The sequence below is a fragment of the Syzygium oleosum genome, unplaced genomic scaffold, assembly GCF_021117445.2.
Source record: "Syzygium oleosum isolate NSW1041296 unplaced genomic scaffold, Sole_v2.1 Sole_v2.31, whole genome shotgun sequence".
NCBI lineage: Eukaryota > Viridiplantae > Streptophyta > Magnoliopsida > Myrtales > Myrtaceae > Syzygium > Syzygium oleosum.
Genome location: NW_026607515.1, coordinates 563,067 through 631,402, shown reverse-complemented (window position 1 = coordinate 631,402; position 68,336 = coordinate 563,067). Strand labels below are relative to the sequence as shown.

At 41.9% G+C, this 68,336-nt stretch overlaps 8 protein-coding genes and 1 pseudogene across 13 annotated transcripts; 3 read left to right on the top strand and 6 right to left on the bottom strand.

Annotated features, from left to right (window-relative positions):
- The first annotated feature begins 1,537 nt into the window (after positions 1-1,537).
- LOC115686099 (uncharacterized protein At4g00950-like) lies at positions 1,538-2,877 on the top strand. The gene is made up of 2 exons (XM_030611286.2): positions 1,538-2,335; positions 2,645-2,877. The coding sequence occupies exons 1-2, from the start codon at positions 1,718-1,720 to the stop codon at positions 2,720-2,722; spliced, it is 696 nt and encodes a 231-aa protein (XP_030467146.2). The 5' UTR covers positions 1,538-1,717; the 3' UTR covers positions 2,723-2,877.
- Positions 2,878-8,606: 5,729 nt separating this feature from the next.
- Positions 8,607-13,562, top strand: LOC115686097 (protein ABIL2-like). 3 transcript variants are annotated; one of them, XM_056304292.1, is made up of 10 exons: positions 8,607-8,944; positions 9,642-9,775; positions 10,993-11,075; positions 11,194-11,344; positions 12,110-12,209; positions 12,309-12,398; positions 12,501-12,546; positions 12,637-12,725; positions 12,875-13,026; positions 13,114-13,562. In XM_056304292.1, exons 2-10 carry the CDS (start codon positions 9,674-9,676, stop codon positions 13,282-13,284), a joined length of 984 nt encoding a protein of 327 aa, XP_056160267.1. In that variant the 5' UTR covers positions 8,607-8,944; positions 9,642-9,673; the 3' UTR covers positions 13,285-13,562. The 3 variants fall into 3 exon arrangements, with proteins under 3 accessions (XP_056160267.1, XP_030467143.1, XP_056160268.1); XM_030611283.2 differs by having other exon boundaries at positions 8,618-8,944; positions 12,875-13,020; XM_056304293.1 differs by lacking the exons at positions 8,607-8,944; positions 9,642-9,775 and adding an exon at positions 10,758-10,907.
- A 706-nt stretch (positions 13,563-14,268) lies between these two features.
- LOC115686100 (uncharacterized) lies at positions 14,269-15,907 on the bottom strand. Its single transcript, XM_030611287.2, has 4 exons — positions 15,765-15,907; positions 15,037-15,109; positions 14,901-14,956; positions 14,269-14,616 (listed from the first exon to the last, which is right to left on the bottom strand). Exons 1-4 carry the CDS (start codon positions 15,800-15,802, stop codon positions 14,502-14,504), a joined length of 282 nt encoding a protein of 93 aa, XP_030467147.1. The 5' UTR covers positions 15,803-15,907; the 3' UTR covers positions 14,269-14,501.
- A 1,929-nt stretch (positions 15,908-17,836) lies between these two features.
- On the bottom strand, positions 17,837-23,601 carry LOC115686046 (uncharacterized). 2 transcript variants are annotated; one of them, XR_004006305.2, is made up of 11 exons: positions 23,282-23,601; positions 22,934-23,141; positions 22,215-22,297; positions 21,921-22,021; positions 21,100-21,195; positions 20,897-20,950; positions 20,250-20,398; positions 19,633-19,750; positions 19,000-19,087; positions 18,222-18,467; positions 17,837-18,143 (listed from the first exon to the last, which is right to left on the bottom strand). XR_004006305.2 is itself a non-coding variant. In XM_030611226.2 (11 exons), exons 1-10 carry the CDS (start codon positions 23,367-23,369, stop codon positions 18,274-18,276), a joined length of 1,179 nt encoding a protein of 392 aa, XP_030467086.2. In that variant the 5' UTR covers positions 23,370-23,600; the 3' UTR covers positions 17,837-18,143; positions 18,245-18,273. The 2 variants fall into 2 exon arrangements, 1 of the variants encoding a protein (XP_030467086.2); XM_030611226.2 differs by having other exon boundaries at positions 18,245-18,467; positions 23,282-23,600.
- A 4,588-nt stretch (positions 23,602-28,189) lies between these two features.
- LOC115686045 (RNA-binding KH domain-containing protein RCF3) lies at positions 28,190-33,527 on the bottom strand. Of its 2 annotated transcripts, none has more exons than XM_056304356.1 (8): positions 32,418-33,527; positions 30,550-31,026; positions 30,102-30,350; positions 29,514-29,768; positions 29,112-29,188; positions 28,912-29,023; positions 28,697-28,823; positions 28,190-28,524 (listed from the first exon to the last, which is right to left on the bottom strand). In XM_056304356.1, exons 1-8 carry the CDS (start codon positions 33,087-33,089, stop codon positions 28,505-28,507), a joined length of 1,989 nt encoding a protein of 662 aa, XP_056160331.1. In that variant the 5' UTR covers positions 33,090-33,527; the 3' UTR covers positions 28,190-28,504. The 2 variants fall into 2 exon arrangements, with proteins under 2 accessions (XP_056160331.1, XP_030467085.2); XM_030611225.2 differs by having other exon boundaries at positions 29,514-29,738; positions 32,418-33,525.
- Positions 33,528-36,300: 2,773 nt separating this feature from the next.
- Positions 36,301-38,437, top strand: LOC115686104 (protein PLASTID TRANSCRIPTIONALLY ACTIVE 7). 2 transcript variants are annotated; one of them, XM_030611294.2, is made up of 4 exons: positions 36,301-36,406; positions 36,494-36,547; positions 36,670-36,729; positions 37,944-38,437. In XM_030611294.2, the coding sequence occupies exons 1-4, from the start codon at positions 36,353-36,355 to the stop codon at positions 38,277-38,279; spliced, it is 504 nt and encodes a 167-aa protein (XP_030467154.2). In that variant the 5' UTR covers positions 36,301-36,352; the 3' UTR covers positions 38,280-38,437. The 2 variants fall into 2 exon arrangements, with proteins under 2 accessions (XP_030467154.2, XP_056160333.1); XM_056304358.1 differs by lacking the exon at positions 36,670-36,729 and having other exon boundaries at positions 36,308-36,406.
- An 848-nt stretch (positions 38,438-39,285) lies between these two features.
- On the bottom strand, positions 39,286-40,103 carry LOC115686105 (uncharacterized; annotated as a pseudogene).
- Positions 40,104-44,615: 4,512 nt separating this feature from the next.
- LOC115686084 (uncharacterized) lies at positions 44,616-47,094 on the bottom strand. Its single transcript, XM_030611275.2, has 6 exons — positions 46,498-47,094; positions 46,154-46,256; positions 45,985-46,050; positions 45,645-45,800; positions 45,416-45,512; positions 44,616-45,285 (listed from the first exon to the last, which is right to left on the bottom strand). The coding sequence occupies exons 1-6, from the start codon at positions 46,979-46,981 to the stop codon at positions 45,166-45,168; spliced, it is 1,026 nt and encodes a 341-aa protein (XP_030467135.2). The 5' UTR covers positions 46,982-47,094; the 3' UTR covers positions 44,616-45,165.
- A 1,017-nt stretch (positions 47,095-48,111) lies between these two features.
- On the bottom strand, positions 48,112-53,304 carry LOC115686103 (acyl-CoA-binding domain-containing protein 2). The gene is made up of 6 exons (XM_056304272.1): positions 52,426-53,304; positions 50,681-50,786; positions 50,485-50,585; positions 50,076-50,167; positions 48,960-49,057; positions 48,112-48,716 (listed from the first exon to the last, which is right to left on the bottom strand). The coding sequence occupies exons 1-6, from the start codon at positions 52,974-52,976 to the stop codon at positions 48,537-48,539; spliced, it is 1,128 nt and encodes a 375-aa protein (XP_056160247.1). The 5' UTR covers positions 52,977-53,304; the 3' UTR covers positions 48,112-48,536.
- Between the last annotated feature and the right edge of the window lie 15,032 nt (positions 53,305-68,336).

The window sequence follows — 68,336 nt, the reverse complement described above, 5'->3', positions numbered from 1 at the left end:
AGCACGACTTTAAAACGCATGTCCTAGTTTGAGATTTCACAAGATTCATCTATCAACACAAGGATTTGGCTATGGACAATGTGAAATTAAAAACATATCTGATTTCCAATAAGCGGCACGACTAATACATACAATTCTTTGATCTTTGCGCGCAGCCCTGTTCCAGTTCTCCCCATATGTAGTCTCTTATACATCCTAATCATCCTCTTTATTGATTATGAACTGTTTTTATCGTGATGGGATAATTGTCCAAAAAGTTTTAAACATATTGTACGACTATTAATTCAGTCATAAGCTTTTTAATTGTGCTAATTTAGTTCTAAACATTTTGGCAATTTACAAATATAATCATTTCTATCAATTTTGACTGGAAATTGCTTATGTGAATAATTTTTAAAAATTTTTTCCTTTTCCTTTTATTTTTTCGCTTTATTTTCCTTATTCCTTGTGGCCGGCTATAGGCGTGAGCCTAAATGCTCTCGCTAGATTTGGGTGAGGGCGGTCACCCCTCACCTAGGCTCGCGAACACATGGAAAAAGGAAAAGAAAGGGAAAAAAAATTCAAAATATTGTAAAATATTTTCACGTCAGCGGCGGCCGCGCCACGAGAATAGCCAGCGTCTACGTTAGTGATTTCCAGTCAACATTGGTCAGAATGACTAAATTGGCAAATTGTCAAAATGATTTAGAGCTAAATTGACAAAAATGAAAGATTTATTAATTGATTGTCTTTTAATAGATTTAGAAATTTTTGGATAATTTTCCCCATCCTGATCAGGATGAAAACTTAGAAAACAAAGCACGAATGCATCCTCATTTGGTCCAACCACGATTTTTAACTTTACTACCTGTCCAATAAATAAAAATAATGGACCACCACTACATGACCGTTGGTGACTAGCCGTCACCAAACCAATCAGCCAACAGCATCTGAACATTTGTCCACATGAAATCGACCCTTGCGATCATCCCTATGGTCGCCCGGCCACCATTCGGGCGCGCATCTAAGAAAGAATTTCGATGTTATTCCACGTATTTTTGTTGATGAACTATGTGGTTTTATGTATAGTGAGCCCAAATCGTTTTCTTTCGGCGACAAGAAAAGAGCAAATTGAAATCTTTATCAAAGAAGGAGATCTCACAACTTCCGTCCATCTTTTAAGGGTGTGCTAAAATTCGACGGTTTTTTTTATAAGTGGCGTCATGTTTGGAGGCACTATATACGGATCTAAAAAGTATACACATGCACCCGATGCATGTGAACTCACGTTATTTCTATTTCGCATGCATCTTGTGCAGGTGAGCCCGTATGATTTCTCGGTTGCTAAGACCCGGGTAATCGTTCGATTCTCGACCTACATGTCTGCCCTAATTTTCGTATAGGTTTTGTCCCCGTACGACACGGTTAGAATGCATACGGTATGTAGACACACCGTCCATCTCCTTGTGAAGAAGAAGCGCCTGGTGGAGCGTTATAAGCCCCTATTTCAATTCACATTCACGTGTATTATCAGCTATCTCTGTCTCTGTCTCTGTCTATCTCTCTCTAGAAAAGTCATGCACTACCAGTCTCCATCTCTCTCTTTCTCCATCTATAAAACCTACCCAAGAAGGTAAAAGCTATTCCCTCACGAATCTTCACACCATACTTGAATTATTGCATGGGACCTCAAGACACGAGATAGATTAGAGAGAGAGAGAGAGTTGAAGAACTACAAATGGCGAATTCACTAGAAGGGCTGACTGATAAGCAAGACCAGGACCCAAGTGATGGTGGTGGTGGTGATGGTGCTGTTGACGCTGTAAACAACCCTACCCCGCCCCAGCTCTCCCTATTCTCGCTCCCGCGGAAGCCGCTGGAGCCGCCGGGGATGCTGACGCCGCCGCTCCACTCGAAGGCGGCCTCCGTGCCGTTCAAGTGGGAGGAGGCGCCGGGCAAGCCCAGGCACTGTCGCCACGCCGCCGAGCCCAAGCCCGCCGCAGCCGCCGGGTGCCTAGACCTCCCCCCGAGGCTCCTCAGCGGCGCCGCCGTGCACGACGGGCCTTACTACCCTGGCCGGGCGCCGTCGTTCAGGACGCTGGGCGGGTCGTTCCGGAGCCCCGAGAGCCGCAGCAGGAGGGACATCAGAGAGAGGGTAACGTTCGGGTCGATGCGGTGGGGGTTCCCCGGCAAGGAGAGGGTTAGCGGGGTCGTGGAGGGCAGTCCCGGGATTTCGCTCTCGGTGCTCTACGATGATGGCGGTGTTGGTGAAGAGAGCGTCACAAAGGTGAAGATCACGAGAGTGAGCAGGAGGAAGAGCTTCTTCAGTCTCTCTCATGCCAAGTCGCATTTGTGGGTACGACCATCCACTATTCTCCGTCTTCGTTTCGTTTTTCTTGCAATTTTTCTTCTGGATTTTCAGCATCATGTCATCTACACTCCTTATGTTCAAACGATATGGCGAGTGATCTCTGTTTTGTCAAATTTTTAGATCGCAATATCATGCTCAAAACTCCTCAGCAGATACTGTTGACTATTCCTTTTCCCTTCTTGATTGTAGGGCACGTTTGCATTTTAATATTCTGAGAGGCTGATGTTAAAAAGCAGTAGAAATGTTCTATGGGAGGTCGATTTGTATTGACATATCACATCAACGTAACTGCAGGAAAGCATTTATGGAGGATTTAAGCAGGTGGTCCCATGGCGACGCAGGCAAGATAAGCCACACACAAAGGGTCATTAGCTCTTACTTACTGATTGAGGATGTATTTTAATCTCGCTCGACCGTACTTAATTCTGGTATGGTTTGATTAGTCCTATAGATTAATTTCCTTGAAAATTCTTATAAATCTTGTACGCGAAGAATATCATATAAATCGGATGATCAATGGTAATAAACTAGGGCCTTATATCAGCAAGAACATTGGGGCGAGTCTAGGTGCGACTTTCTGCAATACCGCGGCTTCTAGGTTTCTACTTTCATCTTCGGATACATCTAGGGATCTAGGTGTGATTAAGTAATCTTTGACCGAACCATTCATTTTGTGGAGCTGCGATCACAAGCTCGTTGCGATCTGATGATAAGTGGACGAGAAATCATTTGACCGCAAGATGGAGTTTATCGTTCGACCGGAGATGATCCTGTGTGTTTGCAAGAAAACGAGTAGTCTGAAAGACCCCGTGTCGATACGTCGAAGCAGAAAGTGACAAACCCAAACGAAGAAGAAAGAAACGAAGCTTCCCACTATGGAAGAGGTTTGATCAGACAAAGTCAAGGCACCAAAAGTCAATCATGACCTGCCGAGACCTTCCTTTTGGTTGAGGGTTGTTGGCTTTCAATCAAGACATTGTTTCTGCATCAATCTATCCATATATGGGGCAGAATCTGTGAGGCCGTCGTTTGCTCGTCCGCAGTCGATGCCAACCTCCCTTGCCACATTGAATCTTTATCGTTATTACTTGTGACCCGAAACAGAATGATAAGATCTGCAAATATTGTGTATTTTTGTTGAAATAATCGTTATATATAGGCACATGATGTATTCAACGAGGTGCGTGTTGTTACTAGCAAGCTTTGGTCTTGTGCTTTCGGTGAGAATCTGAGAGTTGCTACTTTGCTTATCGCCAATGGCTTGTGAAATTAGTTGTGATTGACTATAATTTTAGAGAAAAAAAGATTGCGGATGATCTACTAATTAAATTGAATGATGACTAATTCGGAGAGCGTTTATCGAGATTTCCGAATCGACAATTGCCATGTGTACTCATCGCTAATCGGTTAATACGTTAAACCTAGTAAAGTTACTGATGGAGATGATCGGACATGGCCTTCTACAAGGTCGGAGCAACTAGTCAAATTAAACACAAGCTGCTCATTGCGGTGTCATCTATCCTCATAGTGGCACTGCTGATAGAGTTGTGAATCAGGGCTCGAAGCACGTGGTTTTAATCAGAAGAAGCTTGGAAATTTGCTTAGCTCGCAGGGACCTAAGGTCCAACGGCGCAGATTGATTTGGTTTAAGCCAAATGTTCCTAAACGCGGCTTTACTCTGTGGCTCACCATCCTGAAGAGACTGCAGACAAGAGAGGATCAAGAAGTGGAACTCTATTTACATAGTACATGCTTGTTATGGCAGCAGCAAGCATAGTCAAGAAGCCACTTGTATTTTCAAAGTTCCTTCTCCAAACAAGCGCAGGAAAATCTTCTGGACATTCATAGACAAGTTGCAGACTGGAATTATGAATTCTCGCTGGCTGTGAATGAAATGGAAGGTAAAAGTCTGAACATCGCTGTTTACAAAAAAAATAATTGAGTCGTTGACATAAATAAGCACGTGCTTGACACGTAAACATGGACAGTCACATGAGAAACACGTAAATATCACCACTCACGTAACATCTTGTTGACAATTGCAGAGATTGATATTAGCTTGTCGACATCGATACACATCGGTGGCACATGTTCAGTTGTCGATGCACAACAGTTGTAGCTTTCCGGGAGAAACAGCTGTTATTTCTGAAGCTTGCACGGAATGCCACCGTTTATAGCATTTGGAGGGGAAACAAGGTGCTTCACGACCATTGTGTGCACTGCCAAGACATCCTCTGCCAGGATTGCCTTTTTGAGGCCTTGCTTCCTGGAGGGAAAGAGCATCTTCCAGATGATGTCAGAGCTTCTTGTTGCAGAGGTTGCTGTCCTTAACCACCATGTGTTTTTCAGCTATGTGTGTTTGCGTTTCCAACTTCGTCACTTGCGCTGTACCAATGCGTGCCCTGTTCTTGTGCTGATGCTGTGCATTGGGCTAACTCTTTCTGGGCTTTCAGAGGGCTTTCCAGCAATCCATCTTGGGCCTTCATCTGTATTAAGCCCAGATTGGGAATCAATGACACAGTCACACAGATAAAAAATAAAAAGTCTTAAACTTATTGAGTTTTTGCCGATCCGATCCTAAATTTTTTAATTTTATCAATCGAGTTATAATTTTTTTCACATTTTATTAATTGAGTCAATCCGATCAATTTTGATTTGAAATTACTGACGTGGACGCACCTATTACACGCGCGCGCGTGATGAGAGGACCAAACAATCATTATTAATCACCAGGCAAAGAATTAAAAAATTAAAAAAAAAAGCACTTTAAAATTGAAGGGAGATAATTATTAATTTTCTTCTGACAGGGCGGGACCCAACCACCATGCACCAATCACGGCACTGATTACGTCCATTTGACCTTTTAATTTCATCTTTCACACTTTGAACGAATGTCCTCTTGTCCCACAAAGTGAACGCTGACTGTTCCAAGTGCTAAAAGCAGCATTCTCCTATTTTATCCTCTCTTTTCTCCTTTTGTCGAAAATCAAATGAGAATGATTTAATCACTTATATCAATCTCCCGTATCTCCGGGCATTCTCCTACGCACCCTTTCGGAATTGTTCCAACTCGCGATCACTCGCTTCCGTTTCGATAATTCAACCGAATTCGTGTATTAATAACGAGAAATCAAATGAAATCTTTCAAACGAGGGAGGACATTGAAACTCGAACGATGATGACCGATTCGATGGCCCAAAAAACGGTTGAAAACCGATCGATTTTCACCGACAAAGCTATCGAAATAGGACGACCGTTCTTGTTCTGCAACAATCTTTCCACGAAAGCAAGATGGATCGACCGGTCTCTATTAGCAAAGACATTGAAATAAGAATTCTTAGGGACTTTTGTTCTCTTTTTTTTTCCTCCTTTTCTGTCCATCCAAGTTGCATGGAAGCAAGGTCCATTCTTTGCTGCTGAGGAGGAGCTGCTGGAGCGTAGGAAAGCTGTCTGCGGATGGGGGGATGGAAATGCAGAACTATGGAATACTTGGGCAGAGAACATGAGGCGAGCGAGGTATGATTGCGATACCAGAAAGTTGGTCGGAAACTCCGTGATGACATTCTCGCGCTCCTCCTTCCCAAACTGCACACAGCAAAAGAACAACCCATGATTGTCGCTGCTGTCACGTCCCCTACGTTGACAATCTCGCCTAGGAAGCACCCTAACTTCATGGGATACCACAACGCCATTATTCTTTTGACTATGGTTTTGGACTTTTAGTCTTGTTTAACCCATTTTTGGACATTAGAGTAAGGAAGTATCCCGGGCTAACTTAATGTATGTCAAATTGGATTCATGTTATTGGCCGGATCAAAGATGGGGCTATCCATTTCGCAGTCGATGGACCCGCAAGGGTTACCTCGTTACGACCGATTATCGGATAATGCATGCCCCGAAAGTTTTTCAAGCACGCCGCTAGACCTTTTTCTGGGGATGCATCCGGACCGCCGCCTCGTCCATGGACGACTATTTGTCTGGACAATATACGTAGGTAATTTCCTGGGGGACTTACGTGGATTATGTCTCGTGCATATTGGGAATTCTCTAACCGTCGGTTTGTCTATGTGATTGACGGGTGAGTTGATCTTACCTCTAAAAGGGCTAAAAATCTTAAATAGACCCGAAAATGGAGGGACCTTATCGGATAGGGAAAATGACACAAATGGTCCATACACTTTGGCTCAATGTACAATGTCGTCCCTATACTTTTAGTTTGTTCAATGTGGTCCAAAAACTTTTGATACATGTTCAATCTAGCCCCTGGATTATATGAAAGTGCTCAATGTCAGGACAACATTACACATTGGGCTAAAATTTAGGGACTAGATTGAACAAGCTAAAAGTTTAGGGACGATATTGTAAATTGAGCCGAAGTCCGGGGACCATTTATGTAATTTTTCCTATTGGCTATAATGGTTTTTTTTTTTTGGTCGGACCATTGGCTATAATAGTTTACTGGTAGGTTTTTTGTGAGGAAGGTGGAGTTAGAACTTGAAAGGAACAGAACAACGATAGGTGCGTGCCTTACAAGGGCGTTCCCCTCTGATATGGTGCGTGTGAACGAAGGCATTGAAAAAAAAAAATTGAAAGGCATTGAAATGCCAAGGGGTTGTTGTTCCAATTGTCCTCTTTTTTGCCCCTTCTTTTGGTGCTGCAAGCAAACGATATGTTTCAGGCATATTTTCTCATCCGTCCATGAAATATGATCTGATGTCGGTCCATGTCATTAACAAACAATGTTGTCATTCGAATTTCCGTATCATTCAAAATGCGTCATATTGATCATGCATTCTAAAAAAAAAAGCCCATGACGACGTGAAATTGGAACTTGACCACTGCGAAACTCGATCGTTCTCAGCAATATTCAGGTCGAGAATGCGCGTCGGGCAAAAAGACAGATTGCCCGGAGAGGGAATGGTCGTATCAGCTCGCGACCGGTACTCCTGCTTTCGGCGGGGAGCTCGAGATTTAACGCCCAACTAACTCCGAACTAGAGCCATAAATCTCATCCATGTAACATCACTTGGTACAATGCAATTGGAGAAAGAGCAAGCGAGAGAGGCTGAAAAGAGACACATGAATGAGGAGGATGGGGGGGCGGGTCATCCCTTCTTTGCTCAAAAGATTGAGACATGTGAGACAAACGTTGCTGTTCAATCCCTCAAAAGCAGGCAGAATGAGTCGGAACTTTGGTCCCTCTTTTCTTATTCAATTGATAGTTTTGAACTACCGAAATCAGCCCTAGAGAAAGCTAGCCGGATGCCCATAGAAAATGTCACCTGGGCAGGTTTGAAGGTCATAAGAATGCTCCTCTCCACTCTCCACTAATCAAGGCAAAAAGACGACCAACACCAAGCGGGGGCCCCTCCATGGCCCCCGGGCATAATCATATGGCCATTCGGCTTTTGCCCCGGACCCGTTTCTTCTGCTCAAATGGTCTAAAGAAGCATCATAAAATAGTCCCTATAGCCTCAAACAAATTAGCTTGATCCCGCATTTTGTCTCCATTTCTTGTTCCAACTCTTTCCCAAACATGTAGTATCTAAACTTATTCGATTCGACTAAAAGAGGGTTTGAGCCGGAGAAAGAGCGACTCTATCGTTCTTGTCAAAATAAAAAAAAAATTACATTTAATTTTGGAAAAATTATAAGGAAAAAAATGAGACGACGGGTGATTTGTTTTTTTTTAGATGTGACCGAGACGGTCGCGATATGAAGGAAATTTATATTGCAATTGTTTCGTCTATGAATACAAACTAAGCTTTGCACATGCCCGTTTGTTCTGCTCTAAAGGTCTAAAAAACATCACAAAACAGCCCTTTAGCCTCAACAAATTAGCTCGGTTCACATTATTTGCATTTCTCATTCGAATTCTGTCCCAAACACATAGTATCTGAACTTATTCGATACGATTAAAATTTCATTTAAGCCGTACAAAGACTCGCTCCATTGTTCTTGTCAAGATAGAAAAATTACATCTAATTTCGGGAAATTTATAGGAAAAAAAAATGAGACGATGGGGTTTTTTTTTTTGTTTGGAGATGTGACCGAGACGAGACAGTTGTGGTAAGAAAGGAAATTTATATTGCAATCGTTTGGTCTATGAATACAAAACCGAGGTGATGGGTTTTCCCGAAAAAAAGATAGAAAAAATTTCCGACTCTCCATCCCAAACTCGAGAAAAAAGAAGAGAAAAAAATCGTCTCTTTCTCCGTAGCACCGACGTGCTCTCCTCAATCGCTTTCTCTCTCTCTCTCTCTCTCTCTCTCTCGACGTTTTCAAGCTCTCCCCATTGACGCTCTGCCCCTCCCACGCTCCCACTTCCCTCGAAACAGTGGGCGACGGGACCAAAGGCCTTGTCGTCTTATGCCTGCTTTGTCAAAAATCACATACCAAACGAAGGATGCCATAGGCCCCGCATCGCGGGCGGAGGAGAAGAAGTGGCCTGCTCGCGTACTCGTTTGGCCATTTTAACCTCCTCCTGAGCCTTCGCGTTCATGGTGGTGGTAGTGGTGACGCTTGAAACTTTTTCGGCCTGGCGAGCTAACGGTTCGTTTCCTGGGTGCTTCTTTGTCCAAGCGAAACGCCAAGGTTAGTCTTTGGTGGCGGAAGCTTCAGTGCACAGCTTTTTCTTTTTTGGTGGGGTTTAAAATGCACTCGGCTTCTTCCATCGGATGACCGGTTTTTGCTTAATTCGTGCTTTTCCTCAAATGGGTCATGCTCAGCTCTCGATTCGGCGGCTTCTTGGTTGTGGAACTTTGTTTTGGCTTTGGTCTGTTCGAGAACTTTCGTGCCGTTCCATGATTTCCGAGGATTGGGTTTGGTTCGCAGTTTAGTGAATTTGATATATGTGGTGTGTAGTCGAAGATTCACCATCAGCTTGTCTCAATGTCTGTATGCAAGGGATTTTGCTTCTTCTTCTTCTTCTTCTTTTTTAAGTTTCAATTTCGTTGCTTTATAGTTTAATTGATATTTTGGTTTCGGGTAGTTGTGTTCCTTTAAAATTGTGGCAAGTATCAACTGCCCCATCTTAATTTTCTATTATTTTTCCTGCACCGGGCTTATTCAATGGTTGGAAGAATAGATTCTTCTATTATCGACACATTGTCTCTTCCTCTTTCTTTTTCTACTGTGCATTCAAAGGTCTTCTGGTTCTTAATGCTGGTGGAATTACAATGCCATCCGCTCAATTTCAAGCTGGGCGTGTTTCTGGGTGTTTGTTTTTGGTGCTTATATTTTCAAATGCAAAATGGAAAAGACTTTGAACTGTTACAGTAACTTGCTGCAGCCTGAGGCATTGAAACTCCCAGCTCCATCCTCATGGGAATGATGACAGCATCTTCGTATCCAATCTCTCATGAAGCTTCCAATTATGATGAGGTCTCTATGCAGCAGAGCTTGCTCTTCTCGGATAGTCTCAAGGTAATCTTGTCTCGCATAATTGTGCATTTCAGTAATCCCTGGACAGTTGAAAATTTGAGCTGCTCGGTGTGATCCCTCGCCTTTCTAGCTGTTGCTATTTGTTGAACCACATGTAGCGACGTCGATGTCAGGTAAGTTGATTTATTGGAATGGTGTAGCCTCTAATTGGTATCGTTGATCTTCCAACCAGAGAGACTTTTACCAATGTAGACTAACATGTGTAGTCAAGTAGATGAATGGTAAGCAATAGGCGCGACGATGAAGAAATGAGCTAGTGTGTTCTGGTTCGGTAGTACGTGTGCATACAACATTTTCTGATGCAGAGACACTTGGGAAACAAGATGGCAAAAGTAATGATTCAATTGTTTGTCCCTTGATAGTTGAGCTAGTTTCAGAATGTCTCGAGTGATATCCACTTGATGAGATCTTGACATGTTTAAAGGGTTTATTGAGGAAACCTAGTGTGCTCTAGTCCTCATAACACTTGATTGTCCATGAAATTGTCATGACACTGCTTATAGCTATGCCTAACTGTCAAACTATCTTGAGAAAATGTCACTCTGCTCCCCTAGAGTTGGTTTTATTCTCATTTTGCCTTCTTGAAAAGTATATGTCTCGTTTACTGGCCAAGAGTTAGTGTCTATTTGTCCACATTCGCACTGTTAAAGACGCTTACTTTTTAGACAGAATTATGTGGTGCTCACGGTAACCATTCTTACTCGAACAAGTAGGAAAATATGAGAGCTAATGGCAAAGATTTGCCTAATATAAAGTTACACATGTGCAAAACAGGGAATCTCTCCAATTAGTAGCCAGAACAGAGAGAGTGACAGAGAAAGGGGGATGGAGGGAATATGTATTTATTGGAAGGAGACATCTCAATCACAGGGCATGCCTAGTTAATGATTTCCAAATTAACACATGAAGAAGTTGTGAGGTTAAAGTGACTCAAATCAGTGATGTTCAGTGGTCGAAGTGAGATAAATATTTTAAGGGAGCAAAATGAGATTGATACTGAATTTGAAGATGCAAAATGGAATTTGCCTATGCATCTGACTGCGTGACGTGGTTTAACACGGCATGCAGTTCTTATTCACCAGCTAACCCCGTGGCTATTCTTCATGCTTCCTTTGTACTAAATTACTGGATCACTTATCTTACTGTGTTCCTTGAGACAAAATGTTTGGTTTTCTGATTGGACTTTTCTGTTATTTCAGGATTTAAGAAATCTGAGGACACAACTATACTCAGCAGCTGAGTATTTTGAAATGTCATATACCAATGATGACCAAAAACAAATGTGAGTAGTTCAAATGACTTCTTTGCCAAAATGTAGATACACCAACAATTGCATGGTCGGCTTTTTAAGCCATATTAACCTTTTTTATTTTTGGCAATTCCTTGTGTTCTGTATGCAGAGTGGTAGAAACATTAAGAGATTATGCCATAAAAGCTCTTGTGAATACTGTGGATCACTTAGGTTCTGTTACTTACAAGGTTAATGATCTCCTTGATGAAAAGGTTGATGAGGTTTCTGGCACAGAGTTTCGTGTATCTTGCATTGAGCAGGTAAATCTGGGAAGGATTTTTTTTTGCTAAAACACCTGGGAAGGATTGTTTCTTATATTATGTTCTCCGTGTGTGTAACTGCTGAAGATAAATTGATGCTTTGGGAATTTTCTCTTATGAAGTTTATAGAGTTGTTATTGAGATACCTAACCTCTTGTCTGAAGTCGAGATTGAAATGGTGCAAAAGTTCACTGGAGTGTGAAGGTGATTTGATCAGAATACCAAACTTATAGCTTATGTTGAACTAGTCTCTTCTAATCTTGAGTATGAGATAATTTCCTGAACATTCAGAATGTCCAACATTGTTCAATTTCATGTGAAATTTTAATGTCGGTTGGACATAGAGCGAGGAAGGGTCTGAGTAGAAAACTGTGCAGTATGTTGAATTTTCTGTTATCTAGGGTACCATTTCAGATGGAGGCTGACTGATATACTATGTGATCTTTTGTTGGTCCTGGCAATAGTTAAAAGTTGGAGTCACCCAGGGTCTGCTGCATCATATAATGACGGTCATAAAAAGTTTGCCTCATCTGGTCCAATAATTTTCCACTTTCAGATAACATTCATATTAAGGTTGTTTAATTCAAATAAAATGGAGCACCAGCTTAAAGATTTTGCTTAAGTTGCAGTCCATATAGTGTTATACAGCTTGTTCTATGAGTAACAAAACTTTCAGAGTATTGCCGACTGTTTTGTGCATTGTAGATGAACCGAAGTTCAAGTAAGCCCTTACATTCTTCTTTAATTATTTGATTTGCATTTTAGAGACTTCGAACATGCCAAGAGTATATAGATCGTGAGGGCCGCTCCCAGCAGTCTCTGGTTATCGATACCCCCAAGTACCACAAGCGGTATATTTTACCAGGTTGGTTGTGAACATATCAACCTATGTTTAATTGTTTGTCCTTTCTATGATTATGAATGTAGATGTATTAGATGCTTATAATCTGTCGTCTGTGATCAGTTGGAGAGACAATGCGCGGTTCTGATGGTAGTAAATTAAAGTATGGTTGCAGCCTGGATGATGAGGATGACTGGCATCAGTTTAAACATGGTAGATTGCTTTATTTCAATTTTCTCTTTGACTGAAGGAGTTAGTTTGGAGCAACATTTGATCATGAACAATACTTATTATCACTTGATTGTTTTCCTAAAGCTATCCGAGCCACCATAACAGATACTCCTACTCAGTCTATTCCCAGGTAGGTATCAACTTCATATTGGCATTCCAATTCTTTGCAAGCATGCTGGGACAATTTAAATCATTCGTATTTTCACATTGTTTCATACAGTAAAGGTCGCTCTCCATCACCATCTCCTCGACCTCCTCAGCGATCTGGAATGTTTTCTTTTACCTCCACCATGCCTAAAAAAGAATTAGGTATGTCCATGTTACTTTCACTAAGAGCATGTTTGGTGGTGATCTTTGAGGTTTTTTGGATATTCTTCACATTCCTGATTTTATTTGAAACTGCTCCTCTCTTGAATTATCTGTTAAGAGTCTTCTTGATATTTACCTGCGTAAATCAGATAAACGGACAGTGTCACCAAACCGATTCCCACTCTTGCGTTCCGGATCACTCTCAAGCAGACAGGGGACTCCGAACTCGAGTCGGCCGACTACCCCCAACCCTAGTAGGCCAACCACTCCAAATCTTTCTATTGTAGGTCGTCAAGTAAGTGTAAAACAATCCCTTTATCCATCAGCTTTCTTTTTGAATTCCACTGCACCAGATCTGAATCCTGAGAAATCGCGTTACTTCTTGCAGTATCCTTCAGAGCCGAGAAAATCTTCTTCAATGCGATTGCATGCCGAGAAGGAGAATGGTAAGGGGATCGATCGACACCCCAGCAAAAGTAAACGTCTACTCAAGGCTTTGCTTAGTCGCCGCAAGTCGAAGAAGGATGACATGCTATATACTTACTTGGATGAATATTGAGGGATAGAGGATCATGAAACAAAGAAAGGGCACAGATGCAGAGGAAGGAGTATCCAATTGATTTTTCTTCCTTTTTTTCTTCTTTTTCTAAGCCATGTCCTTGTCTGATAAATTTATTTTTCCAGCAATGATTTTTGGGTTTTCACAATCACGGTATGTAGCAATCAGTTTTCTTATGTATGCTTACAGCACAGCCTCGTGTTATGGTATGTTGCCTCTACAATTTTACATGACCACCCAATGAGCAGTTCCTTTTTGTAAGTATCACCGTTACATCATGTCTCTTTTCTTGCTTGGATTCTTTGCAAGTTTGTGGAATTCATTGATTTGTTGCTTGAGTCATGTTGGTTTCCTAGTTCCTGGTAGCATCATTTGTGATCTCTTTCGATTCAGAGAAAATCAATGAGTTCCCATCCATAGCCACGCTTTTCTTAGTATCATGACTCATGCTGGATGAAATGTACCCCCTAAGTTATATACATCAAGATACGCAAATGCTTTGGAGAGAGCTTTATAACAATTGCCACAAATTTGCCCCAAATGTCCACAGGGCGGTTTGCAACACACTCACGAGGAAATTTATGTGAGGAGCTCATATGAACCAAACGTGTTTTTTCTAATTCCTCAAGCTCTAGAGCAACTCATTTTCACTGTCCGGATGAAACCGAAGGTGCTTATCCCTAAGAAACTTGCAAATTCACAATTAGAATGAAAGGACTTTTGCATTTTATTGACACCTCCTGTTAAGTTCTGCCTCGGTCGAAAGAATATCTCTACAAATAATGTTAAGAAATGCATCTAAAAGTGCCGAACCAGCAAGAAACTCCGTTTCAAATCTTTTTAACATGTTCACATACTTGGGCAATGAACATTATGTCCTGACTAGGAGATCTCTGTCTTCAAAGCTCAAAGCATGTGAACACTGTGAAAGAGTATGATTCACTAATTAGTTCATCATACCCCATGGAACTGAATTTGGACGTGTTTCCACTCAAACACTGTAGTTGGATTTGCATATCTGCCAAAAATCTCGAGTAATATGGTGTCTTTACATGATTCTATGAAAGCTAAAGTGCTAACTGATAATTCGATAATCTAAAATTAGGAAAGTATACTACACAGGCCGGGCCAACTCATCCTGCAGTTAAAAGAATTTCCAAAAGGCAAGCTAGAGAGAATACATGACGTAACACTTTGCATTCGGCGGATAGTAAGCATCACAACACCATTCCTCCTCCAAATTCTTCAATGGTTTTTGTGGCAAGTGTAAGCACATCAACAAAGGAACTGAACGATGCCCGAAGAAATCTCGCCTCGACCGCCTCGAATCGTCTGCAATCAACACAAAGAGGAAACAAAACAGCGATTCGAGTTTGGTCAACTCTTCAACAAGGATGAGAACTTGATAGGTATTGATGCTGTTTCTACTCTAAATGCTTATACATATGTGGCAGAAGAAGAAAGTAGAAGGAAGAGTGATAGGCGTGGCTTTATCTGAGTAGGTATGAGATACTCAGAAGACAATCAATTGAATTTCTCTCCAGACACATACAAGCGTGTGCATTGTTAGTTAGAAAACCCAAAATCCTGCAACTAATAGTCATAAAGAAGCTCACACTGAAAGCTTTCCATCAGAAACTGACATGTTCCTCTTCACTTTGTCTGGTTGCAACTGCCGTTGAATGGAAAATCGCATAAGCAAAATTTTGCCAAACATTTACAGATAAAAGCACTTAAGCACACTAAAGATACCTCTTTATCAACAGCTAATGCTGCGTAGACCATGGAAGCTTTCTCATCGGACTCGAAATCTACTTGTAAGTCACTGCAAAAAGGATGTGACTTCAAGAATAAGGGAATTTATGATATTAAATTGACATTTGCAAGGCTTAAGATCCTCTTTTAGCCAAACCCGTCCTCAAAAGTACACTAAGCAGAACTGGGATATGTCGCACGATCATTAAAGTGCAGGATATGAGAGTCGTGAGGTCGATGTAAGGTCTAATTCCAAACACCACAAGCTATACCCACATTAGATTTGGCGCTTATCTCTGCTTGCACTGTATTATTCTGAAGATTGATTATTCTGAAGTGGCGGTGGTGGTGGATGATGATGCGCGGATAAACATATATGCCAAAAGAACCGATCGAGTAAAACTTGCCGACACAAAGACAAAAAAGATCGAAGACATTCTGCAAAAATCGCATCTTGAATATGCAAGTTAGAAGCTTTCTTCTGCCAAGCTTCCGAAACTTCACATGGGTAACTCGCGTTAACCCACGACACCTCAAAAGAAGCGAGAAAGAAAGGATTTCACGGGCGACAAGACTAGTACGAGATTGATACGGACACTCACTTTTAATCGCTAATCACAACATCAAACATGTGCAACACACATCAGCTAACAGAAAAGATGAAAGACGAAACGGGACAAGAGTATAACATCAAGAACAGAGGAGAGAGAGAGAGAGAGAGAGACCAGCTAAATTCCCAGGGGGTCTTGGGTTGGGCAGCCATTGGAGCTCCTTCCTGCTGCTTCGCAGTCCAAGCTCCAAGCAAGTGGGAAGCACAGAACGGGAGGCACGATGGGGCAAAGACGGAGACGGAGAGGTGAGGAGGAGGGTTTAAGCCGAGCGAAACGACGAGGCGTATTTAGGGAGCAGCGAGCGGCGTCGTTTTTGGGCCTCAAGCCCAAGTGCGGGTGGCGGTTCTCGATTGGGCTCTTGACCCTCCAAGTCGATCTGGGATTGGTCCACAAAATACGAGGTGGCGATTTTGAGAATTCATTGCCTGCAACAAAAATTCTATTTATAGATCAAATTAATCAAAGTAAAATAGTGATACTGGCATCAAACCTCGAAATGCAAAATAAAAAATGAAAATAAATTGCATTCCATTGAATATGTTACTGGCAAATTCGTGATATGGAACGAGCTTACGTTTCAGTTTAGACATGTAGATGAGGTAACAAAAATATATAGGTGAAACCCGATTGAAAACTTTGCCAAAGCATCGCAAACCCAAAAGTAAAATAACTCGATAGGTATAATGTAGTCCAAATAAAAAGTCCGAAGTTTTTTGGGCAATGACGACGAGTGACATTAGCCACCGCCCCACAAGCGCGATAACAAGACATGAACAGACATTTGGTACCTACTCGAGACATGTTTTATTTTCGTAGAAGAGTATCAGAAAACTACGAAAATGCGATTTTGATTTTTTTTCCCTCGTCGCCAAGAGATTTATGCATAGTTTCCTTTTATTTATAGTTTTGAGAAAATCAGATAGTAATTTAGGTTTTGACGGGATTAATTTATTAAAATTGATTTTAAATATAAAAAATGGCAAAGGGAAATCGGGCCCAACGAAAGAGACACGTGGAGGTAAAGGAAAGGGAAAGAGGGGGGAAGTATGTGAAGACTGGCAAGAAAGAGATATTCCTCAGGAGCAACGAAAGTATATTCCAACCTCCTAAAGACATTCGATGCAAACGATTGGCCTTTCACGATCTCTTTCTCTTCTCACTTGATCCCATCTCTCTCTCTCTCTCTCTCTCCTCTCCTTCTTCTTCTTCTTCTTCTTGGCGAGCAACAGCACTGCACCCCAGTGATAATCTTCACCTTCATCCTCCACGGGCGGCCACCATCTCCGGCAAGTTCACCTCTCTCTCTCTCTCTCTCTGTTGAGTATTATGTATGGCTCTGTTAAAGTTTGCATGTAAGAGGAGCATCCTCCAGCATCGTTCATGGTTTATACGTCTTTCTTGTTTGGGTTCTGCTTTTTTTCTGAGAGTTCTTTTGTTTACGCGCCATTGTTTTGCCTGCTGAATCACGATTGCTTGGACGGACACGACTCTTAAGTTTGCAGAATTCGTCCACCATGGTGATTTTCTCTATTCGTTCTTTCATTTGTTCTTTGATGCTGCTTTTGAATTCGGGTTTGCCTTGTTTGATGAATTCCTTGCACGGTTGATCTGAATCAGTCAGTTTGTTCCTGCACTGCCTCAAGCCGTGCCATGTTCATACGTTTTCATTGGTCACATCCATGACATGCTCAATCTGTGTGTTCGCGTTATTGCAATGAAAAAAAGCCAGCTTCGTTCATTAGATTGGTGAAATCGCAAACACGGGAAACGCTTCCCTTTTTGATCTTCTACCCCTTCCCCTTTTGCATGGTTAGCTCAGCAGTAGTATATATGTCAGTCGCCTGACAGCTGATTGTTTCGTTAAGTTTGCATGATCTCTTCATCAACTTCTGCCTTAAGGAACTGCATGAGTTCCAGAGTCTCTCCCCTCCATTTCGTCTTCTTGATGGTATCTCCATGCCAGAAACTTTAGAAGAAGTCCCATCGTTGGCACTCCCGTAACATATTTTTCTCAGTCAATCCGGTATTTTTCTGCCTTAGTTGTGAGTTGAAAGAAAACATGGTGTAGCACTTAGTTGGAGCTAGGAAGGGCATTGTTTAAACTTGGAGGTTTTTAGGATTTGTGTTGTGATTAGATAACCTTATTACTTTGCATGCTAGGAACATCGAGATTAGAGGCACAAGGATTCAATAATCCGCAGATGTATTAGAAAGCATTCTGTATTACAGAGAGGGTGTTTTTTAAGCTTCCTCTGTCTCTTAGATACAGAAGTATTTACTGCATCTTGACTCTCGCTTGGAAGACAGAACCCGGAAAGTTTGAGTTCCTTCTCGTCCTCCGGTTTGAAAATACCCGCCCACGAATTGGCGTCTCTCGTTCTTCTTCACTCCTGAATTTCCATTTGTTGTCGCATAAAATGCTAGTTTTCTCAACCGAGCCACCTGCTCCGGTAAATAAGAGTGATGCTGATAAGGTAAAAAGATCAGAAAAACCTGCAACCCAAAGTCATATAAACATGTGAGATCTCGGATAAACAGGGGAACAAACGATTAGTTACATGTTGAACGTACTCAATGGCTAAATGTACAATCACCGATTAAAAAGAGGTTTCTCTGAATGTCGCTATGTCAGGGAAGCTCCGACTTTGACAGGCTTGAGGCTTCGTATGGCTTTTCTTCCATATTCAAATACCAACACAAACACGCTGAAGAAGTATAGCAGGAAAATGTGTAGCCTCTCTAGCATGCTGTACGCAATAGAGACGTTGCTTCCACCTCCGGTGTTATTTATTAATGCGAATTTTGTCCTTATCCACCCTAAAAGAAATGTAGGCAAATCATCAGTAAATGGACGAGTCAAATTGGCTATTTCCTTCTGACAAAAAGAGAAACGGCATATTTCCTCCTGCTCAACCATTTCAAGTGGCTGAACATACTCAGATCTTCAGAAATTCTATGTCAGCAGAACTAATGACCAAAGAGACTTTCAACTATCACACGATAAATTGCCTTCAGGATTGATTTGATTTGGTCAGGTGAATTTAAGGAGGTTGCTTTGGCTGGGAGATGGTCCAAACGCTGAGCCTTAAGAGCTCCGACATAAGCTAGCTTGTAGTCGGGGACTTTCCATGTACAAAAAAGGTGTAAGCTTAGGAATTGTCGTTTCGGTGCCAGAATAGCATGTATAATGAGACAGCCTAGACATTGTGCATCGACAATCCCCGCAGAAAAACAGTTGGAAGGTCAAGAAACCATATACTTGGAGTCCTTCATGAAGAATCTCTTAGCATTATATTCAATGAAGTTAGCAACATGCAAAATTGAGTCAATTGAGGATAGAAGTACTCACCAGGACTTTTCGTAGTTAAGTTAGTCCAGTCCTCTGGGCTGACCTTCATTTCGGATGCCTTGATCAACTCAAGAAGAGCTTGATTGACCTGAAAAGTCCGAATAACTCAATGATTTCCTTGGTAATTCTATTCAATTTACCAGACGCCTAATGGGCAATGTGATGCTCAAAGTGACCAACAGAATCTCATGCCAAGGAACAGGGAGGCTTCTGATCTCTTATAGGCATAATTTGATGAGACCAAAGTATAAATGGGGAAAACTATAACAATGTACACTTCTGTAACATTGTCTTTTCTCAAAATCCCAAAGCCACTAGCTAGCCAGTACAAATTTTTTTAATAACGAGCAAGCTCAAATAACCCACTGTTCTTCTTGTAGTTCAAAACCAATGGTGAATTGAGAGAAATTGTAGTATTCTCATGAGCCACATTAATCAACCTCTTCAACATCCAATTCACTGCAAGAACTTAATTGTTTCACACCGTAATTCAATCTTTAAAAAATTTTCCCCAGAATGTTTCACCTGTTCTAGTACCCAGTTGCTCATGGTATGCAGCACCCCATAGAACAAAGCTTAGTCCACCCATTCACATGATTCCCATAAAAATTTCTAGCAGAAATAAACCGTTACCTCTCCAGTCCTCTCATGACTCACTAGATGCCCTCCATGAAGGTCTACCATTCTAGCGAATGGGTGGAGCTTCTCTGCAAGTCTCCTTGCATAATACATCTGTGCTATGACATCGTGCCTAACACCAACAAAAATGAAGTTAAATCAGCACAGTTCTCTGGGGAACTATAATGTAATATGTAGTCAACTGGATCCTGGAGGAGCCACCTCCATTAGATATGGGATAAAAAAGACAATAGTTAAGACAGAAGAATTCCATAGCCATAAGAGACAAGCCGAAGCTGCTCAGAAATCGGATTTTACATGGATGCCAGAAATTGGATTTTAGATGGGTGCCCAACTCGTGTATTTGTCATTATAATTAACTTAGTGTAGCATTCAACAATTTGGGGTAGATTTCCCATAACTACCCATTTGTGTGTCTTCTGCATTTATAGTGATTGCTCAAGTTAAGCCATTATAATGTCTGAAATTCTGAACCGGTTTTCCTCTATTAGGATGTTGTTCTCCCGGTCACTACAGGATCCTCCTTCACATTGCTACTAATGCTATCGTATACACAAAGTTCAGTGTTGGAGTCCTGAAAGTAAATTAAAGGCTTAGCATGTCTATGCTACCTTCCATGGATGACAGACACAAGGAATCCAGTAGAACGGATCATTTCAATCTCTCTCGGGGTCATTTTATGTCTCCAGCATGCATTGACTTGACCCTCAAAGCCATAAGGGGATTGCATCCCACTTGCTGATATAGCTTTGACGTATTCCTGCATGAGAGACGAGTGTGCCCTTGAAGTCAACTTTCAATGCCATGACATGTCAAGGATCAAATAAGGCAAAAAAGGTCTTGTTTCAAAGGAACATTCAAACTCTAATTCTTAGGCAATCCTTTTAGATTGATTTGGGTTGCATCGTAGACATTCAAACTCGATATCTGATATGCAACCCTTTTATTCAAGGCCATGGTACATGCCTTCACACTTGAAGATTTTGAGGTTCCAACTCTAATTCTTAGGCAATCTTACTGGCTTGTTCATGCCATTTTCCTTTACAAATGCAAAGTTCTAAACATGTTTTGGAAATATATCCTGTGAGCTGACCGTCAGACATGGAGCCTTTGAGGTTCCAACTTATATCATGTCTGCCCCCAAAAAAGCATGTCCATTTAACAGAACCACTCAACTATTAAAGTCGCTTCATTTTGTTAATGTAATAAGTTAAATGAAGCCTAACTACAACATTCAACCTAGTCTGACATCTCTTACTTGGTATAGAATTGCCCTGCGGGTGGTAGACCCTACATACTCCTCCAGATACTCCTGCAGATAAGAAAGACTAATCAAAGACTGACCATATGAAATACTTGCGAAAAGGGAAATGCACCCAACGTTCCTAGAATCTATCTGTGTAAAACACCGTCCTACAATTAACACCATCACATTGACAGACTTCAAAATTATTTATTTACCGTTGAGTAGTGAGTGTCCAAGTCCACGGCTGCCCTCTGTTCAGGAGTTTTCGCCCTCAAGAAACGAAATGCGATGGATACTGTTTTCCGGTCAAGCTAACAAGGACGAGGAATATGGTCAGCTAAAGCTCATTCAATTAAGACATGGGATTTAAACAAATAATTGGCTTTTGTTGTCAACAGAGAATTTTCAGTCAAGTTGACACTGGTCCTGGGTAGCAGTAACTTACAAAAGGAAGTTCCCTTTAGGAGAGAGAGAGCGCGTCATGCTCAATCAAAATCGTCATAGAACTTTGCTACCTTGATATCAGCGTATCAAATATAAATTCCCTAAGAATTTGACTACACTGATAGACCAGTGCAACTCGATCAGTTCAAACATGTCACTGTATGGCATATGGATTATCAAATGATTTCAGACCAAAGAGTGCCACCACAGGTTAAATTTTTTTTCCATGTCTGTCTATGCAATGCCCATCCTGTTAATACAGCCTGAACAGACATTATTGCACCAGATGCGTGATCTCTGGTTGCCAACACCTAATCAACAACAACACCGACATCAGGATACTGTTTAATGAACATCTAATCAACACAGAAATATGGTATCCTGTATATGTGGCCGATGGTTGGCATTTATTGCACGACTACATCCTGCTACTGCTTGGTTTCTAAGTATATACCTTGAGCTGGTTGCTTTGATGGACATTCATTCAAAGTAAAACATTTTGAATACGCACAGGTAACTATCAACTCCACACGTTGGCACAACATGGTCAAGGAACAAGGTTTACAATTTCGAAAAAGAAAAGACATTCTACCTTGGGAAAACATTCGAAACCTCCACCAGTTACATTAAGAACAGCTAGTGAAAGAATTCTGTTGGGCACCATAGCAGCCAGTTTGCAAGCGATCATCGCCCCTGTTTCACAACCAATCAAAAACGAATCATCAGAAAAGAACAAAGGAAACTGCACATATTGAGATTCTTGGGAGTTTGATTGCCCCCAAATAAATCTAGCCTATGTTCAAACAAATTGGGTTGCTTTCAAATGCAAAAGGACACTGAAATGAAACCTCCATATTGTCAAAGTTCAGGTGAAGTGAAGACTCACCCATTGAATGGCCAAAGACATGGGCTTCCTTCCAGCCCAAATGATCCATTATCGCGATTGCATCTTTTGCCATTATCTTTGTTCTGCACCAACCATTCCAAATTTTCTAGAATGATGAAGTCAACTTTGGCCAGAAACCACATTATTATTTAGTTGGTTGTGAACATGTATCTCAGGAAAAGTCAAACAAATCCTCAATCTCCGCCATTCAACGTTTTTACTCAGTCAAACCACGAGGCTCAATCTTGCATCAGATGAGACAATGATTCAGAGATGGATACTGACTCCTCCCTACTTTCAGTAAAGAAATAAGGAAGCAATCGTTCAAATGACTCAATTCCCTATGCAAAAATGCAGTCGGTTTCCTTTCCTAACTGCCGAAACAGCTTTAAAGCTGGAAGTCTAAGCGAAAGATTACCAAAGAAGCTTATGAACGACATACGAAAGGAGAGAACTTCAAACTTGCACACGTTGAATCATTTCGAGGTTAATAGAGGGCTGTCAAACCAAAGAAAAAGAAAAAGAAAAAGAAAAAAGAAACTAACACAAAAAGATAGAGTGGACAGGAGAAGAGGAAGAAGAAGCATCCCAAGAAATGCAAGAAGGATACTATTCCTACGCCTTCAACAATGCCGGTGCATCAAACAGACCGACACAAACGCACGGCAAGAGGCATCATCATCGGCAATCCGACATCAAGCAAACGAAAGAAAACTCACGTGTACGATGCCTTCTTGGTGGGCACGGAGCTCCGACCCATGCCGCGATTATCGAAGGCGCAGACCTCGATCCCGCCGCCGTCCCCGCCGCTCCCATTGCCGGCTCCGCCCTCGACGGCCGCCGGATCGCCGCCGCCGTCGTTGGGCGCGTCCGTGCCCGCCAGCCCCCTAATCTGGGGACCCCAAGACTCGTGGGTCCCGGCCAATCCTGCCCATCGGCCACCCCGTCAAATCAAGAAACGATCCACCGGAAACGACCCACATGAAAATTCAACCCCCCCACCCCCCCCCAAAAGAACAAGAAAAAAACCAAGAACCGATCAACGGAAACCGGAATGCTATATTCACCGATGATGAGGAGGACTTTGACGGGTCCGGCGCCGTAGGTCCGGTAGAAGAGCTTAATGCCATTGTTGCGCACCTCGCAGAACGGCATCGCGCCTCTCTTCCTCTTCCCGGCGGTCGTCGGAGGATCAGAATTCCGTTCGCTGTTCCTTCCCTTCTTCTTCCTTTCCGGGTTTTCCCGGCGGTGTTGGAGAGAGAACAGGAATCGAATCGGGTGTGGAGAAACACCAGAGAGAGAGAAGAGAGAGAGAGAGAGAGAGGGAGGAGAAGATGGGCACGCGTGCAGGATATATTATAAGCGGATGAATGTCTGGAAGGGGTGGTCGGGTTTCAAAGTCAAAGTTCGACGTCGGGACGTCGACGCTGTGAAGAACAAGATTTGTCTTTTTTTTTTTTATTTGTTTTTTTTTTTTTGATTCGTTGGGATTGGGGTGGCAAAAAACGTACCAGGATTTGGTTTTCCAATTTCTCGTTATTTGTAGCCATCAATCGAGCTCCTTCTGTTGAAAAGCGTTCGCAAAAGTCCCTGATGAGGAATACGGTCGGATGCCTATATTTGGGATCAAAGGTTTATGTCCTTCTTCCCGATTGATCGATCTGATAGACTCGGATCGAAAATGCTAAATGATAAATGCTTGCATTTTTATTAGGAGTGATCGATTTTGGGTGTGGATAAATCACAAAGTTGAAACTTGAAATCTATCCCGTCAGGGTCAGTTCTCAATTTTTGAAGCTGAGAACCAACCTTGGTACCATAGAACTAATCGGAGTATATTTTTTTTTTTTGGTTCATTTTGGTTTTTTATGCATATCAAATATGGATACAATTATTTATGCTTAAGGATAATATGTAAAACAAATTCAATTTCAACAAATATTTTCTTGTTTTAAAAAAGGGAGTTGAATAACTTACTTGGGGTTATGATTCCAAATTCTATCCTGAATCGATCTTGCAAGTTTCAAATTCTAGTTTCCTTAAGTAGAATCGGGAACCATACCAATCAAATCGGTTCCCAATATTTAAAATCGGAAATAGGACCGGTTCCCTTGTGAACCGGCCGGGAAAGGCCGATCCCTTTATGAACCTGCCTGGTTGCTCACCCCTAGTTTCTATGCTTCTAGAATTTTTTTTTTATTATAAGCCAATTGGAAAGTGCTTTGCAAAATTAATTGGAGCAAGTATTTTCTATACCCAATTCACCACCCAACATTGACATAGACAAAAAAAACAAATTAAGAAAAAGTGCATTCTTTAATTCCAACGATAAATAATACTAATATATACACACAATTAATATGATTGGTCAATTACACCACGTCGTTCGTACAATTTTTTTTTTTTTGATGACCCAGGGAACCCCGCACGGCCGACAACCGGGAGGTAAACCCTGGGGGCGACACGTGCTAGCCACCACACACGTGCACCGGTTAAGTCACCCTGCGGCACCCGGGATTCGAACACTCAACCTTTTGCGAGAGGAAGAGTGCGCGCTCCAGCAACGCCACCCAGGCGGGTGGTAAAACGGCAATTCTCATCGAGGAGAAAGCATTTCAAAATTTGACAAAGCATGGACCTCACGTTCAAGAAATAAAGAGTCTCGTAGAATTCGTATAATCTTCTCCTCATTCCCTCCATCAACATCCACGAAACAATGACTTTCCACCATACAAATGTCATCGTTATTACCAATGAGGGGCTCATGTCCCCATCTTTGTAATTGTAATGGCATGATCTTACGAGTTTTCATCAATCCTTAAAAATGTCCTGGAGCATCGTTGGGAAATCTGCCTAAACCATGTTCACAAAGGGTTCGTTCAATTATGGTGAGGGCCCTTCACGGCCTGTCTCGATTCTATCGGACGAGCTCCACGGATGTATTCCTTATATTAACGTGCCGGTGCCCGCACGCCCGGTACCCCTCATTCCCTTCATATCTTTTTTTTTCTCACCCTTTTTTCTTTTTGCAACCCTAGAGTATTGAGACGTAGCCTTTTAAGGACCTGCTAAGGTCCAGTACTATAAGAACATGTTCTACTCTGAGACTTTGATGCGAGATTCAATTATACTCCCGCTATAAGTAACTAGTCATTATGATCATTAGTTTGCTAACAAGGTATTATCGCAACGCCTGGTACATCGAGCACGGTGGACCGCCTTCATCCAGCACATAGTCGACCATAGAGCGAAAATCCACGTTTATGCATGTTAACAACCGATTTAAAATTCGATATAGAGATTGAAGTCGGAGTGAAATTGTTAGGTTTTTCAAGCACGGCGTGTTTGGAGAGAAAAAACAATTCGATCGAGAGATGCCGTCGCGCTCGCGAGGCAGATGCCAAGCGACCAAGACAAGTCGGCTCGACCCGTAATTACAATTACGTTTCTCCTCGAACACTCACCTGTTTTCAAGCAACTTCCAATTCTCGCTTTTTGTCCGCCTCCACCCTGTCGATTCTTCATCAACCAGCTAATTCCGCTTTGCCAAATGTCGTCGAGAACCACGTGCTTGGCACGTGCGCAATCGCCTAAATTCGGGGCCGTTTTGGCCCCCCTTTGAAACCAAAAGTTAGAGCGAGAATTGAAGACTCCGTCACCCCCCTCCGATTGATTTTAAGCAGCCAACTCCTTAATTTAGACTTAGCCCTTGAAGTCGAAGCTATAGTTAAGCATGAGATTGTGAAAGCTAGAAATTAAAAAAATTGACCGAAAAGAGGGTTAAAAAAAAAAATCAAATATCAAACCCCGTTGGGAATTTTATCTATAGAAAAAGGTTTAATAATGTGCGCCAAAACAGAGCAGATGAAGAAAGTCAACCCCCCTTTTTTGAACCCTTCTTTCCATGGCAATGACAATTTGACATCTTCTCGAAACCATATGACCGAAAGCAACGCGTGGGAAAGAGCACCGGAGGCTTTACTTTAAGGTTCATTTTGCTCTCTGATTGAAATCGGAAGCCGGAAGCAAGTGGTTTGTCTTCTCATAAACAAAAACGGGTTATTGATTACAATAAAAGTTGGTCTTTGCGTCGAATCGACCTACCCTTGTTGACCAGTGAGCTGCGATGAGATTATATGAAAAAGTCACATACCGATAAAGAAAATGGGAAAAAAGATGTAAAAAAACCTAAACAACCTATGCCTACGAGACATATTTACTCTGAATTTTCTTTTGTGACATTAAAAGCTCCAAACGATACTCACCGTGGCATATTTACTCAAAACTTTTTCTCGTGACACAAAATACCCGAAACTTGTATTTATGTGACACATTTATTTCCCGTCGATGTTCTGTTAGATGATTTTTCAGCCAAAATATCGTCGTTTTTATTACGTTGACAGATTTTTAACGTTTCTCATTGACAGAATTTTAACGAAAGATAAATGCGTCACACCGATACATGTTTTGGGATTTTTGGTGTCACATGGAAAAGTTTAGAGTGAACGTGTCGCAACAACGGACATTGTTTAAAGTTTTTGGTGACTTTTGCCCATATAAAATTGAACCAAAAAGGTTCGTGGCAGGACGCTTGGGCATGAGAAAAACGTAACGTTGGTTTTTTTCAGTTTTTGAGCGTACAGGTGTTATACAAACAAGCGCTATTTTCTTTTTATAATTAATTGTACAGAGACAAAAAAAAAAAAAAACAAAACAAAACAAATAAGATTATTTACTAACTTTTCTCGATTATGATCGGTGCCTTTCAAGATTCCCGAGTTATTATACCTACGTTGTATCTACCCCCAATGGAAGAAGACCGGCATTACGTTTTTTTTTTTTTTGGTGAGAAAAGGGGCAAAGCCCGATTATAACTGTAACATTTGCCTAAGAAAGCTTAAACCGGACTGGCATTATGGTTTTAATTTAGAGCTAACAAGACATTTGCACAAGCTATAGCGAAAAGAAACACCCGTTTACCCCTGTGAAGTCGGCTTATTAGCTAATGAAAGAGGCTCGGATGTTCGGGTTGACCGCGAAATATAGATTCGATTCTCTAACCCGTCAATTCAAAGTAATACCATGTCGAGACCCTCGTTCCGGTTCTAACTCGCGTCTTATCAGAGTTCGGATGAACGAAACAAGAAGTAGAAGTTTCACCTCAGTGGAAGTGGGGGAAGATAAGATAGCAATAGGACAGCAAGCACAAGATGGTCAATGGAATGCATAGTGTCATCGTGGTATGTTTTACAATCGAATAGTCGCTCGCTTCATGCGGATATCTTATCGATGGATAACTGGATAAGCAACTCATCATGAAACCGGCACTCATTGGCGAGATAAGTAAGAACAGATTCCCTCCATGCTCTGGCTCTTTTCTCGTTCATGTCTCACAGTATTGTACCGTAGACCGGACGTTGGCGGCTTGAATTCCAGGTCATGTTCAAAGCCAGCTGTATAACGTAATTATCGTCAATGCATGGGCCGACAATAAATCCCATATTAACATCCGTGTGTCTGGAGTTATACAGGTCTAACGGAATCTGGCGTTTTGCTCGTTCCTAGGTTTTTTCCTCATTTCCCTCTTCAATTTCCTATTCCTGTTTAGGAATACCTTGTTGCTCGGCTTCAACCATGGAGTTATCAATTGAGAAGCTGAAAATGGCAGGTCAAACCCCATTGAGTAACTGGGAACCGAGAGCACCCGTACTTGCGAGCTCTTGCACTCAAGTTGGCAATCACATCCAATCCAAGGTCTCATTTCATTAGCACTCTGATTAAGCATTATTGATGATTTGTCATTAAAAAAAGAGAAATTTTTTACTTCCCAGATTCCGAGAAAGAGCATTTGCGGTTTCTGGGGCATGCTCTTCTTCCCTGAAGTATCCACTTCCACCTGCAGCAAATGTTAGGTTAAAACATAGTGGACCGGAACAAAAAGGGAAACTACAGCAACACGAGTTGCAGAGGACATGAAGTGTAACTGCAGATTCATTGAAGGCACTGCATTTCTCATCCCTAAGGGAAAATTGAACATAAGATAAAAGCACTGCATTTACAGTGGCAGAGGAAACGATCGGGGAGTGATTCCCACAGATGGAAACCACATCCTCCTCAAGAAGCATTAGAATATGTTATGACCCAAATTTTGGAACAAAGCTCCCCAACACTTTTTTGTCGGCCGGCATGTACCAATGGCAAGTCGGATTGGCAGACGAACTCTTCGAGGAACTAGCTTCAAAGCCAGCTACAACACGTTCTACAGCTAATTGCCATTTTCCAGAATAATTTCAAGGCCCGTCTTCTTGAGCTGAAAATTGAGGAGAGATGAAAGAAGCAATGTCATTGCAGGTCAGACAAAACATATATATATATTTGGAAACTTTCAGGCCAAATGAGAAGTACACAAATGAAGGAGTCAGTATGTTCCAGTTTGGTTGCAAAAGCAGATGCGAGTGCAATAGAGCAAAAGAAAGCCTTACTGCTCAAAATAAACCCTTGCAGCAGACTCTGGGCTCTCTCGGCCTGCTCCGGAGTACCGGATATCTGAATAACCTTCTGAGTTGCCTCTGGTTTATCCTCTAGCAGTATTACACTGGCCCCTGACAACTGCTCCAAGCAAACTCAGTCACGGATCAAACATTTCACCGGATTAACCAGATGATATCAGGTGGATGTAGAAGAATTGCAAACTTACCTCGCTTATCTGAGACAGCTTACTTTTGGATTTTGCTATGAGCTTTGGAACTGCATACTCTGGTATGACAACTTCAAGGGTACTCCGTGTGACAAGCGTAACAGCAGGTAACCTATGGAAAAAGAGAGGGGCGCATTTATACTGCAGAAAAAATTTGGCAATATTGCTGTGGAAGGTATCATATGCAAGGAAATTATTACCTGCTCAAGCTAGGGGCATCTTCACGACTCTCACCTTCATTACGCCTTCCTGTCTCAGAGGCAGAACTCCCATTGTCCTACAAAATGTCATTTGACAATGAGTAATGCAAACAGTCAAACTTTTCCTCAAATGGCAATTATTACTTTGTTGTATTAGATCTACATTTAAGGTAGCCTTGGCATTTTGCCAGATGAACAATGGGAAGTATGTCTTCCACAAGTGGAACCAAGGATGACACTCACTGCTTCAGCTCGTCAGTATCATGCAGAAAGCCGGTAAAAGAAAGGGAAAATCGAAGTGCAATGATAAGCCAAGCACAACCCAACAACTAAAGAGAGTAACAAAATCAGCAGGAAAATTAGGGAGAACACATGATATGCTAAATCTTTGACATAGGCAACCTTTGATGGCTGTGCTGTTGCAACATTTTGCACTCCCAACTGGGTTGCTGTCACAGGATCAGGTGCGGCTTGAGCTTCGCGATTAGTAATACTATTGGAAGGAATCGGCTCAATTTCAGGAGGAGGAGGTGAGTCTTTTTCGGAAAGTTCCCTGTAGAAATGGTTCCGTAATATTGATGTCACCTCAACAAGGGCTTCCCTAGCTGATTTTATCTCCCCCACAATCTGCAGAGAAAACGAAGCAGCTAAGCCGTACTGCAGATAAAAATTAATCCTGTCAGTCCTGCCATTCACAGGTACACAACTTGAAGCAACAATGAAAGCCCACGTGGGGTTGACGATACCCATCAGCGACACAAGATAGAAACAGAAGGCACATAGAGGTGAGAGAGTTCCAGTACATTGACCTTCCCAGAATAGAGATATTGAAGGCACCAAAATGGAGAATACGGATCTAGAAACCTACTTTGAGGACTTATCTTGCACACACATGGTAAACAATGCATATAATTAACCTTTTGGACTTGCAGCAAGCTCAAGACTAGCATGCATTAGCCATTCCAGTAATCAGTAGCCGATGAACCAAACCTGAACAAGCTCATCATCCGCAAAAGCACTGCCAGGAAGATCTCCTTTTGGAATAATCTGTACACTTGCACCGGTCAATTTCTTTATCTCATACAGAGGTCCGTCTTTTCCCTCTAAGCACCCAATATCACTAGATGGCACAAGTAACCTTGTGGTTATAATGTTGTCTTTATCAGGAAAAAGATCGACAATTCGAGTTTGGATGTGCAACAAAGCTTCTTGGGCTGGAAAGAGTTCATCATCAGGACCCTAATCAAACAATTAAAAAAGAAACCTTCTCAGAAATTTACAATTCAGCATACCACATCCCAAGGTAGATCATCCAAATTTGAAATTCTTATGCTACCATTTCTGAGCTGTAGTCTGCAGAATCTTACAATTCCAATTGCACGGCATCAGTTAAAATGCATCTCTAGACAGGAAAAAGAAGTTTCTGAAAGGCAATTACCTCCTCAGATGAAATAATAATCACTTGTTCATCTGAGCCAGCCACAGGGTCACAAATCCTAACATCCACACCAACATCATTTCTGAGTAATTCTATAATTCCAACAGATTCTCCAGCAACCTTATCAATCTTTCCAATTGGACATAAGATTCGAAACACAAGTTCATCCCCATCCAGTGGCTGCGTGTCATCAGTCATGGGAGCAGCCTCGGACTCTGTTGGTAAACCAGATGAACGAGAGATGTAGTTATTGCTCCTTGCATTGGTCAGACTAGGCCGTGAACCATATGAAGTCCCATCGCCAGATGAACGGCGTGTTGAGTTGCTCATGTGAGGAATGAACTCATCATCAGAAGGGAACCGCTCCGGTGAATGAATTCTCCCATGAAAATGACTGCGGTCACGATGTTGACTCTCCCTCAAGCGATGTGAAATAATTGATATTGCATGCTTCACAGCATTCACATCACCTACAACCTACGGGTGACAACGTAAATTAGAGACACATCAAAAAATAATCTCAACTTCATAATGTGAGGTAGACCAGTTTAGATATCAAGGCATCAGCATATGCAATTATCAGAAGTTGAAGTGTCAGATCGTTTAGCTCCAATTATTACTCTTCAAGGTTTCTAGAAGACCATATAGGTATTGATAGAAAGTCCAACCCAAATGCACAGATATTTTGATGCTCAACACCACCAACAAACATACTGAACTTATGTGCTCATCTTCATGAGCACTCGTTAAGCCAGTTTGCACATGTGATTCACGAATCAACATACTCTGGCAAAAAGATGTGAATTTGTTGTAGTTGTCTGCTGAAAAAGAGAAAGGGCAATCTAGAATGACATGGTAAATTTTTAGGGAGGACCAATCTGATAAATTCGGTCCAGCATGAGGCATTGGCCAAAAAAGAACAATGCATTCAGCTGATTAAATTCATACCTACAAACAGCAAGAATCATAGTGAGCTACTAATTCATTACGAAAATTCAACAGTGAGTACACGATAGACAAATTTGAAGGTATTGAGTAACAAAAAACAAAGACAAGCAGTTGCAGACACTGATGCTAAGGATCAACATTTAACAAGTATCAGTGGTTACAGGCTAATAATCCATGGAAGTTTTTTTCTGTCTTTGGAATAGACATGTAACTTGCAAAGTCTGAACATGCATTCGATTCACTTAGCTATTATCTTCCTCTGTGATTCTGAGATTCGTGAGTCAGTTTAAGTCATACTACAGCACACAAATAGGCTGCAAAACTTTTGGCTACTTTTGCATGAACGCAAGGGCACAGAGAAACCTGCATTCTGAACTAAAGCAGGGAGCAGCTTTGACATTCTGTAGACAAGTCAAAGGTGTGTAGGGAGGGCAAAACGCCAAAACTGGAATTCATTAGAAGCATTTAAACCCTTCATGGCCATTAACTCCTAGAGCCAACAGAGCGATTATTCTACACTTCCTCAATCAATGATTTAAAAAGGAAAACTTTAAAAGGACAGATATGTCCAACTCCGGCAAGCGCTTGGCATTTTACTTCTCATTAACAGATCAACATGTGCGAATCGCCCAAAAAATCACTACTTTCCCATTGAACAGATTTTTATTTCAGATCAGCATCTTAAGAAAGATTTTGCTCGCACGTCTGGTCAGGGCCAAATAAAGGAAGTTACGCACGAGCACCGAAGAGCAAGTGGAAACATCGGCGACTACATTCACAGCCCAAGTTCACCAATCAACCAACAAACGCACACGCAGATTGTCCCAATCATTTCAACATTCGTAATCATCTCCCTCACAGCCCGAAAGCTTTAAGTTCTGTTACTTTTTTTACTTTTTAGCCGAATTTAATCCGCAAACCTGAACAATCTCCTCGGCCATGGTAACGCATCGAGGCAATGTGTGATCTCGGGGCAAAATCCTAATCTGAGTCTTGGTCTCAACCCTCATCTGCTCAATGATCTTCCCTCCTTTCCCCAACAAGCTCCCCACGTGCATCCTCGAGACGACGAGCCTCGTCACCGCCCGGTTCCCGCCTCCTCCGTCCTCGTACTCCCCACCGCCGTACGCGTCGCTCTCCATAATCCTATCGTGAATCAACAGCAGCGCCTCCTGCGCGGGCGAGAAGACCGGCATTCGCCCGTCGGGGTCCCGCCTCCGCGTGTCCGAGATCTCGATGATCCGCTCGCTGTCCCCGCCGACGAGCTCGTGGACGTTGATCCACGCGCCCGTGTGCTGCCTTATGGACTTGATGATGGACCCGGACTTGCCGATCACGCCCCCGGCCTTGGCGTCGTGGCAGAGGATCCGGTAGCTCGTGGTGACCATGAGGGACGAGTCCTGCCGGTGCCCCCCGCCACCGCCGCCGCCGCCGCCGCCGCCGCCGCCGCCGCCGCGGTGCCGGTGCGCGGCGGCGGCGGGGCCGGGGGAGGAGTGGTGGTGGTTGTTGTACCGGGGTTTGGTCCGGCCGGGGGCCTCGGAATCGTAGTCATTATCGTAGTAGTAGCTCCTCTTGGATCTGGATCTCTCCATAGCTAGGGTTCCGATTCCGGTTCGGGTTCCGGTTCCGTACTCGTATTTGGAAGAATCATATGTCAGCGATCGTCACAACCACCTCCGCCGTCATCGTGTCTAGCAAGTCCGATTCCCGATTCAAAAATCCAACAACCGATCCCCCCTCGCCGCGGCCAGTTTAGGGTTTTTGGCTCCGACGAATGCTTATGGACAGCTCGATTCGGGGGTTCGCCCTTCGCCTTCGCCGGAGATCGAGCTCGCTCGAACTTCCCTCCGGCGAAGAGGAGGTTTCTCTCGCGCAGCTTCGAGATCGAGGGAGAGGAATCGCCGGCGAGCAGGAGGAGGAGATGAGTCAAGCTGGAGGAGCTTTGCGGTCTTTCTACTGCGAACTTCCCACTCGGATCAGTCGCTGTAGATGATTGGAAATTTTACTGCTGCTGCGAAGGCGAAAGTCGAAGGGGGGGCCCTCGTCGGCTAGGCGGTGTCGTTTTGCGGGCGTCGCTGTGCGTTTTTTGATCGTTATTGGGCGGAGGGGTTTTGGAGGGGAGCGTGACGCGACGTGATTGGCTAGTGCTGGTGGGGGGTTGAGTGGCGCACAGTGGCGCGTGTCCATCAAACGCCGTCCTTTTTGGGTTGAACCATTTATATTTGGATTAATACCACGAAAAATCTCAAATTTGTACACCCGTAACAATTTTATCTCGAATTAATTTTTTGACTATCAAAAATCTCGAAATGGAACGCCTGCGATAAATTTATCGCGAACTATTTTTTTGGCCACCAAAAACCCCACACTGGTATACTTGTGATAATTTTATTCCGAACTAATTTTTTGACCACCAAAAATCCTAAACCGGTACACTTGTGGCTAATTTACTCTCTGTTAGTGTCTATTAAATTGGATTAATGTCATGAAAAATCACAAATTGATAAACTTGTGACAAACAGAGGGGTAAAACCCCAAATTAGTATAACCGTCAATTACCACGTATCATCAAACTTATCAATTTGACAGTAAAATTTAACGGAAACTAACGAAGGGTAAATTTGTCATAATTGTACCAGTTTGGGGTTTTTGGTGGTCAAAAAATAAACTTATCAATTTGACAGTAAAATTTAACAGAAACTAACGAAGGGTAAATTTGTCACAATTGTACCAGTTTTGGGTTTTTGGTGGTCAAAAAATTAGTTCGGGGTAAAATTGTCACAAGTGTACCAGTTTGGGATTTTTTGTGGTAAAAAAAATAGTTTGGGGTAAATTTATTACATGTGTACCAATTTGGGGTTTTTCGTGGTATTAACCTTTTATATTTATTCTGTTGTTTTTCTTATAGTCAATATTTCATGAAAATTTACCAAAAAAGTAAGTTTCATCGTGTTTTTTTTTCTCCTTTCGGAAAAAGGCAGTCAAAAACCTAATTATACCCACTGCGACATATTTATCACAAACTTTTTTTGTAACACAAAAAACTTAAAACTTGTGCTCATGTGACACATTTATCTCAAACTTATATCAATGTGATACATTTGAGGTAAATATGTCGCACTAATACAAGTTTGGGGTTTTTACTGTCAAAAAAATTATTTGAGGTAAATGCATCACAGGGTATAAGTATGGGGATTTTGTGTCACAAATTTTTTTTTGTTAAATATGTCACACGTGTATAAGTTTGGGGTTTCGTGTGTCACAAAAAAAAGTATGAGGTAAATGTGTCGCAGACTCATAGTAGGTATAGTTTAGAATTTTTGGTGACATTTTCCTTTTTTTTTTTTGTGAAACACATATAACATGTACTGATAATAGTTATATTTCGAATTTCGTGCTAGTGTCGAAATGTCGAAAAATAGACAAATAATCTCGTCATGCCACACTAATGAATCAGTGAGCTCAATTGGATGGATATAATTTGGAACGAAACCTAGAACACGAAAAAAAAAATCACTTGTTTTCTAGTGTAAAGAGAAAAGACAAACGTAAAAATGCTCGAGGAAGTTGCCCGTCTTTATATTCTTGGCATTACTATAAAGAACACGGTACCGAAAGCACCTTGTACATCGTTCCAAATCTAACCCCCCAATAAGTAGAAAGGGGCAAAGCCAAAATCTATTCCTAACAAATTGCTGGCTACGAATCCAAAAAGATTGCCTCAATTTGAATCATATAGGCTCATTGCTTATTGAGCGAATTCAGGCCGAGCTCATTGTGGACTGAACTTTGCATGACCTTATCGGTTTGGTCAAACGTCCACGCAGGCTCACGGGAGTTGTATATAATTTCCCTTTATATATTTATGCTCAAAAAATGAAAAGAAATCCGTGCAAACTATATAAATTAATCATCAAAAAGATGAAAAAAATTATTTATAATGGAAGGTTTTCTTCAAAAAAAAAACTCTTTTATTATTAAAGATGATGGGCCGGGCCGGGTCGAGGGGCGGGCGCCGAGCGAGGCGGCCCTCGCGCATCCAATAGGGCGGGCCGCTGCGCGCGGGCGAGGTTCGCCGCTCCGGGCGAGCGAGGGCGGCCTCGCCCGACTCGCGAGGGCGGACCTCGCTGACGCCGGCGAGGTCCGCCTCGCCGACTCAGCGAGGTCGACCCTCGCTTGACGCGGCGAGGGCGGCCCTCGCCGCCCAGCGAGGGCGGACTCGCCGACGCCGGCGAGGGTCGCCCTCGCCCGGGCGAGCGAGGGCGGCCTCGCCCGACTCAGCGAGGTCGGCCCTCGCCCGACGCCGGCGAGGGTCGACCTCGCCCGAGCGGCGAGGGCCGCCTCGCTCGCCTGTGCGAGGGCGAACCTCGCCCGACGCCGGCGAGGGCCGCCCTCGCTCGACGCCGGCGAGGGCCCCCTCGCCGGATCCGGCGGAGAAGACGCCCGGCGAGGCCCTCGCGGAAAGGAAAAAAAAAAAAAAAAAAAGAAAAAGCAGAAAGACGAAAATGCCCATGGACTAAATACATTGGTAAATGTGTCACAAAAAGCAAAGTTCGGGATTTTTGCACACAAAAAAGTTCGGATAAATGCCATCAGATGCAAAGTTTAGGTGTGGTTTTTTCCCAAAAAAAAAACTCTTTTATTATTAAAGATGATGGGCCGGGCCGGGTCAGGGCCGTACACCGGTGCGTAAAAAGGAATCCGGGCCAAGCCCAATCATTTTTGGGGCGGGCCGGGCATGTCTTCCGGCGGCGGCGCCCATTGACGAAGTCTAGAAGAGAGAGAGAGAGAGAGAGAGAGAGAGAGAGAGTGGATATGTGGAATCTGGTCTCGCAGGTGGTGGAAAGACTTGGCCATGGCTCTCTGCTCCTGCTCCCTTCTTTTCGCTGCGTCGTCGACAAGCTCGCCGGTCTGTCCTTCATTTTCCAGCTGAACCCAATTCCCCAAACACCTCGCTATGATGTTTACGACGTAAAAATCGATCCTTTTGTTGCAGATCCAATGGACAGATGCACGGACGCAGGCACTTTCGTCGAAGGCGCCGCTTTTGGTCTCTCTCTCTCTCTCTCTCTCGCTGGTTTTTTGTCGGTATTGTCGTTTTGTTAGGAGCGAGGTGGTTGTGGTTCTCTCGGTGGAACGTGAAAGTTTTGGCCTGCGTCTCGTTGTTTGTAGGTAGTTTCGCAGTCGCGGAGCGGCGGGCGCGGCCGGCGGGTATGGCGGCGGAGGAAGCTGGTGCGTTTTGCTTGCTCCTTGCCTAATTCTTGTGAATGCTTTTGTGGGTTTTTGTGGGGGCATTGTCAATGTGGAGAAAGTGGAACTGGTGGGGGTGTTTCGCTTTCGGTGCTGGCTGGGCAAAGGGGGTTAAGCTTCGGGTCGTGATTCTAGTCTAGGTTGTAATGTGTGTCTGAACGTGCGAGAACTTGCGTGAGCTGATAGGGATGTGTTCGGGGTTCTAGCTGGATTAGTTTTAATCCTCGGAGTCAAGAAGGAATATGGGGAGGAGGAATTGAGTTTGCCGGGCATTTTGGTTTTCCTGGCGTGGTTGACTTGTGAAGTACGCAGCTTGGTTCTCTCTGCTCTATAGGTTCAGTTAGAGTCCTGGTTCTCTGCGTTGAACTTTTTCCTTTTGGTGTAGTCGGTGAAACATGGGGACAAATTGTGCGTATTAACGACATTTCGCAACATCGACAAAATTTATGGAGCAGTTAATGGCTACTTGAAGGATAGGGGATGTGGGTAGTGATAAAATGATATGAAGTTTTTAATGGCCGAATTATTGATATGACTGACTTCAATGAATTAACGAATTGCTTGCATTGCGCGAAGTATATGTTAGGGTTACTCTGCACGTACTTTCTGAATTGGTTTATTTTGTCCAACTTATACTTTTGCTGATCTAATTAAATGCTCCCGTTGCACTCTGGTTTATCTACCTATTTCCATCATTCGTCATTTGTTCTTACCATATTGGCCAGCACCTATCTTTGGGTATGTTTAACAGCACACTCTGCCACCAGACATTTGTTAGAGAGATTACTTTACCTGCCTTGTCTCTCACATATATGTTGTATCACAGTAGTCATGGTTCATTTTAATACGGCCTAGAGTCTTAACTCCACCCGGTTTTATGTGGAATGGGGTGCACTTGATATGCACTATCGCAAGATGATATTTTTGGCCAGAATTCTTCAGTGGAAAGGCTAAGATAAAGTTGCTGGCTGACTCATGTCTGCTAGCTGAAACCTTGTCGTGTGATCTGTAACTCGAGGATTTGACTGCTTTGAATATCTCGAAAGTAATTTCACTGTAGATCCTTTTGTTATTTTTGGACCATCAAAGTCCATGCTTTGCCAGCTCAATTTTGTTCAAGAATTTATGCTATTGTTATGGACAGGATAGTTTTTTTGCTTTAGCTCTTACCTAGAAGTTTTCTTTTATCTTGGCAGACAAAGAAAGATGACTTGTTGCAATACAAAATGGAGAGGATTCCTTTCCTCGAGGAGCAGGAGAGGAAAATAAAGGAAACGGGAAAGCTATTGACGATGGACATCGAGAGGCTTCTGCTGTCAGAGGATAATCGGTTCGATTTCATTAATGATGTCGCGGCTGAGGCGAAGGAGTATGTTGAGAACAACAGGGATGAATACGGTGGCACTAAGAAAGCCATCCTTCATGTGCTCAGTAACCGTGTGAACGATTCTGGGTTTTATCGACCAGAGGCATATTCGGAGACTGATCCCTTCATACCCGGGCCTGGTTACTTGAAAGAGGAATTTACCTGAGCGTCCAGAGTCTCCGTGTAACGATGGCAGCCAACTGGACCTTGTAATCTTGATCATTTTCGAGTTATTGTCATTGATGCATCTTACTATTACAGTATATAATGTACATATACACATACATATCTTAGCTAAATTAAAACATGAGGTTTCTACTATAACAGGATTGGTTACCAGAGTGGACAGTGGATTGAGGTATTGGTTTTATGAATCTAGACAGAACACTGTCCCTTGTTTACTCTTGTTTGCTTTTCAACTTGGAAAAGACCATATAATATTTTTGGGTTCACATCCGTTTTCCCTTCTGCTATAGGTACAGATTTCATTATGAGAGACTATAAGCAAGATAATAAGTCATATGTAGATAAGTTTGGATGGTTCATATGCGAATTCGCAGACAATTGATGCTGATGACACCATTCTGCAATTAGCATCATCATATGATGTTCATTAGCACGAAGTGGATATCGTCTTATAAGTGTGAGCTTCAGAAATTGAGCTAGTAAACAATTTCCTCATCTGCTTGAGTAGCATTCACATGCAACGGGGGACATTTTCCTTGTTTCAGACAGTTAGGTAGGAAACCTTTCATTCTATGCATAGTTTTCCAAAGAAAACCTTAAGAGCAATAGATGGTGAAATTTCAGCGATGTCCCTGTTTTCTTCCCGTTGTCCTTCCTTTCAAGTGCCGTCTCTTGTGCAAGGCGAATTCCGGTTGTTGTCGTGAATGGAAACGCACGGTAGCACGCACAATAATGTAAGTGCGAAAAAGATTAGGTACTCCATCATAAAATTATACTTCAGAGGTTTATTATTACACCCTCAAGACGGGCATTACAATGCGTGATATTTCTACAGAAACTTGACTACAATGCTACAATACATATTGTCTCTTGACGCATTACATTAATATCCTCACGAGAGAGAGAGAGAGAGAGAGAGAGAGAGAGAGAGAGAGAGAGAGAGAGAGAGAGAGAGAGAGAGAGAGAGAGAGAGAGAGAGAGAGAGAGAGAGAGAGAGAGAGAGAGAGAGAGAGAGAGAGAGAGAGAGTCAAGGAGCATTCTTGCAGCCCTTCTTTCGGGGATCATGCTTAGGATTGGCACACACGTCGTCGTAGTCGAGGAGGCTATCGACCATCATGAGCTTCCTAATTTTCAGTCTTTCACCATCCTTTGAGGAGATCCACAAAGAAAGAAATGTTAGCAACGATAAGCTTTGTACAGTCTATTTTCACTAAGCTTTATATCAAACAGAAGTACAATCAGAACCAAGTAACAAAATTAACATCTATAGCTTCAGGCAGCTTCTTCAAGAATAGGGAAACTTTTGCATCTGCTTACTTCACAATTCTTCTAGGGTATAAACTGCATGCTTGCATGCATGCATTTTGGAATACATGCATGCATTGGTCAGGTTCGATTATTCCAAAATGCATGCATATCAGAACCTACATGAAGGATGTCTATTGATGTAGTGTTTTGTGCAAACTATACCTTACGAAATAAGGGTTTTGTCTCCGAACCATCAAACTTTCCCAACAAGCCTGCAAAAAACAAAGAAAATCCGTCGTGTAAATTGCTACGCATTGAATATATTGAATTCTTTGAATCCCTGATGCAGACATGGGAAATCTTCTCTAGCTAATATTGAGATTTGAGGTAGAGATGCTCACCTAGAGAGAAAGAGATCACCAGCAACATCAGGAAAGCAAGAACAAGGGTCTTGACCTTAGGAGCCATGGATGTGATCCTTGCTGCTTCTGAGATTGTTCAGTTATGGATGATGCAGGGCAATGGTGTAGGAGGAGAAGAGAGGTTTGCCTTCCATTTATACGTAGCAAAGCTTGCATACGGGGTCTCTAAATATCGAGGAGTATTATTGCAGTTTCGTCCCTCATCTTTGGATTTTTGATGTCTTAGTCCCTAGACACTTCCCGTTTATGTCCGATTATGACGTACATATCACAATAATGGATCTAGGAATTGTTCTCGGTGGGGCAAAATTTAAGGAATGATTACAAGTAATCAAGTGTACTTGTTCTTAGCAATTAAATTAACTACATTCTCCTACTTTCTGATTTTTTGTTGTTGTTTAAGCTCTGTTAATTTTTCAGGGCAACTTGAAATGAAAACATTCAACGTCAACCTAATCGTATTCTTTTGAGAAAATTAACGGGAGAAAAACTTATTTTCTTATGCTCAATTCGTTTAGCATTACTTGAAAGCCTTCAAATGATTCTAACATTTATGGAAAATGAGTGGGTGTGGGGGCCCCTACTATGCTAAACATAACTCCTTCCCTGATCAAGAAAGCTGTATGAAAAAAAGCACTAATGGATTACATGCGAAGATTTCGACCAGTCACTCTAAAATTGTACCGAAAAGTAAGTTTAGGAATTGAAGTTGATGGCTTTGATCGTCGGCGGATCAAATGCTAATACAATCGACCGTCGAGACGACACGTCACACGTACTATAGTACTTACTTTCGTATTGAACATCTAGTGGTGGGCATAAAGCCACAAGGAAAAAAAGCTGTACTCATGGTGCACCCCCACTCAACAACAATAGAATGATGATGGAATGCAATACTTTCCCTTCAGCCCACATTGATCGAAGTCAACTCTACTGTGCCCCTCTTGTCACGTTCACTGATCATCTTCTCCGAACAGAAAGCACTTGGATGGTTGTGGCGATGGCAACAGTCCCCGCAATATCTGCATGGCATTTTCTGGGTGTTCACCTGTCATGTCACCTCTTTTTTCCTCTGTTTTAGTACAGAAAATGGGCGGGAAAAGTACAAAAAAAAATTCAACCTTAAATCTTTCAATTGAATCAATTTAGCTCTAAACCTTTTTACATTGATACCAATTTAGTCTATCTGATCAATTTAGGCCGGAAATCACTGACGTGGATGCCGGTGGTCCTACGTGACATCGCCGGAGCTAACGTAGATAAATTTTTTAGTTTTTTAATAGTTTTTCAGATTTTTTTAATGTTTTTTTCTTTTTTTTTTCTCTTCCCAGAATTGGTTGGCCAGTGACCCTCGCTTGGTCTGGGCAAGGGCTGCCGTGCCCTCGCCGGCCAACAGATAAGGGTTTCGGCCCTCGTCTGGATTTGGATGAGGGCCTGACGCCCTCGCCTGTGGCCGGCGAGGGCGCGGCGACCCTCGCCCAGACCAGCCTGTGGCCGATGATGATCAGCCAATGAAGTCGCCGGCCCACCAGTTCTGGGAAGAGAAAAAAATCTGAAAAAACATTAAAAAAAATCTAAAAAAATTATTAAAAAATTATAAATTTAATCCACGTCAGCACTAGCGGTGCGACGTAGGACCACCGGCGTCCACGTCAGCGATTTCTGGTATCAATTGGCCGGATGGACTGAATTGGTACCAATGTGAAAATGTTTAGGACGAAATTGGTCCAATTAAAATGTTTAGGACTGAATTTATACTAATGCAATAGATTTAAAGACTTTTTTGGTACTTTTTCAAAAAATGGGCAATTTTCACCTTCTTTTTTATAAGTCAATCCTTACTTCTCCTCGCCCTTTTATTGAGTGTGATGGGCACAAGGACTCGTCTTGTCCTGGTGGTACTGCTAATTGCTATGCATACTTTCTCCCATTGGTCAATTAAGCTAATGCGTACAACTAATTATTATCACCCGACCTCGAGGCAATACCGACGTGACGCACGTAGGCGGTCGAAATCGGGTGTTTCGTCCGATCCAATTCGGTGCCTTCCCAATTCAAGCGGGAATTTCATGAGATGGCTCCTCATTGATCTTCGACGTGCAATTAACCGCGCCGATAGGTGAATAATTATCAGCTTGCATTAGCATGACACTAATCGATATCTCGATGTATAGACAGCCATGGTTGAATCTTTCGTCCATTCGATTCGATGTTTTTTCCAAATTAGAATGAAATGCATTTGGTGGGAGATATGTAAAGAAGACATCGACATCTTTCGTTGGAGAATTTTCTTTCCCTTTTTCCGTGGTACCAAGCGCCATTTTAGTACATTATTACATAGTGCTTCTGATCCTCCCATTTCGGCTTTCGAGACTTTCAAAAATGATTTAGATGGAGACGCGAACACGGAATGGAAAAAGGAAATGGCACACATCTGACATCAAGCGGCAAGCATTTGAATCTGTAATTTGTGTATGATTTCGATTTCTCTATGGTTTGGCGAGGCATTAGCGAAGAGCACTACCAAAAGAGGGGACAACTTGACATGTCCATACCTTACCAATCGGACTTTATTAAGACCAAAAGTTAGAGATTTAATCATCGCTTGGGGAGACAGAAGGGTGGTTAATGATGGGTTTTGATTGACTAATGAAAGTGCTTTAAGCTCTTTGCTTTTGGAATCGTTCAAGGTTGTCGGGGCTCCAAAACAGTGCTGTCATTCTAAGTTTTAAGTGCAAGAATTCGGGGCATAGGAACTAGGAAGCATCTTGGGAGTTATACTTGTTTCGGATTAGTCTGATGTGTTGAGCTAATTAGTTGCATTTAGTGTGCATAAACTGGATGATCTAATGATCTTTTCAATGGTTTTCTTTCCTTCTTGAGTTTGAGTAATAATAGTTGTCATGTTCACTTTGATGATTTTGCAGAACTCTCATTCCAATTCGATCGAAAAGTCAGTGACACGTATTATCTTAATGGCGAAAAAGTTGTAATGCATGTCGAACGGGTTAAAGAGTCCCCGTATCACTTTCCAGGCTTCATGTACGTGACTTGCTCCTTTCAATGCATGCCCCGGTTTTAGATGAGATGGGTTTGTGCTGTAACCATTTGAGGAAATGTCTAACGGACGGGGCATACCCAGCTGCGCAGAGAAGACTCATCATAGAAGTTAAAAATCTAAAGCTGAGGTAAGCCTCAGGACCATGGAACATGGTCAGTTTCTCTTTCTCGGTACAAGCGTTCATGATCTTCGAGACGTGATGGATTAGAATTAATCTTGTGGTGATGCTGCATGCCGGCCCGAATGGTTCCTCCTAGGTCGCGACGCTGTCCACATCTATATTTGGACGAACTTGAATCCACCACCTGTATTATGCAATCTTACCTTAACGGTCGTGCTATGACCACGATCGCGATCACGACGAACGTGCAACACCGAGGGGTCAGATCAATAGTTGGTAGGTGGCCATCAAACACGTCCTTGTGGATTTGGATGGCATGAATTGAAAGAGAGGACTGTTGAAAGTGGTGAGTCCTATTCATTTTGAAATTCTTGGTGAGTGTGTGTGTGTGTGTTCCTTCAACTGATCAATGCACTATCTTCCAAATCCAATCGGCTACTTTTCCTCAAATCTTCATTATCTGGGTGAAAAGATGAAACTCGAGTGAATCTGAACAGAAATTCAGTTTTGACCAAAACAAAAAAGGAGAAGCAATATGAGGGAATCGAACCAACTCCCACTTTCTGCATTTGTGAAAGGCATTTTCTATGTGGTGGAAGTCCTATCACTGAAAAAGGAGCACAAGCACGTTCTATGAACTACCTCAAAAGCATTACAGGACCAACCATTTCTTCTTGCTGATTTCCTCAGCAAAAATTTCCCACAGTAAGAGGTGGGGGGCTAATTTGCATCCGAAGAATTTCTCTTTTTCAACGTTCATCTGCTGAGGAAATCAGAGGAAAGAGAGCCTTCTCGTATTGACCTTTAGTCATCGCGTATCGACCGTGTTTTAGCTACACTGCATGATTAAAAATGACTCTCCTAACCCTGTAGACCGGAATGGTCTGACTGACAAAAAAGCCGAAATGATGGCTTCAGTTTGACATGGTCCTTTGTTAGGACTTTCCTCCGTCGGATCAAGCTCATAAATAAACCTAAACAGGTGCATTTCAATTTGTTTGCTTTGGATAAAAGATGAGGTTTGAACGCGGCATTTATTTCGGAAATGTATTAACAAGCTTATGTGACATATACCTTTTAATTTTCACTGTTCATAAGTGTTAGAGTAATTAAATATTAAACCACGTCTTCATCTAATAGCTTAAGCATTTAGAACAGTCGGTAGTGGTCCCACCAAAATCTCACATAGTATCAGAGCTGGAGATCCTGAGTTCAAATCTTTTCAGGCCTCATTTGCCTCCCCAATTAAATATGTTCACGCTTAGTACTAGGCAAAACAACCAGACTAAGAGTGAGGGGGAGTGTTAGAGTAACTAAAGGGTAGTGTTAGAGTAATTAAATATTAAACCACGTCTTCATCTAATAGTTTAAATATGTCCACACTTAGTACTATGCAAAACGACCAGACTAAGCATGAGGGGGAGTGCTAGAGTAATTAAAGGAGAGTGCTCGAGTAATTAAATATTAAACCACGCCTTTATATAATAACTTAAGCTTTTAGAACAGTTGGTAGTGGTTCCACCAAAATCTCACAATAAGCGATTTATCACCTGGTTTCAGCACACTCTTTGGACTAAGAAGCCCAAATCTGCTTCTCCTGGGAAATGAAAGGTAGACCTCTAGATGGAATCATATGATATTTTTGCTGTCATTTTCACTAAGCCTTCTTCATATCGATGATATTCTAGGCTCTTAAAGGTTGTAACACCCCTATATAGTACATACAATAATATCAATAAGGTCGACGAAGTAACTCCTACTTGAATCTGTCAAAAAAAAACTCATTAGATGACTGGTCCTTTCAAAAATTTGCAGGTCATACCGGAAATTTTGGGAACCGGCATAACATCTGTTTGTTCTAAAGTTCCAATTTTTCTCTCAAAAAGCTTTCCCTTTCCCCCTCTCGCGTTTTCTGCCTCATGAAAGTTTTTTGAACAAAGATGCTGCCGCAGCTGATGCAGAAGTTCTCTTTGGAGGAAGACCCGAAGTAAAATTGAGTGACGGCAATCCATTTTCAGAGTTCGTCGTGCAGTTCATCCTCCTCCTCATCCTCCTCAAAGAGCGAGGCGTAGAACATATCCTCGTGATTAAGCATCTCCTCAAGGCTTAAATTACCGTCTTTGTTGTCGTCAGCCTGAAACTAGCGCAGCGCAAAGATGAGAGCCGGTAAAGTCATCACATGTCCTTTTCAGATATAATCACTTAATGTTCTGTTCCAAAAACTACATTTCCGATCTTAATTATAAGGATGAGCTTCTACTAACCTCGCGGATCAAATAAGCAGTGTAATATTTAGCGTGAGATAACTCTCCAGGATTCAAATAATGGAGTATTGGAATCATTTCTTCAACTTCCAGGAGTCTACATGTTGATGTCAATGAGAGCATCAGCAGATATTGGCTGTGAATATCTTTGCGGCCTCGGCAGTTTGATCATGTGCATAAAATGAGCAAAGCAACAGAAAGAAAATGGACGACAATCCAGTACGCGTACTTATTGTCGTTCACATCGAGATCGGTGAATTTCTGTTCAGGTGTGGGCACATGACCGCCATGGGCTTCAAATTCAACATAGTTCTTGTAGATATCATAGATGTGATCCGTGAACTCGTCGAGGTTGAGTTTACCATCACCGTCGTAGTCCATTCGCCTGAAAGCATAGGATCAAATAAAGCGAAAAGGAAGAAAATAAGTTCATCTAATGAGGGCATAATCTTCTCACAACGTGCAAAAAATTACCTATTTAGTAAGCTAGCAATTTGGCTAAAGACAAAGCAAGCTTGCATTATCTACTGATAAAGTACTTGAAGTTCTGATCATGGATCATGCCTTACTTCAGTTTTTGCCCGAGAAGCCATTTCTGGATTTCTGTGTTGTTACTATCTTCGGGATGCAAGAAACTGCAACAGAATGTCGATTTTTACCCCCGATCAGAATGGCTTTCTTCGAATTCTGGCGGGACAAAGAAAAAAGAAAGAAATGGGGGAAGCAATAGAAATGTACTCCATGAACTCATTGAAACTGAGAGTTCCGTTCCGGTCGACGTCGGCGTTGAGGAATTGCTCCTTCCACCACCCGGCTTCACCGTGTGCCGAGCCATTTCTATCTGTCGAAAAACTCCGTGCGTCACTTCTTCATCGTCACTACATCTCATCGTTTGTCAACGTTTCTTTGTCATTGATTTTGCTAATACTTTGTGCGTCAACAAGAAGTTAATGGGGCGAAGATTTAAATTAACCTTGTTACTTAAAAGATTGCCTCCCTCTGTATTCTTCAGAATTAAATGGCGACTTTGATCAGAGCAAGAATTAAGAAGATTAGATCGATTAATTTGTTCATGAAGTCACCTATGTCTTCATCTGAGAACTGAGGAAGGTACTCCCCGAAGGAAATAGCTCCATCTCCATCCTTGTCGAAAAACACCAACTCCTTCCGCATTTGATAGCTCAGCCGGTCGCGCGCCTGCCCCACGTTCCATGCCTCGAGCTCGTCGAAGCTGACCGCCCCGTCCTTTGGCGCGCTGTCCAACAGCGGGAACAAGAACAATAGCCTCAAGGTGATGTTGAGCTTGCCCTCGTCGGTTAAATACTCGCTCACGCCGATCGGAGAACCGGCTCCCGCGCTCGCCGGAGGGTCTTCTCGCTCCGCCTGTTTCCCTTCTCCCCTTCTCTCCAGTTCGGTCACGAGGGGGTCGAAATTCGGGAGGGACAATCTGATGCCGAGGCGGCGATTCGAGCCGCGGCGGTCGCGACCCTTTTGGCCTGCCGGGGAGAAGATTATGAAGGCGATCAAGGCGGCGGCGGCAAGGGCGTAAACCACCGCCTTTACCATTTTCCGGCGCTCGGGGGTGGAGAGAGAGAGAGAGAGAGAAACGGAGAGAAGAGGCAATGGAGGGAGGGAAGAGGCAAAGGGAGGTATGGGCGGGAAAGACGGTTGATGACGGTTAGGAGTGAGGGGCAGAGAAGAAAAGTCTGGGGAATAATAGCAAATAGCTACAAATAAAGGGGCTTTCAATGCACACTTTTTTATGAAATGTATTTTCCTGAAGCCCTCGCATTTTTATAGGAGGATTCTAGGATTTTCATCGTTGGAAAAAGAAAATTCTCTCTTGTAATGAAAAATTTGAGATAAATATTAATAGGCTGTTGGTAAATCATCAGCTCTTATTAAATTTACTTGATTGTCTAGCAGTTACTGACCATTTCGATAAATTACCGGTTTTATTGGTGTGGCTTATCACCAATCTATTAAATTCACCAATTCTGGTACGAAATTACTAATCTTAACTCGGATGAGTTACCTATTCTTCTTCGACTATTGAATTACTTACCATCTCCTTAAATAAGTCATCAACTTCATTTGAATTAATCACCAATTTTATTTAATATATAGTCAACTCCTATTTGAGTCACTTACCAACGTCAATTAAGGCCAATTCTGAATTACCAACTTTTATTCAAGTTACCAATTCTTATGTCTAATTACTAACACTGTTCGAGTTTCTCGCCAACTACTTTCAAAAAAATTTACGAAACTAGCTTTACTTTACCAACGAACTATTCTTTGATTTTGCGAGTTATAAGCTTTTCTAGACCAACTTTTATAAAAGCAAGCAGCTCTCGATTCAAATTTGACATTGTTTCAACAAAATTATCAACTTTAATTTGAATAATTTACTAACATATATTAAATCGTTTCCGAATAACCAGCTTTTCTAACAACTTGCCCATCCTCATCAAAGTTACCAACCCGGGCATGAAATTACCTAACTCTAGTTGAATTTCTCACCATTTTATTTTTTCCAACGTGGTTACTAATCAATTTTAAATTACCAATTTTTATTTAAGACGCAAACCTGGGTTGAGTTGATCGATTCTACGCAAATAAGATGTAACTAATCATATAAAAATTAGAAAGTAAGTAACTCAAACAAGAGCTGCAAGCAATGGTGCACGGACCACTAGTTCAATCACCAAATAATATTTAACGATATGGCAAGGGGTAGGGCCAGGCCGATACAAGTGTTCCTTGCCCGGACACCCGGCCTGGACCCTGCACAAGAAGATCCATTCCTTGAGGGGAAGAACAATAAAGACGAAGGCAAAAATACCATCCCAGAAACACAAACCCCCTCCCACCCCATAGGATCTTTAGATTAATGCCTTCCGCAAACGACTTTCATTTCTCAGTTACCGAGATTTGACAAGCATTCTGAACGATAATGCATACACAACAGCACTAAGGACCGTCGATAGCGCCCCCAATATCCATGTACAATGCTGATAGGAACGAGGAAGATGAGTCTATATAGCCATATGTACATCATGCGGCGATTTAGATGAGCATTTCGTGGCCCTAGGAGGAAGGAACTGAGTTAGAATTGGAATTAGTCGGCATGCATTGCAGCAGATCGCATCCAGGGCCAATCTGACTCGCAAACATCACGAGGAGTGTTGCCATCATTGTCCTTTACGTCTGTGCTCGCATTTTGCTTCACAAGGAATTTAGCAATTCCTTCTCTGTCACACACAACGGCATAATGCAACGGAGTTTGGCCCTCATCGTCCTGCCACACACAGGACAAAAGACATACCTAAATGTGAACATTGAGATAACTCCACATGCTATGCCAGAGTAAATGCACATCATCGGATGGTGTTCCTTTTAACATAGTATCCTTGACCGATCCTAAATTTATTATGACAACAAAGTTCTACTTTCCATCAAATATCTGTTTCCTTCTCTTGCAAGCATTCCTAAAAGGACTGCAACGGGATAGCTTATCTGCAGGCAAACATAAATAAAATACCTTCGCATTTACATCAGCATCCTTGCTGACAAGCAGTTCCACAACCTTTGAATGACCGCGGTCAACAGCCCAATGCAGTGGGGTCCTACCTTCACTATCTGCAATAATGTCACACTGTCTCAAAGGGTGAAAAAAAGCATAACACCGATACTCCTTTTTACTCCCATCTCAGCTAAATGAAGCACATGACATAACACACTTTTCCCCCATTGAGGTGTTATGTCACGTGCTTCATTACATGAAACTTGACAGTTGACACTACTCTTTAAATGACAAACTAAGAGCCTTGACCAAGAGAGAGAATGAAACATCGCAAATTTTCAAAATTGAGTGAAAACCAAGAACAGCAGTCCACAAATCCAAACTTGACAATTGTTTGTCAAAGAGTCACAAGATAACAGCCAGCAGGCAGCATATGTTGAATCAAAATTATTTGGTGTAATAGTTCAAATAATACATAAAAAATTTGAAGGAAAGCATTCCACTTTATTCTAATATCGGATCAAATTGTTTACAAGACATTCTTGGTTGGCTGCTTCCTTGCAACTGAAAATCACTCACTTGAGCAGATGTTGAAAGATAACAACTGCATATCTTCTAGCTGTAAAATAAAAACTGCCAGAAAGGATGGTCACCACAATTGTCGACGCCATCTCCAAACTAGGATGTTGCACTTATACAAAGCATTACACCACAAAATATTTTTCTTTTGTTGGTTTTTTTTCCCGCTATGAGAAACTATTTATCAGAGGCTTAAAACACTACAACAAGCATAATAAACTCCAGTTACACTTAGTAACTTGAAAATGCACTTCACTCTTATCTGATGTTAAATAAAATGACATAAAAGACTCAAAGCAATAAGCTGATTCCTTACCACAAAGTCCACCCACTCACATGTGCAGATTTTGTACAGGAGAAACTGCATATCCCCACCCCACCCCACATCATCAATTTTCAAAGACCTCAGCAAGCCAAGATTTAGGCTAAAGGCAAATGAGCTCAAAAAACCAATACTGCAAGAGTGATGTGAGTACCTTGACAAAATATGATATGCTAATAGAAGATGTCAAGCACTTGTCATCAGAATAAAGACTGCAAGAGCGATGTAAGTACCTTTCACATTAACTGAAACACCACCTTCAATGCATTTAAGCAAATTCTCTGTTTCGCCTTCTCTGGCAAAACCATGTATAGCATCAAGTTTCCTGAAACAGGACACAGATTGGTTATAAGTACAAAATCTTTCACACGAAATACAACCATCTCACCCATCTCTAGATTCTTTACTCTATTGGAGTCTGTTCCCAACTTTCAGTTACTAAACCTAACTCAACAAACTTTTTTGGCAGTGATTGACAACATATACATGATGATAGATAGCCCTACAGCCTAACATGAAGGTGGAGAAAGTATAACGTGCACTATACAAACGTTCTCCAAGTAATGTCAAAGAAAACTAAAGGAGAACGTTAAACTAATCTTTAAAGGAGGCAACCTAGCAATAGCAATACAAGCAACTTACGACTCAGTTCCAGGTTCCTCATGCACAAATGTGCTAAAAACTGGCCCCATCGGTCCTTTGGCCTCTGAAGTTGGTGCATCACCTTGACTGCCTTTGCTCTTCTACAGATTCAAGCACAGAAAATAGGACCTACTCAAACGGGGACTCACAAAATCTTAAATACCGGCAAAATGGACTTCAAAGGATTAGATCTCACCATACTTGAGCCAGCAATCCAAGAAGGATACAGCTCAGTAACAATGTCGATGTACTTCTGCATTGCTTCTTCAGGTGGCATTGCACCCAATTTATTCCATGCTTGCCTGAACCATCCCCCAATATAAATCTCTCAGCTAGAGTAAAACTTCACTTCGCTTCAAATATAGTAGTTTGAGGTAAAAACAAGCAATCATCTACCAAAATCAAGCCATGCTAACATCATCCGTTAAAACGATAGAGCATTTTGGTATAAATTCTCAGCTACCCTGACATACTCAATAACACCATTTCCATTATTAAAAGTTGGTCATCTGCATATACACGGGGTAAAGCGAACTGACGGCTGACCGGCACAGTGATACTCCACAACAAATCTTGCCAAGGCAAGAAAAGCTAGGAATGAAGCACCCACATGTCCTCGAGATGAAAGTAAGAGATGTGAAGGTGCTTTGTTGGTTCTGTGGGCAGTCATGAGGAGCTAAGACTTAGGTTGGTGTTATCCAAATTGAGTAAAAAAATCCTCCTTTAAGTAGGTATGAAAATGCAACATTGGCGGCTTTCAAAAGCCCTAAATAGAAGATCCATATTCTTTGATGGAACAGCAAACTAAAGTGGAAAGGAGATCTAAAAGTACATGAAAGGCAGAGACCCAGTACAAGGAAAAATCAAGAATATTTAATTCTCATTGAAGAATTGAAACAAACAAAGCAAAATCCCCAGAGAGGATCCATGTAGCCAACTCCACTCAGTAGTTGCTATGACCGGACTTGGTTGTTTTATTTTGTTTGAAAGAAACTACTCCTTTTCGTCCTTATACTTTCACAGTTTTTTCCAATCAAGTCCTCATCCTTTCAATTTCTCTAATTGAGTCCTTCTACTTACATAAAATGTTTAATTGAGTCCCCCAGACACAAAATCTAGCTAAATCCAATTGTCGGAGGACGCCAAAGTGTGACGTGAATTAAAATATTGCCTATGTGCACACTTAATGTAGATAGTTTATTAGCAAGAGCATAAACAAACAAATTAACAAAATTCAATTAATTCAATATCAGTGAAGTACTTCGACTACTTCATTCCCTCCCTGTACTTCGAGCTGTACCTTGGATATTGAATTAATTGAATTTTTTCAATTAAAAAACGGAATATTTCCTTCGAGATTGAAGTAGTCGAAGTACAGGGAGGGAATGAAGAAATATTCCCTTTTTCAACAGTAAAAGTTAGTAGCTCACAAGGTACAGCTCGTAATCTTATTAAAGAAGCCCGCTTCAATGCACCACACGGCTTAACCAGGTGGAATTTCCAAGGCCCTTTCGATACAACCCTTGGATCCCAATTCTCAGGCATCTACAAACTGTTGTTCTCTTGAGTAACTGTATAGATAGTGCATAATCATCTGAAAATCTGAAGGGAACAATGCTGTATTCCCTTAGAACTACTCTACATCAGCACTTCAATGAACCACCTGCAGTCTCTTCTTATAATGGACTGTGCTATAACACCTACAACATTAACTCTGAGAAGTTCCGGAGGTAGACGAAAGCCCTGTTGCAATATGACTAACTCTACATCAAAAGCACCACTTTTTCCTCTTTCTAACAACACCACGGTGATGTTTCCCTAAATCAATATCAGTGTCACCAACAACCTCTTCCCTCATTTTTCTCGTCAACCTAAATCAATCAACTTCATCAAAATAACCTAGATAGCAAGAACATAAAACCACGGATGGACAAAACCTACCACTTAGCCCTCGCGGTCATTTTCAACGCGGATGGCTGTGGCGCAGTGCATGGCCCTTCGGTCGCAATTTTATACAAACCATACAGCTGCAACTGAACATCACTCGACACTCTCTGGGAAAGGCGATCGGCCGCGGCCGCCGCCACGAACGCCGTCGCCGCGCTGAACACCTCGTCCAGCTCCGTGCTCTCCACTCCCTCCCAATCGCTATCGCTCCCCTCGCCGCCGCCGCCGCCGTCGTCATCGTCCTCCGTCCCCGCCGCGCTCTCGTTCCTCACGCTGCCGTGCTCGGCCACCACCGAATCCGAATCGCGCGACTCGCCGGAGCCGTCAGCAGCGCCGCCGCCGCCGCCGCCGTACTCAGCTGCATCCCTAGCTCCCGAGTCCGGCTTTGCCGGCCGCGCGGCGGCGGCGTCGGCGGCGGGGGCGCGAGCGACGGCTAGGCCTTCGTCCCGGAAGGTGAAGAGCAGGGAGATCAGCTTGGCGAGGAGGTAAGAGAAGATCAGGCCGATGAAGACCGATTGCAGGAGGGGTTGCCAGTCGCCGCCCATGGCTGCGCCGATCTCGGCCGGGACGACGCGACGGGGCGATCGGAGAACCTTGGGGGGGGGGGGGGGGGGGGGAGGAGGAAGAGGAAAATACGGCCGGACGAGGAGGAATCGCAGCCCTAGCTCGCCGCGCGGATCATCGGAGGCGAGAAAACCCGGCGGCGGCGGAAACCCTGGAATTTTTTGGGGATTTGTATAGAGGGATAGAGAGAGAGAGAGAGAGAGAGAGAGAGAGAGGAGCGCCGAAGAGAAGGACAGCAGAGCGGGGCGGCGGCCGGTGGGGGGTGCGGCTGGGCGTTTTGTTCGAGCTTGGCTCTGGGGTGGCGATCCTGTGGCTCCACGTGCGGCGGCACGCGCTGCGAGGGGAAGGGGGGGAGAGATCGCCTGATCCCACGGACCACGGGCACTTACCGTGCGCGCGCGCGCGAGGCTGCGGACTCGGGCGCGGGTCGGGTCGCCGTCTCTCTCGGGTTTTTGGGCCGGCGGTCCATATCGAGAAACCGCGGTGCGATGAGGCTGGCCCACCATCCTTTTGATTTGCATCGATCCACGGCCCATGATCGAGAGCCCATTTAGCATCTCAATCGAAAAAAACATTCTTTTCCCCTATAGGCTTATACGCGGTCACCCGATCATAATCAATCAAGTCATTGAATTTTCCAAATTCGTTCATCATCGGAGCCTTCAAATTCTCCTTTTGGGTCCACGGGTCTAGGCCAAACTCCAATCTGGATTGTGTTGAAGTAGGAAGCAAGAATTTGCAACAAAAGGACGAATACTCTGAGGACAAAGACCCTTTTGTTGGATGTCATCAATTAAGACCTTGCAATCACTTTCAAAAATCGCTTTCCAGATGTCAAGGGACTGAGCTTAATTACAAGTCAGAAGGAGAGCTGCTGCTTTCGCCTCCATCGGCAAGTTACAACGTCTTCTCCTTGTCCAAACTTGGACTATGGAGCCGCTAGCCGATCATACAATTATACCTATTGGAGCCTTCAAATTCTCATTATCTTCTTAAAGTGATCTTCTTTACCCTTCATTGAACAAGCAAATTACGTACCGAATCGAAACACTTTGGGGGCTGGTTCTGGGTTGTTAATTCATGGGTTCTGTGACGCTCTACACCATCGTTTCCGTTCAAGGGATAATGGTCCAAGAAATCCTAAACCTATTGTACGTCGGTCAATTCAGTTCTAAATCTTTCAATTGTACCAATTTAGTCACTCCGATCAATTTTGGCCGGAAATCGCGGACGTGGATACCAACAAGCTTATGTGACACGATTGATACTGATGTGAATGTTTTTTGAAATTCTTTTTTAAAATTTTATGATTTTTTTTCCTTTCCTTTTTTTCCCTTTACTTTTCGCCAATGACCGGTCTCAGGCAATGGTCGGCAAGGGTTGGGCCTTGCCTATGGTTGGCCGCTGGCTAAAAGAAAAGAGAAATAAAAGGAAGAAAAAACAAGAAAAATTTATAAAAAAATTTCCAAAAATCATCCACGTCAGCGCCGGCAAAGCCACGTAGACCAACCAATGTTTAAATCAACGATTTCCAGCCAAAATTGACAAATTGTCAAAAAGTTTAGGACTAAACTAGCACAATTGTGAGGTTTAAGACTGAATTGGCTACCGTACAATAAGTTTATTACTTTTTGGAAAATTTTCCCTCCCGTTAAATGATGCACGAGTTCCGGAAACGAGAGGTGAATCATTATGGTTTGGACGATTGATTTAAAGAGCCCAAGGTCTCGAGACAAACCATTCTTTGTCACCACGTTCGAGCAATGTAACGAGATGTGACTAGACCGACAGGCCGGCCCGGGATCAAGTATCGAGTTAACGTGCACATGCCTTTAAACCGATCATCGAACGAGTGACCGATATCTTGGAAGGGGCATGTAAATCAATTCTGGCCACCATCGGCTGTCGGTGAGGTTTTTGGTTGAGATGCTCCTTTCATTCCTGTTTTTAGGCCTGGACATGAGTACCACGACGATCGTTTGCCTCCATATGTAATGTCGATTTGACCCCAACTAAAAGAGTAGGCATTGGTTTCTGATACCTGGCTTTCTAAGTGGACCCTCTTGACACATGGCCATGAAAAATTTACCGTGTCGGCGCCGTCAAATTTAATCCCTCAATCGAGAAAAATTATCTAATCAATTCTAAACTTCTTATACGGATGTTGATTTCAATCTCTAACTTTTCACTTTTGCCAATTTAGTCAACAAATTTGCGTAGAATTCCAATATAGTCATTCTGATCAATTTTCGTTGGAAATCGCTGACGTAACGATTTGGTCATTACTGGTCGTCTTATGCGGTGCACCGCCACGTCATCAAATTCAGGCAAAAAGTGGCCGAAAAGATTATATTGAAATTTCGCACAAAGATTTACAGCTAAATTGGCTAAATAGGGTTGAGTGGACAATTTCCTCCATTAATTGTCCCTAACTACTTTGCTATTCACGAATTCAAAGATGTCTCGATGCTACATGCTACCCCACTCGATGTACTAGTAATCTCTCTCTGTGTGTGTTTTTTTTTTATTCCATCAAGATATGATTCAATCAACTTGGAATAGTATATTTTACCATATAGTCAGTGGCCTCGTTTACATCCATCTCATGCGCCACTATGGGTATTTTATGCTAGATTTTAGGAATGAGATTTATACAAAATCTCACATTAATTGGTGATCTTGCGGCTTGTAAAAGAGACCACACAAAAAAAAGAATTCTTGGTCATGAAAGTGTCTTCATCTGCACCACAATAAATCTTAAGTCTTTCTACGCGAATCCTACCGGATATAACGACGTATTGGGTTCATTATAATTCCACAATAACAAGTTTAATGAAGGGATGATGACACAATGATCCTGAATTTTGACTCAATACGTAATGTGATTCCTGAACTTTTGGTACATATTCAATGTACTACATTGAACATTTTTATATAGTTCAAAGACTATATTGAACATGTACCCAAAGTTCATGGACCACATTGAATAAATTAAAAGTTCAGGGACTACATTGTACATTGGGTTAAAGTTCATGGATCATATTGAACAAATTAAAAGTTTAGGGACCACGTTGTACATTGGGTCAAAGTTCGAGGACTATTTATGTCATTTTCCCTTTAATGAATAATCTCTCGTTCCTTAATTTAACTGCGTATCACTGTCATTCCTCTCTCATGTGCGGGAACTGCGATTGCATGCACGTCAAATCATCGAGATTAGGGTCGCGAGGTCCGCCCGGTTTCTCTTTCGAATACTAGTTACGTCGAAGAACGCGCCGCATCGGGTGATTACGATAATACCAACGAGTACACACTCGATAACGACTATACGTTAAAGAATTACATGATCGAGACACTGTATCAGATTGCTTGCACGTATCTGTTTCCTGGGACAGTGAATGATGTGGCTCCAATCGGTACCGAGCCACTGTTTCCTCATTCAATAGCGACGGCCGCGGCACGTGATGAACGCCATTCCAAAGGCTACAGGTTAAGAACGGTTGTTGGGAAAGAAACTCGGGATTTTTTTCACTTAGGATTCGTAGGAAATGGCCGACAGAAGAAGTCGACCCTCGACCAGCAGCAAATCAAGAACTGCCCTTTGCCCTTTGGTTTTTTTGTCAAGTGTTTTGTGTCGTGATCTGCTCCGGCGATGGGATGATCATCGGATCGGATCGTATCGGTTCATCCCTCCCCAAGCTGACGAAGCTTCCTTACAATCTAGAGATAGAACCCGCGGATGTGGACGCAGCAAAGTGAATGATTTCCGGCTCCGCTTTCATTAAGCCTGAATCAGCCAATCGCAGCTGCAGCTGCAATTGCGTGCGCCGGTACTGCCGTGCAAGTTGGGACGACTCCTTTGGGGGAGAAATCTACTTTGGTGATCTTATCCCCCATGAATTTTCGGACCGCGGGATTCGGGGTCGCCCGCTAAGTACCGAATTCATCGAGCAAAATTACGCGCGTGTTCTCTGGCTCTCTTTCTACCTCGTGGAGGAAATAAAGTAATTAGATAGCACACATGTTTTTTGGATCTCCCGTTGGCGACATAGACATTCGGGTTATCGTTTCTAACGGAACGATCCATAAAGAGGTCATAACGGTCCAATATGATCGCTTTCTTTTTATGACTTCGAGCCATGTCTTTTTCATTGCATGAGGGTAAAAATTTTCACGTTTGTACGCCGATGCGGGCGGAAGAGAGACTCGGGGTTAGGTGGAATATCAATTCGGGGTAAGACCCGTCATTTGGGACTCCATTGCAAAAAAAAAAAACAACGAGACGTTCTTCCTAAACGTGGGCTGTGATGTAGCGGCATGTGATTTTGCACAAAAAGGAGTCGTCCTCTAATTATGACTAAGGACACTAAACTTTTCCTAATTCTCTTGCTTACAAATTGGCATGGTGATGCACCTAATGATCACATGTTTGATTAGCTCATTCCATTAGAATCTGGATGTGAAGATACAAAGACACAACACGATTGATAGCATCCGTCCATCATTCCTCCACTTTGCGCATCTCTCTCTCTCTCCCCACCAAATGCTCTCTCCCGTGGCCGTGGCCACGCCGAGTTTGGGATGGCTATCGTCGGACGAAGCCGACCGGTCCAAAGAGGACCAGGGTGGCATCGCCGGCGTGCCAAGGAGGTGGAGGGCGGGACGGCGATGGTGGAGGAGGACGAGACAAGGGCAGGGCGGGAGTGGAGTTGTTTCGATCGTTGAGAGAGAGGGAGAAGAAAGCCCAAAGGAAAGAAAAAGATACCGTCCCAACCGGGGGAACCGGAGCATATAGACACCGGCATGTTAAAATAAAAAAGAAATGTCAAATGTCAGATAGAGAGAGAGAGAGGGAAAGGGGTGGGTGAAGATTGAAACCGAATGATGTTGGTTTTTTTCTTTAAAGAAATATTTCTTGAATTAGATACTATTTAGGGCTTTTTCATTTCATTTAAAATTTCCAAGAAGGTGATTGAGAGGGACATCGAAAATTTCGACCTGCCCGGAAAACATCAGCACAACTAAAACTTATCCATTCTATAAAGAGATAAGAAACCGATGATAAAGATCCATATCCTTCAATTGTAGTAATCATTTAGTGGATAATTGAATGGGGAAGGTGCAAATATTTTCTCAGTCCTGTAGAGAAAACACATGAATACAAGAACATATGCGGTTGACTCCTCATGCATTTGCTTGATCGTTTCTTCCTCCACAGATCGATGCACCAACAAGGAGAGTTTGCACAGCTATCATGGTTCTCTCGTCGTGCACCGAGACCCCCGTCGGGGAGTACATATCTGCGAATAATCGGTTTGCGGCGGAACCATAAACACTTGCAGAAGAGATATTCAGAGGTTACGCGATTCGGTCGATATCGATCTATCAAAAGAGATGACGACATGGAATGCAGTTCGAATTCGAGGAGCGATTACATGCTTATTTTGGATTGCATTCGCCCTCGGAAAGAGTCCGATTTAACGAAGCCAAGCTATGCCGATGGTCAAATAAGTATAACAATAACGAGAGAAGCCCTAGTTTGATTCAATCTTAGCTATAAGGAACATGCGGCAGAAATAACTCAATCTGACTCAGAAAACCGAAGCCATTCACATGCCTATCTGCACTGAATTATGATGCTACCGAATATAAATATATACACCTCCGCTCGCGTGCAAAAGATCCATATGATGATTCAACTCCGATATATATATACACGACTTGGGATTTTATCTTCAATAAATCAACTTTTAGAGACATGAATTCTATAAATTGGTCTCTCCTCCTATAATTTCATGTCCCATTAAGAACAAGAACCACCTTTCAGTCAAATCTTTTGAGGTTCAGAAAGGAAAAGAAGAAAACTTCAAATCCCCAGATTCATGCCGTAGCCAGATTGCTGGCCTAGCTTTGTTTTAGACGTTGAGCGAATAAATGTACTCGGACAATCAAAAACTCTATCAACACTTAGCATACATGGAAGACGAAAAGGTACCGAGTGATTGTGCTTATGTTCATCCCGGATCTCATGCGAACTTACTGTTTGTAATTACTCATTCATTCAAATAATTTCGCACATATGTTATTAAAAGGGGAGAAGCAGGACTTATCTGGGACGATGGAGGAGCAAGCGAGGGAGCGCGCCGACCGAAACCGTCGAATCCGAGAGACCGAGATTTATAAGGATAGAACACCCGGGACGACGAGTGCAGACATTAGAACCTCCACCTATAACATTGCTTGCTCAAATGAGCATCTCAGAACAGCAGCATCAGAGAGAGCGAACAGTTCAGTTGCTAAAAACAACCACGACCAAACTGTTCTGTCCTAGTTCTGGGTGCTAGCTGTGGTTGGAATACTCATTTGAGCAAGAAACATTACTAGGAGGACTCCCATAAACTTCAACCTCAACCCTCTCTCTCTCTCTCTCTCTCTCTCTCTCTCTCTCTCTCTAGGTGGAGCAACACAAAGTGATGAGCTTTCCCGACCTCGTCTCATTTTATAAATAGACGGCTAGACGTGCGGAGAGATCAGTAGATTTGCGGAGCTACCCCATGTTTGCCAAATATGCCCCCCAGTTTTTGAGCTAGTCCAACATTTTTTAGGTTCCGCGGCTCAATCACTCGTACCGTCTGATACTAGAACTCTAGCCTTTCAAACCGAAAGTTGGTTGACGCGACTCGAACGTGGCCCCGCTCTAGGCGCGCCCTCACTGAGGTGGCATCGAGCGCATCGGCTTCGGTGGGGGGCCGCACGGCTAAAGCACAGGATCCAGGGACAACAGCACCCTTTTCTGCCCGTGATCCGAGGGTAGATACTGAAGGCAAATGATGGACTCAAGATTCTTCCGGGGGTCTCGTTTGTTGACACTTGAAAGTCAGTTTTCAGGCGGAAGGAAAAACCAAAAGAAAGTCAAAAAAGAAACAATAACATCAACTTGGGAGCAGAAAGCGATGGCCAACTGAAGAGCTGAAGGGAGGAATTGTAGGTGTTGATGGAATGGCAGCTCAAGAGTCGATCTTGCTCTTAAAACCCAACGACCAGACTCGTTAACAGCGACCACCCAATTGAATTCTGTGGCCTTTCTGCACGCCCAGATCCCACCATCTGCCCATCTTATTATAATGCTTCTACATAGTTAAACTCCAATGGAGTCTTTTTTGAGCGACCCTTAAGGACTGATTAACCCCCCCACTTCTTTCACCTTCTTTCCCTCCGTTAGTAACCTTTTCCCATCTCCATGCTGCTGAACATTGACCCGGAAATTGCGTAAATCTGGCACGACGACAAAACATGCAGGCAGGGAAGAAAGTTCGTGGGGGGGTCGATGGGAACGCACTTATACTAAGAGATATGTAGCTGAACTCACTCCGCTGTCCTTTACGGAGAAAAATATATGAAATTAATAAAAAAAAAATTTGGAATACATGGGATGTGTAGGTATATAAATGAATTTTTAGGTACATGATGTCTAGGTTGTAAATTCAATTTAGAAAAAAGTAATGTTGAAGCTGATAGCATAAAGGACACACAAAGATGGGGGGGCCTTCAATGACTTGGGGGGCTTGCATGGTGTGGATAGACCTAACACATTTGGGGCCGGACGCTTCCAAGCTGAGAAGCTGGTCGGCTGTCACTATGAACAACAACGCATTTGCTTGCTTATCTATCACGCTTTCTTAACCTATCTTGGACTACAACAACAACGCCATTGATAAAACAATGGAAAAATCTTGTATTAAATCGAACATACTAAAGTTTAGTGTACTATGTTTGATTCGAACATTATCGTGCTGACATCTTTCGTATAAGCTCGAATGGAGCAAGAGTACTCTTTTTCTTTTTCCGTTTTTTTTTTTGGGTTTGTTAGCGGTCATATGGTGTCTAAACTAAAGTATTTTGCATTAATTATGTTATTAGAAAAACAATGAAATGTGGATTGACCGCAAAGACATCGTTGGACGGGATTATATCACTCTAATCATTCAAACATTCTCTGTATTTTTCAGCCTCATAATTTTCTCCCGACAATATCTCGCTAAACAATCACTCTATATCACAAAAGAGTTCACGAATCTTATCATGAGATTTTGCGGCTACAAACCCTAAATTCTTCGGATGCCATTCACGATATGCCTAATGCCATAACAGCATAAAAAGACGAAGTCCCCTTTAACGGAAAGTTTGTCCTTCGCCTGAGACGGTCCTCAAAGTCCAAGTTGGATTTTCCCTTCTTGATTCACCTGGCCGATTTCAACGATTCCTATGGTACTCTTCTTGAGCTAAGTCACGCTTGTCGGCACAAGTGTGGGCCGAGCTTCGACACACACTTCGCTTCAGATCGAACTCCGTAAATCATACACAAATTCAAGAAATATTTCTAATTTCGAACAGGAAGAACAAGAAACAGTTTACACTGCGGATGCCAACAGTAGGTGCGATCCAAGACCTACCGTCACGCCCTCGAAGATTCTCTGCAGTATTCTTAATGGACAGCCACATATGCAATGAGTATGGTTAGACCAATTGAAATGTCAATCATTTAGCCAAAAGTACGACTAGACGACAAAGAAATTTGGTTGCAGTCATATCGACGTCGCTCACTTTTTTTTTCAGCACTTACTTCACTTGTTGCAATAGTTCCCAAGACGAAAGTGTTGAAAAATACGTCACTGATGATAGTGTCCTTGCTGTTCTTCGTGGAACTAGAACAACTTGAATAGGTTGAAAAAGAGGGGGAAATTTATTCTCATATTCCTGGTCAATGCTTACCAGTTATACAGATTGCTGATTATATCATATGTCTGGTTTTTTTTTTTTATTTTGGTTTTTCCGTTTTCTCGCGAATCAAATCAGGAGTGCGCCCCGGACCCTCTGACCCTAATCATCAGACCGAGCGCCGGTCGACGACGATTTTGCATAGTTATCTACCTAGGCCTCGGCCTCGGCCTCGTACGATACTCTTGATGTAATTCGGTCAAAATTGACTTTCACTGTGGAGATGGCGATTGATCCTTTAACCCTTCATCTCTCTCTCTGACTGTGTAAGCGTACGAGGCCACATAGCATCCTGATCCTGAAGGCGTTGATCTGTTCAAACGCGGTTGATTCCGGACTTGCAATTCAATAGTATTGAAGATTGAGAATGAGATTATCAGGACGTCAACGGGACACGACACGAGAACAAAAGATCTTAACCTTGCACTTTTGTTTACATTGTGCGGCTGCTCTTCTTATTGTTCTTTTTTCTCGTTAACAAGCTTCTCAAATATTTCACAGAATCTCTCGTTAGTTCACAGCGGTACAAGCTAAGGCATTTGTAATATCATCTACTTAATTCTTTCAGCTTTTACTCCTGACCATTCTATCTAAGATGTTAGCAGTATTGTGTTACCTAGAAATAAGACTCATATTTCTCCATATTGCATTAATAATCACATAATTCTCTCCCTCTCTCATAACCATACTTATTAGCCACTTGTAGCTTTTCTCTAGTTGAAAGCGTTTCTTCATTTTTCCACCAAGTATTTTATTTCACATGCTCTTATTTGTGCCATTAAATCTACCCCAAGGATGACATCTCTTGACATAAGCTTGAATGATTACAAATAAAATAATAATTCTCATTCATACATCTACTTGGGTGATCTTATGTTCTCTCCAATCATTATCTTCATTTAGTTACTTAAATTAAGCCACTTGTCACCCATATAAATAATACACATGCTCTTAATTTGTGACATTGAAATTGGCCTATCAAATGACGTCATGCATGACAATTTAACTTAACCATGGTTTATAGTGATCATTAAAGGTGAAGATAAGAGGAGGAAACAAATGAAATCATCCCTTTCCTTCTCTTGAACAAACCAAAAAGATCTCCATCTCTATTATTTCAAGTTCAATTATTCTCACATTCCATTTTTCAACAAAGAAAGCCAGGTTTTAACTCAACTTTCAACCAAGCCCAAAGTTTATCAAATGCGTGTTGTTTTCAGTTTTTAGTTCCAACCATCAATTGTCTTACAAGGTAAATTCACGAACTTTCATTTTCTGTCAAACTATTTGTTTTTTAAGGAATGAGAGTTGTTAATTTGTATTGTTTATTGTGCTTTCAAGGTGATTAAAGGCTTTGTGTGTTCAAAATTTATTCAAGGTAAGCGAAACTCTAGGGCTAAATTGGACCGATCCTCTTAGTACTCTTGATCCTTACTTGAGTTTAGCTTAAAGTATGATTAATATCATAGATGCATGTTGTAAAAGAGATTAATGATTACACGATGAGCTAGTAAGAGACAAGACTATATGTATAAGTGATTTTAAATCACTTTGTATCATGGGTGATGACGGGTTGATTTAAGATGAGCATGATGTCGGTTGAGGTCTACTTGTGTTTTTGTTATGAATTTGTTACCAATATCACATGAAAAGTTCATTATATTTATTATGCCATTAGAATATGCTATGAGTCATTCTATAAATCATGGCTATTTTACATGGGTAAAAACATGGTTGAGTGTTTTCAAGAGGATTTTGAATAATTTTGATGAGTAAAAGTGTTAGAGAGATGAAACTATGCCCGTAAAAGGGCTAAAATAGAAATTTGTGTAATACAAGGGAACAATGTAAATTCAAAACATGTAAATATTCTGTGAACAGTGATTTTTATCAGTTAAAATGAGCATTAGTTAGTGATTAAGATAGATAAATTAAAGGAAATGAAATCGGCTAAAAAATCTAAGTATTGTGGAATTGGGGCTAATTTGTAATTTCAAAAAATTAGAGGTCTCGTTTTCTAAAACTGAAAATTTTTCGGTCTACTTACATTTTAAGGATGCTTATGATGGTAGGTTCTTAATTAGCTTTACAATTGCTTGCCTAATCTCGACAATTTATCCAACGAGTCAAAATTTGGACTTGATTAAATAAATATTTTTAAAAGGTGGTTGTTTTGGTAATAAAGCAAAATATGGGAGTTGTATATAGTGTCAATAAGATAGTCAAATGGATCAAATAGAAAATTAATGGTCTTAGTTAATTGATTTGACTAGTAGAGCTAGATTAAGAGAAAATTGAGATAAAGAGTGAAATTTTGAAATGAGAAATTATGTTAGGTTAATCTTGCAACTTTGTGTTAAGCTGAAATTTTATAAAATTGATGTGAATATGATGATACGAGTGAATATAGTCTTGATATGCTCTTGGTGATCAAATTCTATACATTTTAGGTGTAACATTAATTTGGCGTAAAAATGTCTTTTGTGCAATGGATTTTGTAGCTCGAAATACCTTTTAGTTTTACTGGCAACTTGGGAATAATCATAAATTCATGTAATGTAAGAATGTTGCGGCTCTTGGATTGAATTACTTTATGAATAAGAGTTGGCAAATTGCGAATGATAACAAATTGATTTTGGTTCCACTATTAATATGAGAAATGCCAAGATAACACTATTTACCGAGTGACGAGTGTTTTAAGAGTTTGTGGGTCTGCAAACAATGATAAATGGATATTTGGTTTTCATTGTTGACACGAAAACTGCCAAGAGGTCAGTATGATGTTATTTGCATATGTGATTATTGAAATATACATAGCAATCGTTATGATACGATGACTTGTTTGTGGCTGATGCCATGTGATGAAGACCTTTGCCATGGCCTATTCATTAGAGAGCGAACTCCTTTGTATGAGTATGTGTAAAAGACTCTGGAATTAGCCAAATGTTTTACTGTCTGAGACAAGTATCTATAAGGTTGAGAGGACATAAATTCCTATAAATCATACCTGAAATTATACGGCTTAAGCAGCCTAATATGGCTTGGGTAGACTATGAATATTATGGAATAGCCATTATCATGCGTATATACAATAGTGTATTTATCTTTGCTAATATAGACGACACCCATCATGGATCGGCTAAGAGGTGTGGCAAAGAGGTGTTTATGTTTTGTTCCCCGTGAGTTGGTGATGACAATGTCTCGTTAATCCAGATGCCTTGTGAGTCCAGATTTGTCCTTGCCAGTGATGAGTAGAGATAGTCATTATGTATATCATGAGCTACTATGTGGTATTTGCGCATCGTGAGATTGATACATTCATCTATGCGTATTTGAATGTTAAATCGAATGTTAGCTCATGGCATCTATTTTATTCTTTGCACACATGATTATCATCGTGACGTACGTATTACATTATGTTGAACGAACATAAACAATATGTTTTGGAAGTGTATGTGAACACTCGTTGTTTTGAATATGCTAATCTCTTTACTACTGTAGTGGACAAGTGTTGAAAGAAAATTGACATGGTTGGTTAATGCCTGTAACTGCCTTTGCAAGTGGGTGGATTCTTGAGAAGCTTGTAAATCTACATCATGATGTGTGCTTACAATAGATGAATTAGTTATCACATTAGATTGGGACTAGATTACAAGCACCTAAATCATGTTGAATATATGCTGTGTTCCTCAAGTGATTGAACTATTCTATTCTGAATATGTAAATAACTAAGAAATACCTTGAAGAAATGAGTGATAGGTAGTATTCGAATTTATAGTGATATCTAAACGATATGTGAGATTACTAGTTAATTGTCATTATGATGTTGTGCTCTAGGTTCGAGTGGTGAGTAGATCTCCTACTTCAGACCTAGATATTTCATTTACTACGCTTGAGCTCACCCCGAAATACCTTATAGATTGGTCGAGTTCCGAGCTCAAGGGCATTTAGATTAGCGCTTCCGAAGATCTCTTTTAAGGATTGGATCAGAGAGGACAGTGAAAACAGAGATGTATTTCTAAGATTTCAGTATATATTAGTGGAGGTTGAATTATTTGTACAATCGAGGATAAATTAATTATTCATCAGGGCGACTGAAGTGAAGCTAAATTATTTATTCACTCGAGGGTTCAGATTGTACAGAAAATCTCAGGTCGCGAAATATTATGTCAAGGGTACGAGCCTCATAAGTCATAACATGCCAAACCAAGTATAGTGCTTACATTTGGAATTTAATATTATATATGTTAGAACTTAGGACGAGCATTTTTAGGATGTTTGTTTTTTTTATTCACTTTTGTCTCCTTAAAAGACTCCCCATCTACCTCCATGTATGAATGTGACTATATTCGTACTGTCCATACCATACAGTCCAAACTGCGAGAGGGAGAGAGATACAAGAACAAGAAAACCCTATTATTATTATTATTAGGGTTAATACCACAAAAAATCCGAAACTGATACATTTGCGACAATTTTACCTCGAATTGATTTTTTGATCAGCAAAAATCCTAAACTGGTATACTTATGATAAATTTGCCCCGAACTATTTTTTTGATTATCAAAAACCCAAAAATGGTACACCTCTAATAATTTTACCCCAAACTAATTTTTTGACTACTAAAAACCCTAAACTTGTACATTTGTGATAAATTTACCATCCGTTAGTGTCCGTTAAATTGGATTAATATCACGAAAAATCACAAATTGGTAAACTTGTGACAAATAGAAAGATAAAGCCCCAAACTGGTACACCCATCAATTACCATATGTCATCAAACTTAGTAATTTGACAATAAAATTTAACGGAAACTAACGGAGGTTAAATTCGTCACAGGTGTAGTAGTTTGGGGTTTTTGGTGGTCAAAAAATTAGTTCAGGGTAAAATTCTCATAGGTGTATCAGTTCGGGATTTTTAGTAGTCAAAAAATTAGTTCAGAATAAAATTATCACAAGTGTACCAATTCGAGATTTTTTGTGATTAAAAAAATAATTTGGGGTAAATTTGTTACAGGTGTACCAGTTTGGGATTTTTCGTGGTATTAACCCTTATTATTATTGTGCAAAAGTTTAGGATTATCTTATCTTAACAAAGGATACAACTCACTCTTTAACTCGTCCAGCATTCATATGACACTCGTCCCAAATTTCAGGAAAGGGCTGTGGGATGACAACATAAGATATATAGAGAGAGGATTATCTTAATACGATAAATTCGAGTCTTGGAGCGTGTTTGTTTCGCGAAAAATAAATGATTTGGAAAACGTTTTCCTAAAAGAAATCGCTTGTACCGCTAACACGAACGAATGGACGTCACAGGCGGTAATTTATGGAGAATTGTTTTGCGAATTGTTCATTTTCAGCGAGACAAACGGAGCCTTGAAAGTGCGGTTCGAGATTAACATCTAGCTATGCATGCGTGCATCATTTCCTAAGTGCAAATGACAATATTTCAAAAAGCATAGACGGACCTTGTAGTCATGGCAAGTTTATAATTTCCTAGCATGACGAAATAAACTAAAGTTCTTAATGGTCGGGCGGCGCGATTTAAATAGCACCTACATGCAATGCGGAGGAAAGTATAATAATTGAAAGCTGTCGATGATAATTGAGAGCTATCAAGTCTTTTTGAGTCCATGCCTGGCAAGTCGGCTGTGCGTAAAACAATGGGTCATGGTTCCTGATTGAATTTCAGTTGAGGGTCAATTTTCAATGTGGACTTACCCTATTGTTGAGGTGGTGCTATAGAGAAGCCTCTAGTAACAGTGCATTAGTTAAATCATTGATTCGTACAGAGGCATCTTCTTGCGTGCTTGGAATCGATGTGGATGATCGCGAGAGCTCTTCAAGTACTATCCGGTCCGATTACATATGGAAAACGAAGCTATCCGTTCTGCCTCTGCTTTCTTTTTCAGATTCCGAGGGTGACGATCCTAAGGTCATTTATGGGGAGCCGGACGACGAAGCCGCCTCCTCAAATAAAGATGTTTCCGAGACTACTCTTTCGAGAAGACTGATTTTATTTTATTTTTTCTGGTTGTTTTGATGGGTATTTAGTTTTTCTTACTGATAGGAAAGGACGGCGCCGAGGCTAGGGCTACGCTCAATGGAGCCTTGCTTTGTTGACGCCAATCCCTTAGAGTCGTGTTCAGGAACCAAGACATGATGAAAAAAGAACAAACTCAAAGAGAATTCGTTGACATGAGATCTTCTACCGACGGCGTGATACACGGGACGCGAAGAAAATCTTGACGAATAAGCAAGAAAACTTGAACGCATATTTACCAATTTGCTCATCGTTCCTTCAACGACATCATTTTTCCATGGAAATCGAGAAAGATGGGGTGATTCCTCGAGCGCGTCAAAGACACCTCGTAAACGCTCTGACGTATGAATAGATATGAGCGAGGAAGTGATTGATAGTTGCAGCCTTCACCTGCTCCCCCTCAAAAAAGGATCTTTAGTTTTCGCCTTGATCTGCATGAAACGCCCAGGTAATTGGATCGAAAAAAGTAGATCCAACCATAGTCTCCTTGAATTGGTGCAGCCGTTTTGGAGCCCCT

Bases quoted from the DNA above. Each gene is read 5' to 3' on its own strand.
- LOC115686099 (XM_030611286.2), top strand. From the start codon at position 1,718: ATGGCGAATTCACTAGAAGGGCTGACTGATAAGCAAGACCAGGACCCA. The intron at 2,336-2,644 runs GTACGACCATCC...ACGTAACTGCAG, and splicing joins ATGCCAAGTCGCATTTGTGG to GAAAGCATTTATGGAGGATT.
- LOC115686097 (XM_056304292.1), top strand. From the start codon at position 9,674: ATGGGAATGATGACAGCATCTTCGTATCCAATCTCTCATGAAGCTTCC. The intron at 12,399-12,500 runs GTAGATTGCTTT...GTTTTCCTAAAG, and splicing joins CTGGCATCAGTTTAAACATG to CTATCCGAGCCACCATAACA. The intron at 13,027-13,113 runs GTAAAACAATCC...TACTTCTTGCAG, and splicing joins TTGTAGGTCGTCAAGTAAGT to TATCCTTCAGAGCCGAGAAA.
- LOC115686100 (XM_030611287.2), bottom strand. From the start codon at position 15,802: ATGGCTGCCCAACCCAAGACCCCCTGGGAATTTAGCTG. The intron at 15,110-15,764 runs GTCTCTCTCTCT...TCCTTTTTGCAG, and splicing joins ACCCCCTGGGAATTTAGCTG to TGACTTACAAGTAGATTTCG. The intron at 14,617-14,900 runs GTGAGCTTCTTT...TGTTGATTGCAG, and splicing joins TCTGATGGAAAGCTTTCAGT to ACGATTCGAGGCGGTCGAGG.
- LOC115686046 (XM_030611226.2), bottom strand. From the start codon at position 23,369: ATGCCGTTCTGCGAGGTGCGCAACAATGGCATTAAGCTCTTCTACCGG. The intron at 19,751-20,249 runs GTAGCATAGACA...TGTTGGTGTTAG, and splicing joins GTGTCTGTCATCCATGGAAG to GCACGATGTCATAGCACAGA. The intron at 19,088-19,632 runs GTAACGGTTTAT...CGGACTTTTCAG, and splicing joins GTCATGAGAGGACTGGAGAG to GTCAATCAAGCTCTTCTTGA.
- LOC115686045 (XM_056304356.1), bottom strand. From the start codon at position 33,089: ATGGAGAGATCCAGATCCAAGAGGAGCTACTACTACGATAATGACTAC. The intron at 30,351-30,549 runs GTAATTGCCTTT...TTGTTTGATTAG, and splicing joins TTATTATTTCATCTGAGGAG to GGTCCTGATGATGAACTCTT. The intron at 29,769-30,101 runs GTTTGGTTCATC...TTTTATCTGCAG, and splicing joins CGGATGATGAGCTTGTTCAG to TACGGCTTAGCTGCTTCGTT.
- LOC115686104 (XM_030611294.2), top strand. From the start codon at position 36,353: ATGGCTCTCTGCTCCTGCTCCCTTCTTTTCGCTGCGTCGTCGACAAGC. The intron at 36,407-36,493 runs GTCTGTCCTTCA...CTTTTGTTGCAG, and splicing joins CGTCGTCGACAAGCTCGCCG to ATCCAATGGACAGATGCACG. The intron at 36,548-36,669 runs GTCTCTCTCTCT...CGTTGTTTGTAG, and splicing joins CGTCGAAGGCGCCGCTTTTG to GTAGTTTCGCAGTCGCGGAG.
- LOC115686084 (XM_030611275.2), bottom strand. From the start codon at position 46,981: ATGGTAAAGGCGGTGGTTTACGCCCTTGCCGCCGCCGCCTTGATCGCC. The intron at 45,801-45,984 runs GTAAGGCATGAT...CTATGCTTTCAG, and splicing joins CTTCTCGGGCAAAAACTGAA to GCGAATGGACTACGACGGTG. The intron at 45,286-45,415 runs GTTAGTAGAAGC...CGCTAGTTTCAG, and splicing joins CTGCTTATTTGATCCGCGAG to GCTGACGACAACAAAGACGG.
- LOC115686103 (XM_056304272.1), bottom strand. From the start codon at position 52,976: ATGGGCGGCGACTGGCAACCCCTCCTGCAATCGGTCTTCATCGGCCTG. The intron at 50,787-52,425 runs GTAGGTTTTGTC...GGGATGGTTCAG, and splicing joins ATGACCGCGAGGGCTAAGTG to GCAAGCATGGAATAAATTGG. The intron at 50,168-50,484 runs GTAAGTTGCTTG...GTCCTGTTTCAG, and splicing joins GAGGAACCTGGAACTGAGTC to GAAACTTGATGCTATACATG.